General features: G+C 44.7%; 2 protein-coding genes and 1 long non-coding RNA gene across 3 annotated transcripts; all 3 read left to right on the top strand.

Moving 5' to 3' along the window:
- The first annotated feature begins 9,341 nt into the window (after positions 1-9,341).
- On the top strand, positions 9,342-11,006 carry LOC127330343 (uncharacterized). Its single transcript, XR_007869241.2, has 2 exons — positions 9,342-10,398; positions 10,563-11,006. It is a non-coding gene; the product is annotated as an uncharacterized lncRNA (long non-coding RNA).
- Positions 11,007-36,334: 25,328 nt separating this feature from the next.
- On the top strand, positions 36,335-37,010 carry LOC127334287 (uncharacterized). Its single transcript, XM_051360705.2, has one exon. It carries the CDS (start codon positions 36,443-36,445, stop codon positions 36,773-36,775), a length of 333 nt encoding a protein of 110 aa, XP_051216665.1. The 5' UTR covers positions 36,335-36,442; the 3' UTR covers positions 36,776-37,010.
- Positions 37,011-51,451: 14,441 nt separating this feature from the next.
- On the top strand, positions 51,452-56,259 carry LOC127329014 (probable terpene synthase 2). Its single transcript, XM_051355561.2, has 6 exons — positions 51,452-51,706; positions 52,650-53,025; positions 53,208-53,426; positions 53,836-53,974; positions 55,168-55,416; positions 55,767-56,259. The coding sequence occupies exons 1-6, from the start codon at positions 51,463-51,465 to the stop codon at positions 56,055-56,057; spliced, it is 1,518 nt and encodes a 505-aa protein (XP_051211521.2). The 5' UTR covers positions 51,452-51,462; the 3' UTR covers positions 56,058-56,259.
- The last annotated feature ends 15,830 nt before the right edge of the window (positions 56,260-72,089 follow it).

Consider the following 72,089-nt stretch of genomic DNA (forward strand, 5'->3'; position numbering starts at 1 on the left):
ACGGGGAATTTCCCCCGGAGCCATCTCCATCGACTCCACCGCCATCTTCATCGTTGTTGTTGACTCACCTGATGAGGAGGGAGTAGTTCTCCCCTGAGGCCGAGGGCTTTACCGGTAGCTATGTGGTCTATCTCTCTCTTCCATGGTGCGATATTTATGTGATCATGAGCTTTGTAATCTAGTTGAATAAGTAGATGTTACTCTTCATGCATTATGCTACTCAAGTGGTTTTATTATTGTGATATCCGGAGACACCTTTTCCCACGGTGTGAAGGTGACAGTGTGCGCACCGTGTGTGTCCCTTAGGCAAAAGATTACAGAAATACTTATCATGAGTTATAATTTGAGTTGGATGTCTCTATGAAATTGTGGTGTTTGTTAGTACTATCTTTGGATGCTCAAAGTGACAGAGTGGGGTGTCGCTAGGTTTGGAACTTGAAATTTAAGGAGTGCTTTTGCAGTCCTATGCGGTGAATTGGTGTTCGTTATCCAACTGGAGAGTGGTTCAGATTAGCATAGTGAAGAGATGATATTTATGTATTCAATTATGATATCATTAATGGGAGTGTCCACTAGTGAAAACAAGATCCATAGGCCTTGTTTCTAAGCATTGAAACACCGTTTACAACCAGTTCTGCTACATGTTTGCTTGCTGCCATTTTTATTTCAGATTGCAACAACCACTTATAATCATCCATATTACTTGTATTTCACTATATCTTCGTTGAACTAGTTCACCTATAAACCTGACAAGTGTATTGGGTGTGTTGGGGACACAAGAGACTTCTTGTATCTTAATTGCAGGGTTGCTTGAGAGGGATATCTTTGACCTCTACCTCCTTGAGTTCGATAAACCTTGGGTGATTCACTTAAAGGAAACTTGTTGCTGTTCTACAAACATTTGCACTTGGAGGCCCAACACTGTCTACAAGAACAGAAGCGTGCGTAGACATCACTGAGGCACGTGGAAGACACTGATTTATCCCAAAGTTCACATTCTTGCGAGTGCTAATCTCCGTTGGAGAGGTGCGGTGGCTTAGTGCTCCCGAACGCTACAAGAGGCCTCACCTTGAGGTGTGGTTACTCAATGCACACCAACGCCACAAAGGTCTCACCTCAAGATGCGGTAGTCACACCACACACACCGAGCGCCACGAAGGCCGCACCTTATTCTCCGGTGACCCTTGCCACAAAGGCCTAGGTCATGGTTCCACTTAGGGATTTCCTTCGAGGCGGAAAATCGGGTCTTACACAAAGGTTGGGGCACACATCCACAATTTAATTGGGGGCTCCCAACAAATCGCCACAAAGGCCTCCAATCTGTCCAGGGTTCCAAGAACCCAAGAGTAACAACTTTCTAGCTTTCACTTCCACGAATCACCGTGGAGAGCTCAAACTGATGCACCAAATGCAATGGAAATAACACCACAAAGAAGATCAAGTCACTCTCTCAAATTCCAATAAAGCTACAAAAGCTACTGGGGGAATAAGAGAGTAAGAACAAATAAAAAATCCACAAAGAACTCCAAGATCTAGATCTAGAGTGTCACTACTAGGAAAAGGATTACCGCCGGCACACCAAAAAGGGCTATCCTCGGCGGTTTGCAAACCGCCGGCGGTAGTATCGCCGGTGGTAAATAGCTACCGCCGGTGGTTTGCAAACCGCCGGGGGTAACCGAGTTTAGCGCCAGCGGTTTTGATCAAAACGCCGGGGATAAGTTCTTTCGCAAATAAAAAAAGACATGGACGGTGGCGGCGGTCGGCCACCGCGTCCCATCGGCGCCCCATGGCCGTCTTGGTGCGCGCCAGCTGCTGGAGCACGGCTGCGCCGATGGTGGCCGCCTCGGCGCCCATGCCCAGGAATCGACGATCTCCGCTGCAGCATCGAGGGAGTCGAGGCTGTCATTGAGGAGGCCGAAGCGGCAGGCCGCGGCACCGGCGAGGCGGAGGGCGCGCGCGACGGGGAGCGACCAGCCGCCGTGGGACTCCTGCAGGGGGCGAGCGCCTTGAGGGCGATGTCGAGGGCCTCCTGGTGGTCGCTCGAGGCCTCTTTGCGCTCGGCGGCCTCGAGGGAGGCGAGGGCGGTGGGCTGCGCTGTCGGCGCCGCGTCGTGAGTAGGTGGCGGCGAGGAAAAACTCGCGCGAGAGATCGCTGCCTTCACGCGTGTGCAGAGATAGCTGCCTTCACATGTGAGCAGAGCACCTTCACGTGTGTGTGCAGAGATCGTGTGCTAGTAGGTCTTGGGCATAGCTAGGTTCTAGGTTGTGTTTCTTTTGGTCAGAGCTGGGTCGTTGGATGGTTAGATATAGATGGTTGAGATGAAGTACGATGGGGTGATTCGTGTGCGGCTAGTGTATGTCATGTCAGCTATCCACGCGCATCAAATACCCCCGGCGGTTTGGGTTTGAACCGCCCGCGGTAACTGCTGTTATCCCCGACAGTTTGTGTTTGAAACGCCGATGGTAATTTTAGCCCAACCAGAGGGTCCGCGTCCCATTTTACCCCCGACGGCCAAATTTCTGCGCCGCCGGCGCTAATGGGATTACCCCTGGAAATTCTGGGCCAAACCGCCGGCGGTAAATGTTGCTCTGCCCATCTGGGATTACCCCCGGCGAAAAAAATTATAAACTGCAGGCGGTAAGCCGTGCGGCTATAAGCCTTTTCCTAGTAGTGTGTTCCTCTCACTTAGAGAGGATATTGATTGGTGAAAATGTAGATATAGATATCCTCCCTCTTTTCCCACAAGAATATGCAAGAATCATGGGAAGAATCAAAAACTATGGCAAGCTTTGAAGGTCAACAATGGATGGGAGAGATGTGGAAGAGCTAGCTGCCCAAGGAGGAAGAAGGGTGTCTTAAATACCGCCTCCCATGAAAATATGATCATTTGGGTCCTCTCAGGCCGGAATATCCGGGGCTGGATTATTGCAAAAAGCCGGCCCCCCAAAACGGCTAAGGATCAGAAAAAAGATGCCCCTGGATGGGGGCGGAAATTTGGCCTGATTATTCGTTCGGCCGGCCCCCAACTTGGGCCAGAATAACAGCCCCACAAAAAACTGGCAGAATCATTAAACCGAGCATAACTTTAGCATCTGGACTCCGATTTTGATGATCTTGGACTTGTTTTGAAGCTAGGAACAAGATCTACAAGATCATGCAAGAAAACATCATAGTACAACACGGGAGGATAGAAAAAAATGGGGCAAGGTTTAACCTATCTATAAGAGATAAACCGGTAACACCTCCAATATCGAAAACACAACAAGTATTTCATGCGAAGTCCGTTTTTGATGAACTAGAGCTTGTCATGAGAATAAACACAAGATCTAAAACACCACATGGATAATATACAAATAACAACCAAGAAAGATGATACAAGGATGCGTTTGAGCTCTCTCCGAACAATACGATCTAGTTAATCACTCGAGAGCCCTCTTAAAAGTACGGCCACTATCCTATAAAACGGTCTCCAACTAAATCATGAGACCGGTAATAAAGAATCCCTTTCAAGAGAAAACCTTAACCTTGCGCATTCCACTTGAGCTCGATGATGACGGTCTTGACCGCAACAAAGATGGAACGTCTTTCTTGATTGTGTTTTCTTGATGAAGTCTTGCGAATTGCTCCCCCATACTCCACTATGGGAGAGCTTCTTTTTCGGCGCATCTTCACATATCCATGATCACCATATGGATGGCAAGCTTCAAGCATATGATCACTTCAAGTTGGCTCATCTTGAACTTGCACTTTATTTCTTCATTTTTCATCATATTGATGTCTTGAAGTTAACTTTGAGGGTTCACTTCATCTTCATCTTCAAGACATATTTGACACTTGATAATCTTCATCAATTTCTTCTTATTGCAACCTTGAAGTCAACATATGATTCAAGCATTGCCTATGGACAACTCCTATAAATATAACTTAATGCAAACATTAGTTTGAGATTGTCATCAATTACCAAAACCATACATGGGCGCTCCATGCACTTTCAAATATACCAAAAGGTACTAACTAGTGGATGTCATCTTTCCAAGATGGTCGTCATTTGTGAAAACAATTGTGAGCCTCTAGATCAGAAGAAGTGCCACTTTTCTTCACGGCTGGGGTGTTAAAAGAAGGATGTGGAGCGGATATTTAGTGTGCTACAGGCTTGATTTTCTATTGTCGGGTATCCTGCTCTTACTTGGTCAAGAATAGATGTGAGAGGTGATGGATGCTTGCAAGATCTTGCACAACATGATAATCGAGAGTGAGCGCAAGAATCCAACTATTGATGACCACCGTATGATAACCAAAGTTCTCTTGTTGAGCTTGATCATCAGGTGCGTGCCGATTTTCCTGATTTTCTCACCATGCATGCGCAAATCCGTGACACATGCACCCATGTGCAACTACAAAATGATCTTTCAAATGATTTTTAAAAAAATGTATGAATTATTTATTTCTTTCAATTTTGCTTATTGTAAAACTATTTTTTGTGTGTTAAACTATTTATTCAAGTGTTTTAAACTTTAGTAGCTTACTTAGAAACATGGTTAAAAAATAAAAATTACTTCTATAAATGTTCAAAGACTACCCTCTCAACCAGGCCATCTGAAAGGGGCAAATCAATCCTGGTCGCACGTTTGTGAAACCCACCTCCCACTTTCTTCCTCAACCGTCCGATGTGGTGAATTTTTTCTCACCAGTTGCTTCTCTGGATGAGTCTATGACGCCTGGGGCCAGCTACGTGCGGGGGCCAACGGTTAGAGACAGCCACGTACACTCGTTCGGGTCACCTTCCGTCTCCATCCGCGGGACAGGGAAAACCTAGATCGAGGCATCCAAAGCCGCGACCCAATCCCCGCCCCTCCTCTCGTCTCACCTCCTCCCCAATCAGCGGAGGCCAGCGGCGCGCCGCCTCTCCCCCGAATCCGCGGCGCCGGAGAAGGAGCAGCCAGCCCGAGCAGCTTGGGCGGCCCATTCAGGTGGCGACATCGGTGGCGGCGGGCGGAGACAGGCTGGCGCGGGGCGGATCCTCGGCAGCGGCGAACGGAGGCGTCGGGCGCGGCCGGAGACGGTCCGGCGCGTGACGGAACCGCGGCGGCTTCGACTGGAGGCGCCGGGCCTCGGCCGCGGCGCGGAGGCCGGGACTGAGATCCAGGCTCGCGCGCGTCCTGCTCGTCGACAAGGTGGACTACCTCCAGTGGATCGGCACCGCCGCGGCCTTCTTCTTCGTCACCATCCTCGTTGCAGTGACGCAGGTGACCTCCACCCTTTCTTTAGACGGATCCGTAGTGACCCCTCCCTGATCTGTCCATTCCCGTCAAGATAACTAAGATCACATCTACTTTGTGGGCTAGAGACGTTCTTTGGATGGCTGCAGCCTGCAGACGCGCGCTGGATCTGGAACAACCGAGTATGTAACTCGCCATGACTGGTTTGTTTGTTCTGTTCGATTTGTTCCCTCACTGGTAGCTTGGGTAAGTATGCCTCGTATTTCTTATCTATGAATTGAATAAATCTTCTTTTGGTATTTGTTTATGTCATGGTGTCAAATCTGGGGAATACATTATATATGTGTGTGCTTGGTAAAAAATTCCTCGCTGAGATCCGGAGTTTTGGTTTTGGAGCATTGCGTATCTTTTGCCCAGATTTGATTGCAATTACCAGACATTTTTTCCGGATATTTTCAAGGTTTACTGAGTGGCAAGGCTAGCGAGTGCGCAGCCAGCCCACCTGGGTTTGAACCCCGACCTAGCGGTATTTTACCTGGGAGGGGCGGACTTTAAACAGGATTATCATCCTAGCGTCCATTCGCGAGGAGAGTTTCATCCTATCTAACTAACAACATATAGCCAAGGGAGGGAGGTATCATTCCCCTGTTGGTCAACGTTTTTTAGGTTTACCACGAGCATGCACATGAGGTAAAGCACTCCTTATGTCAATTCAACCTTGAGCAGGTACATGCCTAAATTTTCCTATTTGGATGGGTGCCATGGCAGCGGCCAATAGCAATGTTGTACTGGAGGTTAACTCGAGTTACAGTACCATTCCCGATGCAGTACATTGTTTGAGATAATTCTCTATTTTTTATAAGCTTTATGCTCTGATCATAATCAGCTTGCTACTATGTTTAGTATTTGGATATTCATGACATTTTAAGGATGCACAAAATGCTAGATTGTTAACCTTTGCCTTCATTCTTTTCAAAAATGTTTATTAGTAGTTGCATATTCTTGAAATTTTGACATGCCTGAGTTTTATTGTTGTTGTTTTAGGTCGAGGAGACAAACCAACATCATATCTGACAGGAAAATCAGAGGCAAGAACATGAAGGTAACCCTACGAAGCATGCATGGCATTAACATTTTGACGCGCCAGTTTCAAACATGGCTCGCTTGAATTGCATTGTCAAGTGTCAACTGAATAATGGACTTATTTCAGCTAAATTTCATTCACTGACCTGACCAAGAGCAAAGGCCAGCTGTAGGTCATCGACCCCTTTTACAACTGGGCCGGAGGCTACATGTCCTTTCCGGCGACCTCGCCATCTCCATCCCATCCATAGGCTTACAACAGCTCCAACATGTCATTTTTCTATGCAACCGACTCTTTGGTTTATGCTAGGTGGTGTGCAATGTGGTTGATTACTTCCTAATCCAAGCATTAGTCTTTACTTGCTAATCCAAACTATGCATGAAAATATTATGTTGTAACATGTAACCTTATTGTGTCACTCTTGCAGCTGGTCATGGATGTGTGATGCTATTCCGCTGGTGAGCATGAAAGTAAATCATGAAGATATGATTCACACTTGGAACACAGGTGCTCCCATTGGTGAACACTCGTCCGATCCCATTAACAAAAGTCTCATGTTTTATCTAGATAGGTCTAACATTTGTGCTGCTGGCTCATTACTTCATGAGTAAACACTCCTGATGTTTATTGGAAAATACTTCTTGGGGAAGAAAAGGCTCAACCGTTGATAATTTCTCTTGCCTATAGTAGGTCAAATTACAAGGTCAAGAAGTTCAAGATGAATGTCACTAGGAGGAAGCTCTCATAAAACAATGCAGGTATGTACCGAACCATGTTACCATTTCATATACTCCATATGTGCATGCATTCAAGTGTTCCGAACTTTCCATGTAAAGTCGCTACGCTTCTTCCGTCACTTATAATTTTGCTTTATCTGTTCACTTTCGTTTTACCTGAATTACCAGCACTCCAACACTAACGAGTTACTTGGAATTAACAGTTCCAACTTTTGGTGAGCTTCAACATTTAGTGTTTCTGCTACTTCCGGTGGTTCTGAGTTATTTCATTCGGTTAGTTGGATTTTCTCGTAGATTATTTGCTGACTAGGATTTTCTGTGAGATCATTCTGAATCATTTGATTGTCCTTGCAGATTGGTACATTAGAACTTTTTTTAGGATTTGGCAACTTTTTTGGGATTTTGATATCCAGATCATTCATTTGATCTCGTGATCTTGGGCTCACTCATATCTGTGTAGGACTGAACAACTATATTTGCTAGATTCTATTATAGGGTCAAACGATTAGTTTTCAGCGCTACTCAAATCCATAATAGCATGCATTGTGCAAGTTCAAGTCTGAGTATATCTTTAATCGCTTATTACTGTAGGGATATATCCACACCACTAGATGTGAACATCCTCTCCACATTACCACCAATAAAATAGATTCATTAAAGAGGGTAAGAACTAGATTTAGCATTATTGATAGGTCAGCAATTGTCATGTTGCAAGTAGTCGGTAGTTGACATTACACAATGGTATGGATACACAATTGTGGCTTCCAACATGGAAGTGCTAGAACTGTCGTCCTTAAGAAGGGATTTCAACAACTATTGCAACACCATCTAAGAAATTTATAAAATTAGTTTAGAAAGTTCAGACTTTTTTTGATCATGCTGTAATTTTCACTGAAATAATTTATGTAAATAGTCAAAGTGGGAGGAATAGAGACGTGTTTATTTTCTTCATAAACTGCAAGCCTTTTTGTGTATTCGTAAAATTTGGCTAAGAGGCCAGCCACTCTATTTCTTGCCATATGTAAATTTCGCTAAAATGTTGTCAAGAAATGAGATGGCTCAATAGAAAACTGACATTACATGACTTCTCAAATGCATCGTCTCTGCCTATGATAATGACGGTGTAGATATTCAGATTTGCTTGAATGCAGCTCCTTTCATTTGTGGTTTTTGTTCACGATTTGTTTTAAGCCATGAAGTGGAACGAATTGTTCTTTTGAATACAGCTACCAAATTGGCTGTTTCATGGCAACAAATTCCTTTTCAAATTTACGGTTTGGATAAATTTCAAGGCATATTTATTCTCGAGACATTAAATTTGGAGCACTAGGCATTTGATTTGAAAGTTATGAAATCGTTGATACTCATGTAATAACGCTTCTTTCGATCCACTATGGAATCACTTGGTTCATGTATATATGTAAGTACTTTTTAGTTCAATTCTGCATCTTCACATTTCAGTTTGTTTTCCACTTTTAATCGCCATCATGAATTTATTTTATGCTTTCTAACCGTATTTGTCCGAATTGTGTTACGGTAAAGTTCTTAGATTTTTGACTTGTGTAATTAATCACATATAATCTGATGGACCCATCATTTATTTTCTGTCTGCATTTGCAAATTGCAGAGATAGGGGAGGAGGATGAGGGCCTGAAGGGTTACTAGAAAGGGCACTATTTCACAGGTTCTTGATATTGTAGTGCAGTGGAAAATTTTCCGTATGGAATTTACAAGGTCCTAACTACTGGCTACCATAATTCACATATTTTACATGGGATTGTGAGACAAGTCTCATGAGCTTTTTTATTTTGCAATGCACCAGCTTTGAATTAAAAATGTACATGGACAAAGGATATTGCACATTTAATTATCTGCTACATTTTCAAGCTATATTCGATAAAAGGTGCTTTATTATTCAAAAGTTAGTATTGCAATGATATAATTTCTAACTATGTTTTGAAGATATGTGCTTGGTGCTTGTGGATGCATGACATTGAAGTTCTCTAACTGATCTGTTCGTTTTGTTTTGCAATTGGGATAATTTGCTTTCTATTATTATATAATCACTTTCATCATTTAATGTTGGTGCTACTGACCAACACTTACGTACAAGTTTTTTAAGAAGAGAGCTTTTTCATAAGTTGTGTAAAAATATTATGGGAATGAATTTGCCAACTGGATAATCCAATGGTGTCTACAAGTGCTATATTTTCCGAATTGATTTATTTGTTCACTTCTAGAGAATGGTACAAGCCATAGAGCCAAAATAATTTGTCAAAGGACATTTCACTTCAAATTAATAGAACTATTACAATTACGAGCACTCATTTCAAATTTTTGGTCAGTATAGACAATACGGCCCGCATGATATCTTTGGGTTGTGGTAGGTTTTCTTGGCGAATTCTTTAGCTTAACTGTTGTGTGATCGTTATAATTTTCAAGAGCAACTGTATCACGTATTCCATATGCCGTTCTGAGCCCTCTTTTCTGTTTGACTATTTACTTCTAACTAATTGATATATTTGATTTGTATCTTCTACTAGGAAATGCAGTTCTGTAGTTTTTGCATTTAAGACCCAGCATATCACTTACATGTGCAGTTATGTCATCCCGATTCTCCATTTTCTTTGCTTAATATATATGTTCAGATCATGCTCCAGTCTGTGTTACAAAAATATGTATGACTGTTACATGCTAGATCAATATGGTCTGGCCGTAGCGAGGTATCATAGTTGTTTTATCTCCTTTCTCGATCCTCCATTTCTGGATGCACCATTTTGAAGTGCCCCTGAGATATTGTGATGCCTTCACAATCTAAGAATGATATTTTTTTTTGTAGTTAAAGCGGAAACACAGCAGAGTAGATAATGAGGTAGCTGAATGAAAAATAACAGGCTTGGTGTTAACTATAGTATTTGTGAATTTAGATTGGCATATATAGCTAAATCTACTTTTTGCCCGTCATTCTATTTTAATAGCATTTGTCCATGCTTTTACATTTTGCTTTGTATCACTATGATCTTTTTTGAGACTGACATATGTTTCTTTGAATAGAGTCAAGGTTGTGTCTGCTTTCTTATGTTACTATTGTGAAAATGTAGGCATGAGTTTGCCATACTTGATAAGGAAGAGAATATATGAAGCTAGGCCAAAGTTAGGGTGAACACTTCTATTTCTCTTATTGAACTTTCTTGGCTTATTTGGTTCTTCCCGATGTGTCGCCTAGGTTGAAAAAATTCCTTATCGTGCACTCATTCTTATGTCTTAGGACCGACACTACTGCTAGCTCATGTGGAACGGGCAACAAACCAAACCAGAAGTTGGTCTGATGTATCTGCAAATGGTGTATGTGTATAAGGTAGAACCTACTTACTTTGTGTATACACTTTTATGATCTTTGATACTGCTATCTTGAAATAGTTCTGTTTCTATGTCGTTCCTTTTTTCACGGGACTCTTTTGCTTCCGAGTACCAAGACACTATAATGGTTCTTTGTTCTTTGTTCTTTTCTCTGTTTACCAGGTCATGTTCTGTACAGCCATATCTTCATGACGGGCTCGGCTGCAGGGCTAGGTGAGAGCTCATCAAGATATGTTAGTAATGCTCACTACCTCGGCGTCCACTGGTACTTGGTGCGACTTCCATACATCATCAAGCTAGCGAGATGGGCTCACCGCCTTGACAGCATCAAGCTAATGTGATGCCCTTATTATTTGCCTATATGCTTCCGCTGGATGTGTCTTCTATGCTGCGGCATTGACCTGCTGTGGTAGCTACGTAGATAGGGCTATGTAAAAGTTATTTTGTGTAAGTGCAGTACATCCTCTGGCTGATTGGGAGGCTTGTAAGACAATCCTTCATCCAGACCCTATGTTGAGAATACGGGCTTAGCTTTATATGCTCTTTAACTACTCCTATGCATGACACGAACTGTTGCCCAGGAAGAATTTTTGTTGATACACTTTCCGTCTGCTTTCTCCTTCGCAGTCGTGATATTGCTTATTTTGTCTTCTGTGGTAATTGTGATAAATCATGCTGTCTTGGCCTTACATTTTGGACAGCAGTGGCTGCTGCTCCAATTTGTTGTTAGAACTTAATTAGCACCTCTAGGGTGCACAATTAAGGGGAATATATAGTAGTTTTCAGTGTCCTGAAGAGGTATGAGATACACTTCCGTGGTTTTTTCGCCATCGAAACTATAACCCGTAAGGTAATGTGATTATCATATGCATGTCATCCCAGTAACCACTCAAGCTCATTAATCCACACCATGCATATAATATTGTAAGAGATCTTTCATGGCCTTCACAACATTTTGGTGCCCTGTGAGTGTGAGTCTCACAGTACGTTACATTCCAATTATGTGTTGGTTGGTCAGTTGAACCGATCCGGTGTAACTACTACCAGTTCAAAATTGCTGTGGCAGGGGCAGGGCATGCGGCGGCGGGCCGAGCGCGAGGTGCGACAGGAGTTCCTGTTGTGGTTGCCTGCCGCGGGCAGACAAACTGCCGGAATTCCTGCCGTGGCAGCCTGCCGCGGCAGAGAAAACGCCGAATTCTCTGCCGCGGTAGAGGACCCGGCTGGGCGAGGCGGTGTCGAGGCGGGGGCGCTCGAGGCCGGGGCGGGCGCACTTGGGCTGGCGCTAGGGTGCGCGGGGCCGGTGCAAGAGCTCGCGTTGGCGGCACGGGCGGCGTGCCGAAGAGGTCGTCGAGTCCGCGCGGCGCAGGAGGCGCAAGCGCGGATGACGAAGCTGCATGCTGAACAGGAAAAACCTTCTCATCGAAGACAGCATGTCGCGAGACGAGTATTCTTCCAATGACAGGGTTAAAGCAGCGGTAACTCCGATGGTTAGAGGGATACCCAAGAAAGACACATGCCATGGAACGAGCACTAAGCTTATGTGGAGCGGTGGACGCGATTTTAGGATAACAAAGACAACCGAAGACACGAAGATCAATGTATGAGGGAGGACGACCGTGGAGGCATGTGTACGGAACCTGGGACTTTATGGTTGTACTAGGACAACGATTAAGCAGGTATGTGGCAGTAGCGAGCGTCAGCCCGCAGAGGAGCTGGAATGTGAGCCTGGAACATAATGGTGTGCATAGTATCATTAATGGTACGAATGGCACGCCGGCTTTACCGTTCTGCTGGGAAGTGCATGGGCATAATAGTCGCAGGCGGTGCCGTGGGTGGTGAGGAGATTATCAACAGTCTAGATAAGGAACTCGGAACCGTTATCTGTCTAGAGGGAGTGAATAGTGACACCAAACTGCGTGCGCGAAATCTAATTTTTTTTCCGAGAGTACGTGGGCAACTTATTAGTTGGGCAACTTGTTAAAGCGGCGTCTTTCTAGAAATTATTTCAAACTTATTAAAACGCCGTGCATAGGTACACTTAAACATTGCGATGAGAGACAAATGTGCAAGTAACGAAATAAGAAATCGCAGCCACTTTCCGGTGATGGCAACTGCATTGCCCAAAGGAAAGTGGAAGAGACACCGAGAGCATTACCCAAATGAGAGTACAAGGGCCGTCGAGGGCGTTTCCTCCAACGAAACACGCTGAATACTACTATAGCTCACCATGGGACGGCCATCGAAAGAGCTACACGCTCCCGAGCCTCCAGTATTGAAATAAACCAACGGTTACGATGAGCAACGCGGTAACACGCCCCGTCGGATACTATTGTACTCGATGCAAGAGCTCTGCTCCAACCCTCGGTACAAAAAATAAGCCAAACCCTATGGTTAGCCTCCGCCATTTGCGCGATAGCGCAACGGGTATTATTTGAAAGTTATTAAAACGCCGTGCATAGGTACACTTAAACATTGCGATGAAAGACAAATGTGCAAGTGATGAAATAAGAAATCGCAGCCACTTAACCATAATATTCCCGTGATAGCAACTGGATTACGCAAAGGAAAGTGGAAGAGATATCGAGAGCATTACCCACATGAAAGTATAAGGGTCGTCGAGCAATGCGATAACACGCACGTCGGATACTATTGTACTCGATGGAAGATCTCTGCTCCAACCTTCGGTACTAAAATAAGCGAAACCCTATGGTTAGCCTCCGTCATTGCGCGATAGCGCAACGGGTCATCTAGTAAATTGAAAAACGTGTAGAGTTGGCCGGTTCAGGCGCTGGACAGAGACGCCCTCCAAAAACGGCAACCTACGCCGATGGCCCTAATCAATCTGTCCAACGTGTATACCGAACGTCCTCTAAGGAATGCCCCCAATGCGAAGTAGGTTAAGCTTTGTCTATTTTACTATGCTATTATTAAGGGAAATGTTTTTGTACTTACACGCATGAGCATAGGTGCTTCGGTCGCTGTCTAATTTTGCTTTGAGATTCGGATAAAACTAGAAGAGAGGAATGAATCTTTCCATCTACCAAGACGGATGGAAATCTCGAAAAATAAATCGACGATCCATAACACACTTACACTAAGCGCGTGTACAAAATTCACTCTCATTATTAAGCTTGGTACGGTACGTTTGAACCTTAGTTTTCTTTGTGCGGATTAAAAAAATGAGCTTTAAATCACGTGTGTATGAGATTCTTAAAACATTCAGACAACCAACAATAAAGTACTCCCTCCTATCTAAAGTAGGTTGTATATAAAGTTTGATCAAAGTTTTTTCTAAAATTTAATCATATATATAGACAAAATTATGAATATATACAATGAAAAATTACTATTTTTAAATTGTCATAACATTTATTTCATATGCATTTCGTGTAGTAGATCTTCATATTACTATCTATCACCGGTGGAAAAAGGGCCTTTGGTCGCGGTTCGCAACTGCCATTAGTCGCGGTTGCGCAACCGCGACCAAATAAGCGCGACTAAAGGCCCCCCCCTTTAGTCGCGGTTGCTTACGAACTGCGTGACGTGGGCACTACCCTTCGGGTAACCGGCATTGCTCTATCCTATATTGACTAATTGAAGGCCCATGAAGACACCCGAAGGCGAGATGGGCCATCTGGATGGCGCACCAGAGGAATCCTTGGCGAACAAGACAAGGAGGCAGCCGAACAAGGAAAGATTGGATCTAAAACTACTGTAAACCTAGTCGTACTCGGTGAGACCTCTTGAGACCTGGCCTCCTATATAAAAGCCAGGAGAGGGGCTGCCGAGGGACACGATCGATCTTAGCAATCTTAGCCAGCAAAAGCTTAAAGATAGGTCACCTTAGCAGTAGTAATCTCGACGAGATCTCAGCCGAACTATTCGGCACCCCATTGTAACCCATTGTCATCATAATCAAGAACAGACAGGCAGGACGTAAGGGTTTTACCTCATCGAGGGCCCCAAACCTGGGTAAATCGCTCTTCCCGCTTGTCTGTGAACCGATGTCTCGTGTCAGCTTGCAGGATTCCATCAACCCTAAGCCCCTATCGGAGGGCATTGGCGAGGAGTACCCTCGACAATTGGCGCCGTCTGTGGGAAGCCTGTCGGCACAAGGCAAGTCATCGGCAGTACCAGTCACGTCTGCAGCGTTCTTACTCGAATCACCGACGCCGACAGAGTCAAGAGATCCGATCCGCTGCGGGTCCTTCGAGTTCATACCGCGCCACGAAGCACTTCACTCAAACTCTATGGCATCGTCTCACGACGCAGAAGCTATTTTCGGTGGCGTCCACTTCGTCATCGATTCCGGAGGTTTCCTTCGCCTTCCCAGGGCCGGTGCGTCCGACTCAAAGGCCGTACCTCCGGAGGGTGTCCCTTCAGCGACAACCCTAAAAATTTCGCCCAGAAGCATACAAGAGAGCGTCCGAGGGGATCTCGACACCACGGCTGGGCAAAGAAAGAAACGAAGAAGCTCACACCGTGAGGAGGAAGGCAGAACAGCAGTTCACCCTCGATAGTTCAAGCAAGGATGCCATGACACATCGTCAATCAGGGGCCGCACCCGTTCTCCGTACCTTTCGGCTACAGAGCAACTCGAGGCGCCATGTTACCTCCACTCCTACTTTGATCCAAAAGATGGTCGGGAGAAGTCCAGTCATTTGTTGAGGAACTGCCGACACTTCCTGGAAATTCGACAGTTCTGTGATGATCTTAGAGCCGAAGCTATATCAAGGGTCCACATGATGGAGGAGAAGGCAAGGTCCTACGACCACCCGTCAGAACCGTATGTACCAGAACCATACGAGCCAATGGAAAAAGATGAATATGTACCAGCCGAAGTATACCCAGCGCTACGAGGACAGATCAACATGATCCATAAAACCAACTTTTCGAAGAGAGAAATCAAGAAGTTCTCCCGAGAAGTAAAATATGCGGAAGTCGCCATGGTTGACACGCCGGATTTCATCGATTGGTCAGAACAAAGCATCACCTTCAGCAGGGCGGATCACCCGAAAGCTGTCCCAAGGCCCGGTCACGCGGCCCTTGTCCTTGAAGCGCAGATTGGAGGGTACAATATGGGCAAAGTATTCATGGATGGAGGAAGTGGCTTGAACCTGTTATTCGCCAGCACAATGAGAGCAATGGGTTTAACAGTCGATATGCTAAGAGAATCTGACACCGGGTTCCACGGCATTATACCAACTCGACCCGCTTACTCGCTCGGCAAAACATCGCTGGATGTAGTCTTCGGCACGCCCAGTAATTTCAGGAAAGAAAAGATTGAGTTCGAGGTAGTCGATTGGGAATCTCAGTACCACGCCATCCTCGGCAGGCCTGCGTTTGCTAAATTCATGGCCGTGCCCCATTATGCATACCTGAAACTTAAGATGCATGGCAACAACGGGACCCCAATAACCGTTCACGGCAGCTTTGCTCGATCAGACAACTGCGATAGGGAATTCCAGAAGATCGCTTCGAAGTTTGGAGCAAAGGAAGAACTCAACGCGATCGATACCGTCACAGACCACACACAACCACCAGCCGACAATCGAAACGTGAGATCCGATGAGTTCGACGCTGCAAAGGAAACTAAGAAGCTGCAGGTGCACCCTACTGATTCGAAGAAGACAGTCAATACTTTGGCTGACCTCACTGACGCATAGGAAAGCGCGCTCATCGAGTTCCTCCGTGAGCGCTGGGAGATATTTGCATGGGAACCATCCGACATGCCAGGTATCCCCAGGGAACTCGCTTAGCACGCCCTAAATGTTGACCCGACAGCCAAACCAGTACAGCAATCAATGCGACGATTTTCTGAACCAAAGAGAAGAGCAATTGGCGAAGAAGTTAATCAGCTCCGCAAGGCAGGATTCATTCGGGAGCTTAAGGAATCTGAGTGGGTGGCCAATACCGTCATGGTGCCAAAGAAGGACACAACCGCCCTCCGCATGTGCATCGATTACACCAGCCTTAACAAGCACTGCCCGAAAGATCATTTCCCACTGCCTCGAATAGACCAAATAGTTGACTCCACGACCGGGTGCGACCGTCTCTCTTTTCTCGATGCATACTCCGGGTATAATCAGATTAAGCTGAAGAAGGAAGACCAGGAGCTAACCGCGTTCATCACTCCGCACGGCGTTTTTTGCTACAACGTCATGACCTTCGGGTTGAAAAATGCAGGAGCCACTTACCAACGCTGCATGCAAGCTTGCCTTGCGGAGCAGATTGGAAGAAATATTGAAGTTTACATCGACGACATCGTGGTGAAAACGAAGCACGCAGCCACACTTATCGATGACTTACGGGAAACCTTCGACAATCTGGACAGATACAAAATTAAGTTGAATCCCAAAAAGTGCTTCTTCGGAGTGCTAGGAGGACAAGTACTCGGGTACTTCATATCAGCCAGGGGAATCGAAGCCAATCCCTTAAAGATCAAAGCTATTCTTGATATCGAGCCGCCAAAGAATCTGCACCAAGTGCAGCAGTTGGCAGGCCGGCTAGCAGCGCTCAGCAGGTTCATCACGAAGCTAGGGGAGAAAGCTTTGCCCTTCTACAACTTGATGAAAAAGTCGGAAAAGTTCGAGTGGACAAAGGAGGCACAGGAATCCTTCGACAACTTGAAGAAAATCTTATCGACCTCTCCAGTGCTTGTGACTCCACACGAGAAGGAGACGTTGCTCATGTACATAGCCGCAACAACACAAGTCTTCAGCAGCGTTTTAGTCGTCGAACGAGAGGAAGCAGGGAGAGTTCATGGTGTGCAGAGGCCCGTTTATTACCTCAGCGAAGTGCTCAGTCCTGCAAGGCAGAGGTATCCCCATCACCAGAAGCTGGCGTATGCAGTATGGAGGTTGGCTCGCAAGTTGCGGCACTACTTCACGGAGCACCCGATTAAAGTTGTAAGTGAAGCACCCCTGAAGAGCATAATGACCAATCCGGAAGCCACGGGTCGAGTGTCCCAATGGGCTATCGAACTAGCGCCACATGACATAACTTACGTTAATCGGACGGCGATAAAATCCCAAATCCTCCCGGATTTCGTGGCAGATTGGATCCAATCACAGACACCAGCAGCACCCGATATGTCGGGGTCATGGATAATGTATTTCGATGGGTCAAAATGGAGTACAGGTGCAGGAGCAGGAGTGGTGTTGATATCACCACAGGGAGATAAGATGAAGTATATACTACGTATGAACTTCTCTCTGCCGATGAACAACGAAGCTGAATACGAAGCACTGTTGCACGGAATGAAAATGGCAAAGGCGTGTGGTGCTACTCGCCTAGAAATCTATGGAGACTCAAACTTGGTGGTACAGCAGTCGATGAACCTGTGTGACGCAGTCAGCGACAACATGATCGCCTACCGGCAGCTGTATCAGAATATGGAAGCTAAATTCGAAGGATGCGAGCTCAAACATATCGACAGAGCCAGTAATGAGGAAGCCGACACTTTGGCAAACATCGGGTCTACATGCTCCCCCATCCCAGACGGAGTGTTTTACGAAGTGATCGCTCAACGATCAATAAAAGAAAAGACGTCGGCACCTCCAAAACCATCGACTAGTGAATCAGAGGCAAGCTCACAACAAACTCCTTCAGCCGAAGAATCTCTAACTCCTCCTGCCGAACAAGTCCTCCTCCTCGAGCCACTATGGACCAAGCCATTCCTAGCATATTTGACAAAGCAAGAGCTGCCAGAGGACTCTGTGGAAGCTAGGCGAATCGTCAGACGTTCAAAAGCCTTCGCCGTGATAAATGGTGAGCTTTACAAGCGTAGCATCTCAGGGATCTTTCAAAGGTGCATCGCCATTGACGATGGAAAAGCACTGTTGCGCGAGATACACGAAGGAACCTGCGGGCATCACGCAGGGAGCAGGGCCCTTGTGGCAAAAGCCTTTAGGGCAGGATTTTACTGGCCAACGGCAGCGTCGGATGCTAGGGATCTAGTCATGAAGTGCGATCCCTGCCAACGTTTTTCACCAAAACCACACGCTCCTGCAACAGACCTAATGACAATACCCTTGGCATGGCCTTTCGCTCAATGGGGACTCGATCAACTTGGACCGCTTCCAAGATCGTCACCCGGAGGACACACGTACTTATTGGTTGCAGTCGACAAATTCACTAAGTGGATCGAGGCAGTACCTGTGCGAAACCAAAAAGCTGAAACAACGGTTCAATTCTTCAAGGGAATAACTTGTCGATTTGGCATGCCCCACAGCATCGTCACAGACAACGGCTCCAACTTTGATTCCGAGGAGTTCAGAAAATTTTGTGATGATGGAGGAATCAAATTGAAATTCGCATCAGTCTCTCACCCCCCAGACCAATGGCCAGGTGGAAAGGATCAATGGTCTAATAGGAGATGGCCTCAAGAAACGCCTTAAAGGCGCAGCCGGAGCCTGGGTCGAAGAGTTGCCATCTGTACTCTGGAGTTTGCGTACTACACCCAACAGGTCGACTCAATATACTCCATTCTTCTTGGTGCACGGAGCCGAAGCAGTCCTACCAGCTGACGTCCGATTTGAAGCTCCTCGAGTGACGGCATACACAGAGTCCTCCTCCAACATCGCGCTACAAGATGCAGTCGATCTCCTTGACGAAGCACGAGATATCGCCTTGGCAAGAACAACGGTGTACCAGCAAGTGCTGAGAAACTACCACAGCCGACGAATACGCAGTCGAAGTTTCAATGTTGGGGATATGGTACTGCGGTTGAAGCAAAAAAGACCCCTGAAGCTAGAATCTCCATGGGAAGGACCATACATCATCACCGAAGTGATACTAGGAGGAGCCTATCGGCTCAAAAATCCAGCCTCAGGGAAAGACGTCGAGAATCCATGGAACATCGCGCAATTGCGACGGTTCTATACATAGGACACGATTGTTTTGTCAACGGCCTATAAGGTTGCTTTTACATTATGAATAAAGATCTAATCAGATTTTCTACCTTTTTTCTTGCTTCAGGCTTTGGCATCCGAACATAACGTTTGGAGCCCCTACCGTCGGCTCTAACTCCCATCGGGAGCGTTGGCCCAAAAGAAATATGCTTACACAGTGTCATTAGTTAAATACTCTCAGCGAGAGCTAAGATTAATGACACACAAAAACAACCAATCCAAGCCTCGAAAAATACGCGAGTGCTGCAGTCGATGGTTACATTATCACAAGATAAGGCTCAAACCGGTGCACCGCGTGACGAAGCCAAGCTCTCGAATAAATTACATATCGACTTCGCAATAATATTGCATAAAATTCAACGAAGTCGTCGAGAAAGCAGGTTGAACTGATCACTCAGCCGCACTCGACAATAAAATATCAATCAAACTAACATAGCGTGCAGCGTACGCAGTAAACAATCTTATGCAGATACAAGGTTATTACATTTATAATCGGGTTCCCCGGTCCCAGTGGGCCTTCAGTTCCTTTTCAAGGCACGATTCCATCCGAGAAACGACGGTGTAAGCAGGACCTCTAGCAACATCATAGTACTGGCCTAAATCCCTTTCAGTGTTTGCTACGGCTATCAAGTCTAAAGATGGATGGCACGCCAATATTGAAGCAAAGGCAAGCTCAGCACCAGCCAGAAGCTCTTTCCGCACCAGCTGTCGAATCCTCTCAGGAGACTTGAATCGGGTGAACAAGCCAGACAAGGTTTCGGGTGCTTGGTCCAGAGGAAACAAGGTGTTCCAAACCATCGTGAGATGGGCATAGTACTTATCAAAGTAATAATGCGCCTTCATCACCCGGTACTTAAACTTCGCCATGACGACAGCCTTCGGACAATGCAGCCATAGACCATGCGTTGGATGCGCGACATCGGTCATCGCCTCGACTTCTTCATGAATTTTTTTGTCCTCTTCAGCCGCATCCGAAGCTACAACTGGAAAAGGAATGAATGTCAGATAAAAGAACATTCAAGCTATGCCAGAAATCAGAAGACAGGCCAATACTTACAGCCCAAACTTTCGGTAGCAACATGAAGACCATCGAGAGCGTATTGTTCGACAGCAGTCGCTATCTCTCCCTTTTTCTTCACCAAGGCAGCCATCGCACGAAGAGAGGTGATGTCTTTATTTAGACAAGACACGTGATCACGTAAACGACGAACAAGGTCTGATTCGTCATTACTCGAAGGGTTCGGAAAGAGCTCGGCACGGGAAGAAGATGAAGGAATCTGCAGTACAGTCCTCAGTTCAGACCAAGCATTAATATAAAAACTCCCATCGGGAGCATTGAGCACACATCATACATACAAAAGGATGTTTAAATTGGCAACAGAGCCGAATTTTTCGAGTTACGGATGATCTTATGTACAACAAGTCAAATAACAGTTCAAGGAATTGCCGACGATGAACCAGGGGCAGTTTCAGGAACAGGCTCGGCTTGTGCTTCATCCACCAGCTTCAGAAGTCGGTTGGCACAAGTTATTGCCGATCTCTCGAAAGGCTCAAGATCAAACAGATGGTTTTCATCATCAATAGGCAGTGCCTTAGAAAACTCCTCCAATTCCGACCCCATCCCATGGCCCATAAGCAACTGAAAAGTAAGAACCGCTCCAATCAAGCGGCTGCGGCGTTTCAGTACCTCCACAGGCTCGGAAGGATCGACAAGGAAAGCTTCCACCATCTCGTCGAGAGTCTTGTCCAACTTCATCTTTGGGAAGATCATCGAGTATAGCTTCGACAGTGCTCCCTTGGACTTTTGCAGTAGTTTAAGGACCTGGATATTAGACTCGGCGGCAAGTGACAAAGCGTCGGCTGTGGAATCCTCCCGGAGCTGATGGCGTCGGCTGACAGTTATGTTGGCGGCCTCTGAAAGAAAGACATATCAGCAATCAATGAAGAAACATCAAGAAAGAAGCGGAATACCATGAGGATTTTTACCCAATAAATTCTTGATGGATTCACGGAGGACACCTTCCTTCTCATCGACTGCAGCCGCCGCCGCACGCCTGGCATCTTGATCATCCTTCATCTGACGCTTTAGCCTCTTCACTTCTTCCTTCAACAAGGCGTTCTCATTCTTGGCATCGGTAGCAAGCCTGTTGGCTTCAACCACCTGATCAGCCGAAGATTTGACGGCCTTCCGAAGTTGGGAGTTTTCGGCCTCAAGGCGATTGAATTGCTCAGCAAAGTCCGCCACGGCGTCGACTGTAGCGTAAATCGGCTGCAGCCAGAAAAAATCAGGAGGAGTCAGACGATAAAAATTCGACAAAGCTAGATAGATTAAGTACTTACATGATCACGGCCAGCTGACGGAGTGGGAGCATCATCAGGAGGAATGACTCTCGATACTGGGACCTTCTCCACACCCGTTCGAGAGGGAGGTGTTGACTTGGCAGGAGAAGGATTTGACTCCTTAGCTGATGCTACTCTCTCAGAGGCTAGCTTGGCCCTCTTCGCGAGAGGAACATCGTCATCAAAGCTACTTAAGTACAGTGCACAGTTAGCGTGCAGGATGACAAGAAATAAATTAAAAAGAAAAAGAGAGAGTATAGATGCTCACAGGTCCAGATCATCTTCGTCCACGAAGAAGCTTGTTGAACTCTTCTTAGCAGGAGGAGGCGAAGCAGCTTCGTCGGCATCATTATCTCCTCCTCTAGGACTTCATTCAGCCGATGTGATAAGGTCATCGTGTACCTGCTTACGACACCTGCTCCTGAGGAAGGCGTCATCTTCGGCAGCTTCCTCCTCTTGGACATCGCTGTCCTCAAGAACGTGCTGAACGTCCTCGGTTCCCTCAGAGTCATCATCATCATCCTCCAGTACTACGCCGCTCTCGGGTGAGGGAGGATAACATTGGGCGACAGCTGGAGCCTGTAGAAGGAGAGAAACTTGTAAGGCACAAACAGAAAAAGAAGTAATAACAGAAAACGAGGAACGGTAAGGTTACCTCGGACGGGAGGTGTTTGAGATCATAAGGAGGACGCGCCGATGTCAAGACAATGGTGTCCTTCGTACTAAGGCATGTTAGGCGACGAACTTCGTCTCGAAGCTCATCTGCCGATAAATCGGCAGAGCTGATCCTTGACTTGTCGCTTTTGCCAGTATAAAGCCACAACTGGTGAGGGCGGGACATCAGCGGCTGCACTCGACGTTGTAGGAACACCGAAACTACTTCAGTGCCGCACATCGTCAGGCCTCCCGTATTCTTCAAAGTGACTATCTGCTCAAATAATTCATCGGCTGTCGCCTTTTCTTCGGGAAAAAGGGCGTTCTGCCAAGACTTGTTCTTATGAGCTACCAAGACGTCATCAAAAAGAGGGAGATTCGAACGCCGCCCAGGAATGACGGGATCGCGCAGGTAGAACCACTTGTTGCGCCAGCCCTGGACGGATTCCTTCATCGGATAGTCGAAATAGTCAACCTCCTTTCTGACGACGAAGCCGACGCCACCGACGACGGGGGGGCCATTACTGTCGTTGTGACGTTTCACATAGAAGATTTTCCTCCAAAGGCCCCAGTGAGGCTCAATGCCGAGGAAGGCCTCGCAGACGGTAATAAAAATGGAAAGATGAAGGATGGAATTTGGGGTCAGCTGCCAGAGCTAAATCCCATAGAAGAAAAGGAGGGAGCGAAGAAACTCGTGGGCCGGAAGAGAGAGGCCACGAAACAGGAAAGCGGCGAACATGGCAGTGAAGCCCTTCGGGGGCTTTGGGCGAGAAACCGAACCTGGGAGACGAATGTCATCCTCAGATGCGGAGATGAAGCCGAGAGCGCGAAGTCTGCTGACGTCGCGGTTGGAAATGGCGGAGGCGCTCCAATCGCGGCTAACTTTGCCCGCCTCCGAGGTACTGCCGCTCTTCTTCTTGCCCATGGTGAACGGAGCTTCTGGTGAAGAGGCAGAGGAACAGGGAGGTTTGAGGGAGAAGATGAGCAGTAAACGGGGTAAAAGATAAAAAGAGAAGAGGCCCCCTATTTATCTTGTAAGAATTCGTGTTCAATCGTGGCCATAACTCCACAAAGCATCGTGGGGAGTGGAGCGGATCTAACTGTACACGTGGCGCTTGAAGAAGGAGTGGAACCGGCGGCCCATTATTCCCACATCGTGCGAAAATCGAGGAGACGCCTCGATCACCACGCGTGCATTGGTCAAGCCCTAAAAACTGCCCGCGCAGAGCTAGGGTGGGCCCGTCAGGTCAAGTCCCGTCAATCAGCCCACAGCAGTTACACGTCAACAGTGACGTCATAAAAAAAACACCTTGAAGCATTCGAAAGAAAAATGAAAAGTTATCGGATGAAGGACTTGAGTCTACGCACGAATTGCAAGCATCCGTACCTAGACTCGGGGGCTACTCCCATCGGGAGCGCTGACGCGCACCCGATAAAATGAAGACTCGACAGAATGAGCAGTCGAAGGAAGAAGGTTTGAGTCTGCACTCGGTTACAAGCGCTTGCACCCAGACACTCGGGGGCTATACTCCCATCGGGAGCGCGTGATGCACACCCGATAGAAGTTTTTTGCACTCCAGGATCATGCCCGGGGACTTGATTCTGTGTAGGGTAACATTGTTTTGCCATCGGCAGTTAACCAACAAAAGTTGGGCACGTTACTCATTATCCTTTGCATAAAGAAAATATATCGGATGACCTATGAAGACCTGTGGAAAACATCGACAGAAGAGAATATTCGAGTGGTACAACTTGAGTCTATGCACGGATTGCAAGCATCCGTACCTAGACTCGGGGGCTACTCCCATCGGGAGCGCTGACGCGCACCCGATAAAATGAAGACGGAGCAAATTCAAGATGAACAAGGACAATGAAGGAGAAGACATGTTTTAGTCTCTACCCAAACAATCTTCGGCTAGACACTCGGGGGCTACTGACGTGGGCACTACCCTTCGGGTAACCGGCATTGCTCTATCCTATATTGACTAATTGAAGGCCCATGAAGACACCCGAAGGCGAGATGGGCCATCTGGATGGCGCACCAGAGGAATCCTTGGCGAACAAGACAAGGAGGCAGCCGAACAAGGAAAGATTGGATCTAAAACTACTGTAAACCTAGTCGTACTCAGTGAGACCTCTTGAGACCTGGCCTCCTATATAAAGGCCAGGAGAGGGGCTGCCGAGGGACACGATCGATCTTAGCAATCTTAGCCATTAAAAGCTTAAAGCTAGGTCACCTTAGCAGTAGCAATCTCGACGAGATCTCAGCCGAACTATTCGGCACCCCATTGTAACCCATTGTCATCATAATCAAGAACAGACAGGCAGGACGTAAGGGTTTTACCTCATCGAGGGCCCCGAACCTGGGTAAATCGCTCTCCCCGCTTGTATGTGAACCGATGTCTCGTGTCAGCTTGCAGGATTCCATCAACCCTAAGCCCCTATCGGAGGGCATTGGCGAGGAGTACCCTCGACACCGCGACTAAAGGCCCGTCCACGTGGGCGCCAGGCGACCGTCGGGGCGGAGGACCTTTAGTCGCGGTTCTTCTGGCCAACCGCGACTAAAGGCCGCCGCAGGTTTAGGGTTTTAGCCCCCCCTAAACCTGTTTTCTTTTTAATTTATATTGTTTTATTTCTTTTGTGTTTTATTTTAATTTTGAAGGAGTTTCACATATTCTACGGTACTACATACATGCATATGAATGTACAATTTCAAACAAATTTGAAATTAGAACCAAAAAGAATTCAAGAGGAATATACCATATATATATATATATATATTCAATATCATCGGATGACCATATACAATTTTGAATAAGTTTCCATACATAATTTAATGCATATGAAGTTCTACGTCCTCGTAATAGTGTTCTCCTTTAGGATGGAGGACTTCCCTCGTGAACCATCCAGCTAGTTCCTCTTGAAGTGGTCGGAAGCGAGCTTCTGGACTAAGCATCTTCCGGAGGTTATTCCTCTTCTCATTGTTATCACTCGGAACCCGCTCAGAGGTGTATCTCCGGATCATCTCACAGACATAGTATCCACATAGATTGGTCCCCGCTGGCTGAATATCGCCACCATTCTTAGCCATTGACCGCATGAAATGTAGCTCTTTTTTGAGATCACCGACCCTTTCATCTGAGAACCGTCTCCAAACCCTACGAGGCAAAGAAAATTAAATGAACAAGAGAGTTATTAGTTACTTGATATTAGGAAATGAACGAAATAGGCCGATCGATATAGAGCGCAAATGAATGAAAATAATTACTTCTGCAACATTCTTCTCATGTCGCCCCAAAGCTTTGCTTCCAGATTCAGAGAGTCGTGGACGAGACATGTGGAGGTGTCAAATTTAATTACTAGCAGAATCCAGTGGAACCTGCGGATACGATACATGCACAGTCATGCATAACTCATCGATTAGTCGGCCACATACCATGCATGGAGTAAACAAAAGAGAATGTGCTCAAGACAGAAACACTCACCCAAAATGGTAAGGAAATAGAATATCACTTTTGAGTTCCTGCTTTGTAAAAAACTGCCACAGGTCTTCCTCCACGTCGGCGGGGTGATGCTCTAACACATATCCATTAACGATGTGTGGGTCAATGAACCCAACATCAAGGATGTTCCTTACTCTGCATTCCTTAATCTTCATTCTGCATATATAATAGCGTACACAACAATATAGTTAGGACATATATATAGTGCAGGCAATATGAACGAGATGGGGTAGAAATAAATCACTTACAGAACGTAGCAACTGATGATAGATTTGTCGAGCTCGCGCAGATTGAAAAGCTGGAACAATTCACTCAGATGAATTTGTACATAGTAATGTTTGAAGTGATGCTCATATCTAACTTCCGCATAAATATATTCTTTGGCGTTTTTATTTTTTATGTAACCCCTGTACCATTTCAGCAGACTTGTCATTTGTGGAGGTAGATCCTCTTCCTGCGCAGGCTCGACGAGAGGCCCATTCGGCACATATGTAATTACTACCTCCTTCACTGGCGCCTCATCAAGGCCTAACAGTTCACGAAGAGTCATACCTAAGTTGGCCGCTTGTTCTCTGGCACTCGTTACCGTCAATCCCTGTGCTGCCGCAGCTTCTATGATATCGGGGGCATCCAGACCGGCGGCTTTCACTATGAGCGGGGCAATCGATTGTTTACTTTGTTCCCCGAGCTGGGCAACTCGTTTCCCGTTTTTTTACTTTCTAATTCTTTCTCGGCCTCCTCCAAGGCTTTCTTCTCCTGCTTCTCCGCCCGCTCTTTCTTCTCCTTCAACATGAGTGCCTGCCTACGAAGTTCACGTGCATAGTCGTCAGGAAGATTCTTCGCGGCTTGGGACGGTGTGCTCAAAAATGACTTAGCCCACTTCTTTTGCTCATCAGAAAATACTGGCTTGGGCTCGGGCTCTCTTTTCTTCTTGCAGTCCGCCTTCCATTTCTCATAATCAGCAGTCGCGGCCGCGTCGACTTCCTCGGCACTACGTTCCCAAGGCCTCGTGGAGAGAGGCTTCAGTGATGGCTCCGGTACCTTTGTGGTCTTAGGTACATAAGGGTCCAGGTTAATACTCCAGGACTGCTTCTGCTTCTTCGCCGGAGGTGGATTGGGGGGCCGCGTCTGCTTACCCGCCCGGGGCGGACTGGGGGGCGGCGACTGCTTACCCACCGGAGGTGAATTGGGGGGCGGCGTCGGCTGACGTGAAGGAGGTGTAGGTGAAGCACCACCACCACCACCACCACCACCGCCACCGCCACCACCACCGTAGGGGGTGGACTTGTTGGCCTTGGCGCCTCGCCTGGAAACTTGATAAACTTCTTTTGCCATAGAATGAAATGGCGCTTGACATCTCCAAGTCTTCTCTCCCCTTCAGGTGTAGCAATGTCAATCTCCAGGTCCTCAAACCCTTGTACCATGTCCTCCACCGTGACACGAGCATAGCCATCTTGAATGGGCTTGTTGTGGTGGAGTGCTCCAGGTTCACATGGTAAAGCACTGCCGATGGCTACCTTCATGGACATGTTCCCGATTGGATAATACAGATGACATTCTTTCATCTCCTTTACATCGTCCACGGGGTAGCGAGGAGGCTCCGGTGCAGTAATTTCGATCACCGGAGGCTCCGGTGCAGTAATTTCGATCGTCGGTGCATGTGCACCAGCCGGTGGGGCCTCCGTGGAAGCCACGCTGCTTCTCCGCTGCTGGCTTCCGAGATCCGCTGGATGATCTTCATGCTGCGTCCGAGCTGCATCTCTTTCTTGTACTAGTACATTCACGGTTTTCTTCATCTCATCCATTTCCGATGCCAACCGCGCCACAACATCTGCATCCCGATCCATCTTTCTCTTACGGCTTCTGTAACCGTACGGGTCATCGTTCTGGGAGAACCCTATTTTCCACGGAATGTTCCCCATGCCTCGTACACGTCCTCCGTGTTCAGGATTCCCGAGGGCTTTTGTCAGCGCGTCGTTCTCTTTGTTGAACTTGATCTTCCCCTCTTGAGCATCCCTCATTGCGTTAATAAGGGCTTGGGTGGGTTTAAACATTTTGCCCCGGTAAACACACTCCCCTGTCTCCGGGTGTAGCGTTCCCCCATGCCCGTACCACCAGCTTTTGGCCCTTGGGTCCCATCCCTCCGTACCTGGACGGATTCCTCGCGCCCTCAGCTCGTTCTCCATCTTCTCCCACCTAGGCTCCCAAAGGCGATACCCTCCTGGCCCCATAATATGATTGTACTCCTTCTTTGCCGCATTTTCCTTATTTTTTTCGATATTTGAATGAACTGCTCCGATTTCTTTTGCTTCACAAATTCTGGCCAATCTTGTTTCAGTTTCTCATATTGTCCTTTGAAATCCGGAGTCTTGTTCTCGTTGACATAGTCACGGGCTAGATTTTGCTTGAATTTCCGGAATGCGTCGGCCATCTTATGAAGAGCGAACTGTTTGACTAGCCTCCTCCTCTCCTTGTTTTCCTCAATCTTGTTACCCTCCTCATCGAATTTGTTGTATTCCGGAGGTAGAACGAAATGTTGCATAAGCTTTTTCAAAAAATCTTTTTTTTGTTCTCTTATCGACAAAAGTGAAACCAAGACGTGCCTTCTTTGGCTCATTCCACTCCTGGACGGTGATCGAGACGTTGTCTCTAACAACGGCTCTGCATTGGTTGATAAACTTGGTGGCGTTCTTGTGGGGCTCCAGCGGCTTGCCGGTTGCACTGTCGACAACCTCGATGGTACATGTTTCTCCTTGTTTCATCGTCTTGGTTGCGCCACGCTTTGACGACGTACTCGATTGTTTCGACGATCCGGCCGAGGGCTAAAATAAGAAAGAGAGTCGCGCGCGTTAGTACACACATATTTATTTAAATCAGTTAGTTTGTATCACCAGAGGCTCAATGTATATATATACCTCGGCGCCGGAGGTGGTTGCTACTTCCAATTGAAGATCGTCGTTTATCGACGTTTGTTCGGCATCATCTTGCTGACGGCCTTCATCTTCACCGTCAAGGTTCAGATAAGAAGAGATCTCTTCTTCATCTTGATTGGTCGGCACATAAAGAATATCGCCATTTATGAGGCCAAATATATGTTCTTCAGCTTCCGGATCATAGTTGGCCATAATCGGGTCAGCTCTATCGTCCGCCATATGTCAGTCCTGAAAACATGTTGTAAAAACAAATTAATTGTGTATATGCATTATCACATCTCTTCTACATATAAAGAGAGAGGGCGACGAGGGAGGCGAGAGGGGGGACGCAGTGACCGCGTGACCGAGAGACCGGTGGCGGTGGCGAAAGGGCGGTGGCGGTGCCGAGGACACATAACCCTCGCCGCCCTCTCTCGATCCCAAAAAAAAACACCGCGCGTATACGGAGGGGGCGACTAGCGCTGCCCCCTCCGTATACGCGCGGTGGTTAAGTAAAATTTTAGTTAAGTCAAAAAATTTAAGACAAAATTTATAAGTCAAATTTTGAGTTCTTTTAAAAGTGACAAACTTTTGTTAAGTTATTTTGACAAACTTTTGTTAAGTTATTTTTGTTATTTCGAAAATTTATTTCATTTTTTTGACAAAATTTTGTTAAGCTATTTTTGTTAAATTTTGTTAAGTTATTTCTTGTTAATTTAAAATTTTGTTATATATGTTAAAGTTTTTGTGAAGTTCAAATTTTGTTAAGTTACTGTTTCTGTGAAGTTCAATTTTTTTGTTAAGTTAATTAAAGTTTTTATGAAGTTAATTTTTTTGTTAATTAAAAAAAAATGGGAGATGGAGGGGCCGGGGCCGGGCGCCGCCCTACTGTGCGTGTGTGTTGGCGCGCGCCCCCGGCCGGCCGCCGGCCTCCCTCTCCCTGTGTGTGTGGCGCGCTGCAGCGCCGGCGCCGGCGGGGAAGACGACCGCCGGGAAAAGATCGAGCACGCCGGCGGGGGAGCGTCGGCATATGGTGCGCAGCACGTACGGTGGCGCGCGTGCGTGTGTGGCGACGGCGTCGAGGAAGCGCGCGCGGCGGGGCAAATGGCGAGGGCGGTGGTCGGCGAGGGGCCCTGGTGGCGGTCGGCGAGGGCGGCGGTCGGCGAGCAGCCTGACGGCGTCCTGCAGAGAGAAGTCGCGCGCGGAACGATCGAGGAAGAAGAGATGGGGCAGCGGCTGTTCGGGCGCGGCATTTATACTGGGCGACCTTTGGTCGCGGTTGGGGACCCCAACCGCGACTAAAGGGGTACCTTTAGTCACGGTTGGCGACCCCAACCGCGACTAAAGGGTATTATTCGCCGGGTTTTCGTTTCCCGCGGAAAATACCCTTTAGTCGCGGTTGGCGGGTTGGCGAGGCCAACCGCGACTAAAGGTATTTTTCAAATTTCTTTTCTTTTTCAAAATGTTAAAATTACATATAATATATCAATAAATTCAGAAAAATAAAACTAATTCATTTCTAAATGTTAAAAATACAAATAATATATCAAAAAATTCAGAAAAATTAAACTAATTCATTTAAAAATCTGAAAAATACAAATAATATATCAAAAAATTCAGAAAAATAAAACTAATTCATTTCAAAATCTTTCCGCCTCCCTCTCCCACCAGTTCTTCCCACCAGTTCTTCCCGGCCGCCTCTGTCTTTCCTCCGGCCCCCTCTTCCCGCCTCTGTCTTTCCGTCAGCCCCCTCTTCCCGCCTCTATCTTTCCGGCCCCCTCTTCCCGCCAGTTCTTCCCTGTCTTCCCGCCTCTTTCTTCCCGCCATTTCTTCCCTGTCTTCCCGCCAATTTCTTCCCGCCTCTTTCTTCCCGCCACTTTCTTCCCGCCTCATGTCTTTCCGCTCCCATTTTTCCCGCCATTTCTCACTACATATATGTAGCCCGGCTTGGCCAGCATTATCACATCTCTACAATCTCTCATCACTCTCTCATGGCTTCCACCGCACCCACTCTAACCTACCAGCAGGTGGAGGAGCTTTGCGCCTCGAACTACCCTTGCCCACCAGGCTACCGCGTCCCCGCCGGCTGGAGCCTAAGCGCCGGCGGCGTGCCGGTCCCTCCCGTCCCTCAGGGTACTGCATGCCGGGCGGCCATCACGAACCACTACTACCTCGACCTCACGCCGGAGCAGCGGATGAATCCCCGCTGGCATCCCGATAACCAGCATACTTGGGACGTCTTCGTCATCAATCGGCGTGAGAGGGCGCTCGCCAGGTATGAGGAGGACGGTCTGCCTCCTGGGAACTTCCACGAGGCCGGACGTCGGCTATGGTGGTACGGCCGGACTCTGCAGAGCGTCATGGACTACATCACGGCCGGCGATATCCCCCGCCTGCGCTACCCTCAGTTCGAGCCACGAGCGCCGCCTGACGATAGCGACGATAAGAGCGACGGCATTTACGGCGGCAACTTAGAAGGCGACGACTACCAGTACAACGGCGGCGGCTATGAAGACTACGAGTATGCATATTATACGCCTAGGCAGGAGTATGACTAAATCACTCCAAATTTCATGTATCATCAGTGGTATCTCGAATCATTCGAAAATGGACACCAAACACATCACGGGTAATATAATTCACATGATCCATTCAACAAAGTTTGGTACAATAAATTATTACACATCATTTCTTTCCTTGTGTCCCTGCTTGCTTACGATTGTGCCGTATCCATGGAGCATCCTCATCATTTAACTTAATGCTTGGATCGGTGTTCACTTTGAATGGCGGAATTTCAGTAAACATATTATAATCTTCTGACATATCTGTCTTGTCCTCCACTCCCACGATGTTTCTTTTCCCTGAAAGAACAATGTGGCGCTTTGGATCATCGCATGATGTACTGATCGTTTTCTTATCTTTCCGTTTCCTCGGTTTGCTACTCATGTCCTTCACATAGAAAACCTGAGCGACATCTTTCGCTAGGACGAATGGTTCATCAAGGTAACCAAGATTGTTGAAATCCACCATTGTCATTCCGTATTGCTGGTCCACCTTTACCCCACCTCCATGAAAGTATCACCGAAATGATCAAGATAGTTTTCATCGATGAAATCATCCCCTTCTTCATCTTCTTCCATTATAACCCCTCTTTCTCCATGCTTGGTCCAACAATTATAGCTTGGCATGAAACCGTGCCGAAGCAGGTGCAGGTGAACTTCTCTTGAGGAAGAGTAACCCTTCTGATTCTTACAGTCAACACATGGACAGATAACAAAACCCTTCTGCTTGTTCGCATTAGCCACTACGAGGAAATCTTTCAAACCCGTAGTGAACTCGCCGGAGAGTCGGTTACCGTACATCCATTGCCGATTCATATGCATTACTATAATATAAAATATATAATTAATCATCATGCATTTGTTAAACTAACTAGCTATAAACAATAGAAATTAAACAATGAACTACACACATGCATATTTTATCAATGACACATATGAAAGGTTCAAGTTGCAAACTGCGATCGCGGAGGAAAAAATAAATGAGGAAGCTCAAGTGTGGCTCCGACACTTCATATCATGTTTGTTTCATGCTCTTGGGGCATTTCCTCAAACACCTTGTGTGCATAAGAGGAACCAAAAGTAAACCTACACCCCCTTGTGAAGCTTGTGAAGAGAAGTGGCACCAAATGGCTAAGTGCTGTGAGCCGAGGTCCTTTAGTCCCGGTTGGCTCAGGCCAACCGGGACTAAAGGCCTTCGGGCCAGGCCTGGCCAACCGCGACTAAAGCCCCTCCCGTCCACCAGCTAGCCACCGAGAGCGCTGGGCCCAGGTCTTAGTCGCGGTTCGCCACCCGAACCCGACTAAAGACCCCATTAGTCGCGGTTCCTATATTTTGGCGACTAATGGGACTGGACGGAAGGCCATTTTTCTACCAGTGTATATACTTGATCAAAGTTTAACTTTTATGAAAAATTACGTGTAACATAATATAGACATGAGGGAGTAAGAAGTTAACAAAAGCGCTCGAATATGCGTATCATCTTATTGTGATTAGTAGGGAGCAAGCCAGTTAGTACAACACTCGTACTAACACGATGCCTTTTGGTGATAACCGGTGCAGCCGCTAACCAACATATTGGGTAACGCACGTGACAATCTTTACACTGGTGGAAAAAACAGTTCATTTGGCTGCCTAAAACCAGTTGGGAAAAAAGCAGTCAACAGCGTGTGTCTGCCCCATCATTTGCAGCCAAAGTTCGTTAGTGAATGTTGCATCAGTTTAAACCAAAAGTTGCACCAATAAAGTAGGCCTGCACTGCCCAACCAGAAACTGAACTTTGCCTCCGTTTATAAGTTGGTGGTCCTAGCCAAACCACCAGTAGCGAAGGATAAAAATAAGGACACTGCTGAGAATCCTCCGGAGGATAAACTCCTTCCATCCCTGATCGACACGTGTCCACTTTCATCCAAAATCCTGATGATGCTTCGTCGCAGCAAAAAATATCTCGCTTTTGCTTTATTGAAGCACAAAAACGAATCGCCTAAAAAATTCCAGCCTCCTGCTTCCCTGATCGACACGTGTCCACTTTCAGCCAAAACCCTGACGATGCTTCGTCGCAGCAAAAAAATTCCGCTTTTGCTTCATTGAAGCACAAAACGATTCGCCTAAAAAAAGAAAAAGACACGAGGAGCTCGCTGGAGACTTCGCCGAAGACCTCGCTGGAGACATTGAAGCACAAATAATGTAGTAAAGAAGCAGAGCCACGAAACATTTACAGCACTGCCATTGAACATTTGCAGCACCTCCCCAACCTCACCGGAGACTCGCCGGAGCCCTCACCGGAGACTCGCCGGAGACATTGAAGCACAGATAATGTAGTAAAATAGCAGAGCCACAAAACATTTACAACACCACCGTTGAACATTTGCAGCACCTCCCCGACCTCGCCGGAGCCCTCGCCGGAGACATTGAAGCACAAAATAATGTAGTAAAGAAGAAGAGCCACGGAATATTTACAGCACCGCCGTTGAACATTTGCAGCACCTCCCCCGACCTCGCCAAGAAACACAATTGTCTTGCTGCAATGCAGCCCAAATTTCATAGTAATGAAGCTAAAAAAGTGTAGTAATGCAGCCCAAAATAAAACTTAGGAAGCACGGTCACAAAAAAAGATGCATCTATCCAACAAATAAAGTAATGCAGCCCAAATTTAACAATAATGAAGCTAAAAATATGTAGTAATGCAGCCAAAAAAATAAACTAAGGAAGCACAGTCATGGCTCCGGCGAGACGCTCATAACAAAATTGGGATTGCAGCACCATCGATGCCCTTTGCAGCTCCGCCGCTGCGGTTGCAGCAGCGCCGCCGCCGGTTGCAGCTCCGGCCACAGGCGCCTGCAACAGGGGCAGCGTCGCATGGGATGGAGGCGGCGGAAGGAGTCGGCGCCGCGCGAGATGGTGGCCTGCTGGCTGCTGCTGCTGTTGTGGGGGAAGGAGGCAGCGGCGCGCTCCCTCGAGGCCGGCAGCCTGGAGCAAACCACGGAAGGCCAAGCCGTTCGTGGATGGGCGAGACCTGGGCGGCGGCCGACGAGGTCGTACTTCTCGAGGAGGTGGAAGACGAGGTGGTCGGGCGGCGGCCGGCGAGGTCGGTGGAGCACTGGTCGATGAGGTGCAGGTCAGCGGCGGCGCCCGTTTATAGGATGGCGCAGTGGAGGTCGGCGGCGAGGCGCTCGTGGAGGTGGAAGCAGCGTAGCCCTTTATTTGTAGCACCGCCGCCCACAACAAGCAGCACCGCCGCCCCGAGTTTGCAACACCCCCGCGAGTAGCACCTCCGGCCATGGCTGCAGACGGCGTTCGGTGGAGGTCAGCGGCGGCGGGTCAGCTTGCGGAGGTAGAGAGCCACGGCGGGGCAGCTTGAGGAGGTGGAGGCCATGGAGGATCCCCGTGGGGCAGCTCGCTCGCGGAGGTGGAAACCGGCGGCGAGGCACTCGTGGAGGTGGAAGCCGGCGGAGAGGCGCTCGCGGAGGTGGATGCCGGCGGCGGGTGCGGCCTCAGGCCGTGCGAGGCGAGGACGCGGAGGTGATAAGAACGAAGGTACGGGAGAGGAAGAAGACGATTTACGACTCGCCGGTGGGTCCTAGTGGACGCGTGTCGTGCTAAGAACCCGGAGGTTGCCAACCCGCGTGCCTCTGCCTGATAATAAGCATTTTCCTAAAAATAATCTAAGGTAAGATGAGCTTTTATAAAATAAATAATGCGAAGATTAAAATAATCCTCCGATATATTTGATTCTAACATAATCATTTAGAACAACAAACATAGAAACATATTTAATTATAAGTAGAACCTATAAAGTATTACATTCTTTTGAAAGTCTTCCGTAATTCTATGGATCAAAGACTTCTGAATATCTCTCGCTCGATGTGTAATTCCGTCTTGATGATCTTTATCGTCGAAATATTCATTTTTTTCAATTGTTGTCGTTGGCACTGATAAAAGAAACGCCAACTCAATGAAGTGATAACATCATCGAAAGAAACATGCATGATGTGCCTTTCAAATATTTCGACGATATTTTTAAAGTCTCAAATTCTCCGCCTGTGACTAATGAATAGCTCAAGGTTATCTTGTATATAGTAAGATCAATGATAAATTTATGTAAGACTAGCAATTTCATTCACACTGAACCTGAGTCTATACTTTCGGTTCCTAGTTCATGTTTTCAGTTTGAAGTTGGTTTTGAGCACTGTTCACTAAAACAAGCTCAACAAGCAATTGCACAGTGCAAGACTTACAAATTTAATTTTGAAGTATAACATTCTAAAAAGCATATTGGAATTTCATGAACATGTGAAAGTCATTGTCAAAACTAAATATTAGCAGTGATGTGTTAGAACAAATTAAACTTTCCATTTTAGACAAAAGTAAACATAATCGTAGAAGATCAAGTCACACCAATAAACACTAGGCCATGTGAACCCACGGCTTTTACGAATAGTCATCATACTGATGCACTTCTTAATGCACCGATTCCTGATGTTGGAGATGTTGACGCTGAAAACTCTGCAGGACCAACACACAGGTTCAGTATCATAAATCTAGTTGGGACCACCTGCCAGATATTGGATTTTTTTTGTAAGGCATATACTGGATATTTGTCACTCATTTTTTTAACACAGGATTTTTGTTTGTTACTCAATGTCTCCTCTTATCGTGGCGAGGAAGATCGCTTAGCGTCGCCAGTGTACAGAGAAATACAGGTCGATCCTACCACGACCTCGAGCATTATGTGAAGACCACACCGGCTCCTTGGCCGTGGCAAGAAACTGCTGAAGCGTCACCATTGTTATGGTTTTCAGTCTGCATTCATGACCAAGTTATCATGAAATATAAATAGTGATCGTTCAAGTGTCAGGGTTCGTTTGGAATGATTGAGTTTCTTTCAAGTTCCAGTTACAGCCATCTCTTTGTCCCAACTGTCCCGCAACAACCAATGCCAGTCTGCTTTCCTTTCTAATTGTTGTCTCACCACAAATTTAGAGCAACACTTGGAGGGGCCATCAAGCAAAGACAGGTATAACCAACCAAATGGGGTACTGAGAACTGGCCAGTACCAAAGTAGCCACATCACCGTTTATAAAATGCTGCTCCGAGCTCCCGAAGCTCTACTCCAGTCGTAAGACATTGCCAAACACAAATACCGATCCAGAGTGACACAGAATGGGCAGGAAGGCGTGCATCTCTCTTCTGATGCTCCTCGGCGTCGCGCTTGCGCTCGCCGGCCCTGCCACCGCCGACATGAAGGCGCCATATAGTATTGACGCGGCGGTGCGGGAGCTGATGTCGCCCCCACCGTCGTCATCGTCGTCGAAGCTGGAGGACGGCGTTGCCCCGGAGTTCACCGCTGATATGGAGGTGCACCGCCGCGTCCTCGCCGGCATCAGCCCGGGGTCCCTCAACCGCAACAGGCAGGCCTGCCTCGGGTCGTGCCCGGCGCGCGGAGGGTCGTACACCAACCGGGGATGCCAGAGCAGGTTCCGGTGCCGTGGCTGAATGGAACCGCAGAACGCTCTGGCCGGCGACCAACCTCTTGTACGCGCGTTCCATAGTCGTTTATTTTCATTTGGCAGTGCAGTAACGTCCTTGCTAGTCTTGCTGGAACTCTCGTCTTCGGATCGGCCTCACCACAGTAAATGGTGTTTTCCTTTGTGTGAAACCACATGGTCTTGTCTTTGTTTTTTCTTAACGTTGGGATGTGCGCATGTTATGCAGAGGCCACGTATTCGAAGTTGAGGGTCACTAAAATTACTACTTTAATAAAAAGTAAGAAAAATCAGCCCGTCAAAGTATATTCAATAATCAGCTGAAGGCGACAGCGAAGGCTTACAAAACTAGAGTGCTACAATTTTGGTACTGTCTAACCATCATATAGCTGATTTTCCAGTTAGCCACAAGTCAGCTTTTGGGTTCAGTATATTCATTATTTGAGTCTGGTATATTTCCTGGTTTTTCAACCGGACTTGAACCAAAGGCTTCCGAATATTTCAGCTTTTTTAAAGCATCTCTAGCTGCATATTAATTCGCAAAGCGAAATCTATAGTTTAGATCAAAAATCTGCTCCGAATAGATCTGCATAGTGGTTTGACCCGTAAATATTTTTTTAACAACCCCCCAAATAATCCTCTTGTACTCTACACATGCGGCATTCTGACCAAAATGTAAGGTAAACCACAAGGATTTGGGGTATCAAAACTTTTATCAGTCGACTGCTAATAGTGGAAGTAACATAACTAGTAACATCACACATCTCAAGGCATTTTGGTGACATGGCATGCTAATAAATGAAGAAAGAGAGTGAGGTGGTAACTAGCTATGTTACATAACATCACACACCTCAAGACAAGATGACTCTACAACATAATAAATGATACAATGCATAACACCACATATAAATTACTATCCACTATGAAGGTAGTAACCTAAACTAGTAACATGACATATGTTACTAGTCTAAGTTACTCCCCACTATGACCAGCCTCAACGATCGTCGAAGCTATACTACTCCACCCAAATTCCACCGCACGTCCTCTGGTCTGGCCAAATCGATGCAGTACTACGACAAAAGCAACTTATTCTGGCCGATATTCCGGTGAAAAACATGGCTAATTCTGACCTATTCTGACCGATTCTAGCGATGTCTACGTGAGACGGAGCTAGGCGACCAGGGCTCGGGAAAAAGCCATGGAGACCAGAGCTCTGGGAGAAGTCGGGCAGCGGGCTAGCACACACGCGCAACGCTGCTAGCACGCTGACTAGCACGTAGCAAGCAGCTAGCAAGCTAGCTTGCCCGTGCGACTAGTACAACGCTAGCACCCAACACATCAGTAGTAGGCCAGGTACCCACACGCATGGGCCAGTGGGTCCTAAAGTTAAGGCGTGAGCTCGGTCGAAGTGTCTCCTGGTCTGTGTTTGTCGAAGGAAGAAGACGATGGAATATTCTCGAAATATTCTTTTTTAGGGTTTGAGGATGCAGGATATGTTCAGCCACGACATTTTTCGCACAGGAAAAACTTGATCCGGTTAACCACATATGCATCTTGCGGTTTGTCTATTTGGCCTATCCGCTAGAGATGCTCTTAAATAATGAATCGGAAACTGTGCCTTCTGCATATGGCCACATCTGGCAACTTTCAGGCCTTACAAAAAGAATATGAAAGTTGGGCCTTAGATTCATGACGATGAGGAGATCATCCTGAATGATCACCTAACCGGCGAGGGGGAAGCTAGCTGCTGGCCAGAGATCCACCTGTTTGGATGCCGGTCTGATGCCTCGTCCTCGTCTTCCGCCATGGCCATGGCCACGACCTCCACCATGGCCACGATGGCGCGAGAATGCGTCATCGCCGTCCTGAAGGTTTGTTTCTTTTCTTTTCCATGTTTATCTTATATTTACATCGCAATCTACTATAAGCACATGTGTTTTTGTTGTCAAGATTGGATTATATTGTGATTTAGATCTATGTTTTAATCATTAGTTAGATTCATTAGTTTCCTTAGTGTAGATTTACTAATGTATTAGTTAGATCCATTAGTTTGCGTAGTTTAGATGTAGTAATGTCTTAGCGTAGATCCAATATATATTTATTGGGTCTTGATTATGTTATAATGTCGATGATTAAAATGTTAGCGATCTCGCTGACTGTATGAGCCACATACATTGTTTGCTCATTCTTTTAATATTCTAATGTTTAGCCATAGCTAACTCCATATCTCTTCTATACACTTGGTTATAGGGATCTTATTTTGGTAATTCTGCATAAGATAAAGGAAAGAAAATGTGTACCACGTCCTGTTCGTGTTCGTGATCCGTTTGCCTCCGCGTTCCGACATATGGTGACTAATCATTTGGACTTTAAATCATTGATAATGATTTTGTTGTTAGAATTTTTTGACATTTTTTTTAATTTTTTGCAGGACATACAATTGCACGGTCGCATCAGCATTGAAGGAACTTAGTTGCAAAACAACTTCACCATGCATATCTTCGCAAGGATAAATGGAGGATTCTCCTATTCTTTCTGGAAACATTTCGCGAGGATAAGTGGAGAACTCTAGTATCCTCATGAAGATGTAGAATGGAAAGGAATTTCCACCTTCCTTTCCTCACGGAGACAAAGACATGTAACCAAGAAATGCTGTATCTATTGCTAATGTATGCATACAAATGATGTATCAGATGTGCAATATAATTGAAACTTGGTACTGTATTTGCACGAGCATTCAACTGGGCATGCAAATGCTAGTATCATGGTTCTACAGCTACAACGATCTCGTTCCAAAATCGTTTGTGATGTTTTTATAAAGCTCACGATTCACGTAAACATATTATTTCCGATTGCCAGAAACAAGTGCTCAATGTGTTACAGCCGGTATGCCAAGGGTGGCCCTCAACAAACAACGATCGATAATGTCGAACGTGGCACTCGACATACAACATGTGCCAACAACTCCCAGGTGTTGCCACGTTGCCTCCGTTTCTGACAGCATGGCCATCGGCATACAAATCAATGCTGCGAAACATACAACGATGGTACTTCTTTTGCCGAGCACTAACTTTTGCCCAGGAATGCTATATGCCTTCGTAAAACATGTGTATGCCGAGGGCTTTTGATTTTGCTGTGTGCTAGCATGTATATGTCGTTCGAGAGGGGGATATGCGCTGAGGACATCCGTCGGCATAATTTTTTGCCATGGGTTTACAGCTCTTTGCCAAGGGTTTGGGGCCCTCAGCATACTACCTGAAATCTTTAGTGGCTCCGTGGCTTGTGGCACCATCCCATGGTTTCCAGCGACACTATTCCGTGACTGCTGACGGTGCAAGAGCTTGGCATCGGCGTGGCTGAGGAGAGGGGACCTAGGATGCCACGGTATGGTTCATCAGGGAGATCGGCCTTCCTCCACCCCGAAAGGATCTGTCTGGCTCGTCGTCGAGCACTCCGGTTGGCACATGCACTGATCTACACCTGGCTCGTTGCTGCTGGTTTATTTTAGATGGATATTGATTGAATCCGAGATGCGAGTGCAAGTGAAACTTAAATCATGACTAGTTCATGATGTTTCCTTTTTTAGTTTTTTTTTCATGGATCTTCAGCCTTTTGATATTGAAACATGCATGGTAAAAAATCGGTATCTAGTTCATGTGTTTCTTTTTTGAAACATGAACGCCGTTGTATGGATCTTTATTTAAACTTCTATGGATTATGTTGTGAGATGCGCTATATAAATCTCCTATGAAACTTACATATTTCGTAGATACCTTGAGAAGTCTCCTATCAAATCATGTCTTTCCAATGTACTAATCATCTATGAAACTGCGTTGTTTCCTGACACATCTACGTATACGTGTGATTGTTTTTCGTGCAGTTTCTGCACTGGCTTTCAGATCAAAATACGGTGGGAACATTTAAGAAAGCTGACTTCATTTGACTATTCTGTGAAAATTCTATAAACCAATTTTTTGTATAAATATTATGCTAAATTGTATGAAATAAACATGCATAAATACTGAACAAAACTTGAATGATTTTTTTGAGAGCAACAACGTACTTCATTAATAAAAGAAATCAAGTTACATGAGTAAACAAACGTGGAAACTACCAGACAGACTAGGAGAAAACAGTTGTCCTGAAAACTTTGCAGAAAAAAATCTAAAGGACAAAAATATACGAAACTATCCCTAAGATTTCCTACATTCGCCGAAGCCAGTGGCCGCCACCAAACTCCAACGTCGCCTAGACGCGCGTTGGAAGAGACGCCGATCCTCCACCATTGCCAGATCTAAAAGAGCATCATCGCTAATGAGACTTTGTGAGTCGATGAATAGGCCCGCTGCAAGCAGCGAGGCACATGTCGTTGTGGCACGCCGACCGGGGGATGTCTCCGTGCTATCTTGGGCCAAGATCCGTCGCATCTCATCGACGAAGTCGAGGAATAACAACAAATCCACCATCCTCAGACCAACATCCTTAATTCAGAGCATCCACCTCACCCCGGCCCCCAACACCGTCGTGGACAACAACATACGCAACGACACGTCGAGAAACAGATCTCGCCAGGTCTGAAGAACGGCGAGAAGACCAAGCTGCCGACCTGAAAGATCGACAAGCACACATTGCCAACAACTCCGAGACGCCACCAAGGTCGCCGCCGGTGTGGGGTTGGAGTTGAGGCAGATTTATTTTTCCGGTCGCCACTCCCACCACCCCAACGACGCACCACGGAAGACAAGCCCTAACTACAAAGTGGGGAACGAGGCCCTCTCCCCCTCCTACCGCCGGAGTGGCAAGCGGAGGGAGAGGGGCCCAAGGCTGCTGCCCGTGAAGATGGGATCTGGCTGCCTGCCGCCCACCGCCTAAGAAAACCTTGAATGATTTTGAAAGTTACATAATGCTTAAGAAAACTTTGCTTTTGACAGAAAGAAAACGTGAATCCGTCCATGAATTACGTAAAAGTAATTGCTTCGGAAGAGAACACGGTTAAAATATTTCCTGAAGAAGCTAAATGTTAGTATCATGAGGGATCAATAATTTTAGTATTTTTGGGCTAGTGTAGTATTAGTGTTGTCAGTTCAAACTAGCCAAACAAGTGATGGAAACATTGGATACCATATGCCATGTTTCGTTCACATGCGCACGCGACTATTGGCAGGGACTCAGACATTCGATTCCACGTATGATGGAAATGAATACAGTATAAAATAACACCATTAATTATGGGAAGATAATATGGGTGTCTCGTGCGTGCACGTGGATTTGTACTCCTGATCGTTGCCTTCCGCAGAAAAGAAAAGCCTCCATTCCATCTATAAATAGGGACTGCCTTTGGGCAAAGCTGATCACTACTCAACAATCAGTTCTCGCAGCTTTATACAAGTGTATCTTCGTGTGTGTGTTTTTGAGAGAGTGCCAACGCGATCAATGGCTGCGGCGGACGGAGAGGGACACACGAGCGGCAGGATGATTGCTCAGGGCTACAGGGTGCTTGATGAGCGACGGCACGCGGTGGACTACCGCCGAAGCGTGTGGGGGGACTACTTCATCCAAAACCCTACGCTGCCCCATACCCACGAGGTACATGTTCGCGTGCTAAAAGTATATCGCTCATTCATTGTCAGATGTTTTTTTTTTGAAAAGGGAAAAACCCGGCTTCTGCATCGTGATGATGCACACAACCTTTTATTAAGAAACCAGTAATCGTTGTTCAGTACTTATTACATCTCAAGAATCGCCTAAAGTCGATACAAAAATCAACCAACGAAAAAAGGAAAATAGCAGGAGCCGACTATGCATCCTCTAGTCGACTAATATGCTGCCAGCCAGCCCGGCACAAGATATCCTGAGCGACCGTCTGGAGCCGTGTGCATCCAGAAGCCATGACATCCCGTTGCTCTGGTGGTGAGAGGAGAGCCCAGAGTTGGATCCAATGCACCATGCAGAAGATAACCTGTAAAAAATTGAAATTTTTCTTGTTGTTAAAGATTATATCATTGCGGCATCTCCATATTGACCAACATAAGGCTGATACACCAATGCGTATTAAAACCTTGGATTGTTTGTCAACTCCTTTTAACCAATTTCCAAACATATTTGTAATATTGGTTGGTGGAGGGAGATTATGAGTAAAATTAACAGTTCGCCATATTAGTTTAGCAAATGGGCATGTTAGGAATAAGTGTTCTACCGTCTCTTGTTCTCTGCAAAAAACACATTTAGTACACCCAGTCCATTGTCTCTTTGCTAAATTGTCTTTTGTCAATAGTACCTTATTACTCAGGAACCACATAAAAATTTTAATTTTTAGGGGGATTTTCATTTTCCAAAGATATTTCCACAAGTATGTTGTATGATCATTCATAAGATCCTCATACATAGATTTAACTGTAAACAACCCATTAGTTGTTAGTTTCCACATAAAACAGTCCAGTTCATTATTTAAATTGACCATCATTAATCTTTGGCATAAGTGTAGCCACGCCGTCCATTTATTACCAGATAGCACACGTCTGAAACCAATGTTTAGTGGTGCTTGTGCCAATACATGAGCCACTAACACATTCTTATGGTTCACAATATTATATAAAGATGGGTATTGAGTAGCTAATGAGGATTCTCCTAACCAAATATCTTCCCAAAATCTTGTCGTAGCACCATTTCCAATTTTAAAATATCCTTTACGAAAAAAATCGTCTTTTACCCGCATGAGTCCCTTCCAAAAAGGGGAATCAGTCGGTTTTGCCTGCACCTCAGCAAGGGTTTTTTGGCTGAGGTATTTATTATGTAGCAACTCTTGCCACACCCCTTCCTCATTTAGTAGTTTAAAGAGCCATTTACTCAATAAACATCTATTTTTGAGTTCAAGAACCTCAATACCTAAACCTCCTTGATCTTTTGGTCGGCAGATTATGTTCCATATTGTGAGTCTATATTTTCTCTTAGCTTCATCTGACTGCCAGAAGAATCTAGACCTATAAAAATCAAGACGCTTCCTCACCCCAACGGGTATTTCCAGCATCCCAATTTACCTTCAAATCTGGTCTCCACTGGATACCAATCTGAATTTTTAAGCTTCCTAAAATGAATTGGAATTCCTAAGTATCTAAAAGGTAACTCCCCAATATCACATCCAAAAATTTGTTTGTAATGTTGCTCTTCCTCCTTGGATTTTCCGAAACAGAAAATCTCACTTTTATGAAAATTAATCTTGAGGCCCGATAATTCTTCAAACAAACATAGAATTAGCTTCATATTTACCGCTTTCTGCAAGTCATGTTCTAAAAACAAAATTGTATCATCAGCATATTGTAGGATAGACAGTCCTCCCTCGACAAGATGAGGAATAAGACCTCCCACTTGGCCATCCTCCTTTGCTCTTTCGATTAAAATAGCAAGCATATCTGCTATTATGTTAAAAAGCATTGGAGATAATGGGTCACCCTGTCTGACTCCTTTTTTTGTTTGAAAATAGCGACCAATGTCGTCATTTACTTTAACACCAACACTTCCTCCTTGCATAAAAGATTCAATTAACTTACACCATCCATTATCAAAACCTTTCATTCTCATGGACTGTTGCAAAAAGGACCACTTGACCTTGTCATATGCCTTCTCAAAATCAATTTTTAAAAGAACACCATCCATTTTCTTACTATGTAATTCATGAATTGTTTCATGCAAAATTACCACCCCCTCTAGAATGTTACGACCCGGCATAAATGCCGACTGAGTAGGTTTTATCACTTTTGGGGCAATCCCCGTAATGCGATTTGTCGCTACCTTAGTGAATATTTTGAAACAAACATTTAGAAGGCAAATAGGCCTATATTGCTGAATCTGAAATGCGTCCTGTATCTTTGGAAGTAAAGTAATAACACCAAAATTCAGTTTGTACAGGGGCAAATCCCCTGAAACAAGTTGATCAAATAGTGCCATAATGTCAATTTTAATTACTTCCCAGAACATTTGATAAAACTCCGCCGGAAAACCATCCGGGCCAGGAGCTTTATTGTGTTCCATCTGTGAAATTGCATCGTACACCTCCTTCTCAGTAAAAGGAGTTGTTAGGATCACATTTTCCTCAGAAGATAATTGTGGAATATCATGTACATAATCCTCCATCAAAGATACATTAGTCGACTCCGGAGGTCCGAATAATTTTTTGTAGAACTCAGTAATATAAATTTTTAGATTCTCCTGGCCAACAATGGTTCCCTCTTGTTGTTCTAATTGAAATTTTTTCTTTTTCCTATGCTTTCCATTAGCAATTAAGTGAAAATACCTAGTATTATTCCCCCCTTCTTGAATATGCTTTACTTTAGCTCTCTGAGCCCATTTTGTTTCCTCATCTCTTCGTAATTTCCTAATGCTGTCATTTGCCTTGTTAAGTGCCTCTCGTTCAACAACATTTAGCGGTTGTTTTTCAGCTTTTAAATCTAAACTATCAATTATAGAGAGCAACCTCTCTTTTTCCTTTTTATATTTTCCGCTCAAGTTCTTTGCCCACCCTTTCAGGAATCGCCTAATATGACGCAATTTATTTAGCCATCTATCCATTGGAGAGATTCCAGTCATTACCGAGTTCCATTCTTTCTCGATCATCTCATAGAAACCTTCTTGTCGTAACCAATACAATTCAAAGAAAAAATCAGCCTTATTTCCCAAGTGTGCCTTTACACCTGAATCAATAAGAATTGGAGTATGATCTGATTCAGCTCTAGATAGGGCTCTAACCGTAACCAAGGGAAACTTCTGTTCCCAAGAAGTACTCGCAAGAACTCTATCTAGTTTCTCATATGTAGGCGTGTCCCTACGATTAGCCCAAGTGAATTGTCTCCCCGAGAGATCAATTTCTCTCAGATTGAGATGTTCAATGATAGCATTAAAAACAAAGGGCCAGCGGGCATTGAAATTATCATTATTTTTTTCCTCTCTTTTCCTAATAATATTGAAATCACCTCCTACCAACATAGGGAGTGGTTCATGTTCACATGTCCGAACCAATTCGGCCAGAAAATCTGACTTGTGCATCTCTTGGGCAGCCCTATATACAGGCACAAAAATCCATTCAAAACCATCATTCTTACATTTAATATGCAACTTGACACAATAGTCACCATTGCTCACTTTTAGCACCTGCAAAGTATCTGAGTTTACACCCACTAGTATACCTCCAGATCGACCATGAGGTGGTAAACAGAACCAACTGAAATTAAAGCCAGCGGCTAACTGATTTAAAAAGGGTATGGAAAAATTGGATCTCCCTGTCTCCAACAAGGCAATGAAATCCAATTTATGTTCTCGAATAGCCTCTTTAACAAATAAGTGTTTAGCCGTATCTTTGAAACCCTCACTATTCCAATTTAAACCTTTGATATTTTGCATTAAGAATATTGTTTTTTGATAATTTTTCTTGTACTCTTACGGACATTGGAGAGATCATAAACCTTCTTTCTCCTCTTTTTTTTTTCTTTATTAATCGGTGTTGGCTGTTTAACATGATCTACCAGATTTGCATGTATTTCTTCATCATCTATAAGATCTTCACATAAATTGGATGCTTTTGAAACAATAAGTGAGGCGGGGCCTTCATTTGAAATTTCATCAGCGTTTTTTTTCAGAATTAATAAAGTTCGTTCACCCTCGCGGTTCTTTATCCCATTTATACTACTCGCAACTTCATCAAACGATTTTCCTAAAGAGATTCCCATGCGGTCCGCTCTTTCCTTAATTTCTATATCAGGGATAGATAAAATAGAGAATTTAGGTACATGATTACCTGAGTTGACAGAATTACGCATTTGAGTATTCTTCATTGCACGCTCCATCCTTGTCAAGTCCGCATCCGATTGGGCACCAATACGCTTGCTAATCCGCACCTCATTTGCATGAGGACACGGTATTCCTCCAAAAGCTATCACTTCCTCGACGGATGGCTTTGATGAAACTGACACAAGCATATTATTTGTTACTTCAACAGTAACATTAGAATTCTTTGGCGCCAAATCAGAAATTGCATGAGACATACCAGAGTGGATGTGTTTGTTGATATCAGCATCATTCTCCTGACTTTTGAATAGGGTCGTTACTTGAGTTGCTGTCACTTGAGTTGCTGCCACATTTGAAATATGCCCTGTATGAGTAGTAAGCTGCCCAGCTTGTTTTATTTCTTCATCTAGCGATATATGTCCAGCCCCATTTATCTGCACCATATTTTGAAGCAAAGAAGCGGGGCTCAGTATATCAAATGATGATTGCCTCATAGTATGCATGAGAGTGGATTTGGTACACACATGGGTAGCTACGCACGTGTACATTACCGTTTGATCTGCGCTGAGATTCGTACTCATTTAGCTACCTTTGACCGTATCCCAGGCAGTGTACAGTAACCTAAGTAGCTAATCCCCATCACAAATCCTGGAAAAAAATCCCCACAGACGCATTCCGCTCACGACCGCTCCTAGCCAACCCGTCCTACGCCGCCGCTGCCGGGACAAATGTGCTCCGTCCTGCTCCGGCCCCCTCCGCTTGACTGCTCCTCGCCGCCGCCAAGCCGTCCTCGTCCGGGCGCGGCTCCTAGCTCCTCGACAGGGGCCACCAATGCCGTCCAAGTCGAGGACCCTGCGCGTGAAGTCGCCCTCGTCTGCTGCCCGCTCCAACCCGGCCTCCTCTGCTGCCGCCGGACCACGCCGGAGCGGCACAAATCGGGGCGTAACTCGCCGCCGCGCTACCATGGAGCAACGGGGGAGGACGCCGCTGGGGAGCACGGGCCGCCGGGGAGGCCGCCGCTCTCACCGCCGAGTGCTGGCAGCCGGGGACGCCGCCACGGGGAGCACGGGCCGCCGGGGAGGCCGCCGCTCTCACCACCGAGTGCTGGCAGCCGGGGAGGCCGACGGCGGCGCTGGTGTTCGAGCGCGGCGGGCCGTCGTCGGGGAGGAAGCGGATGAATATTTTCTCTCTGGGGCAGCACGGTTCACCGAGTCCGATTCGCCCCAAATCTCGTCCGGAATCGAAGCTGAGGGTGGCTGCGGCGGCGCCATCGAATCCTGGTCACTAAACGTTGAATCCTGGTCGTGAGCTGGCCAGGGCTCCTGCGACGAGCGGTTGGGAGAGATTGGGAGAGATGACAGATGAGAGAGAGAGAGGTGTTCCCACCTTAATCACTAATTAACCGCTAAACCTGATACAGTAATAGGTGGGATGGGGTAATGAGGTTTGATCAAAGTGGACAGGTGTCAAATGTCGAAGGGGTGCGCAGCTACCCATCTGGTTACCAAGTTTCATCCGTAGTATGCATATCATATTCATTTCTTACCTTATCCCTAGTCATATGCAATGATGACGTAGAGTCAGGCACTATATGTAGTGGCTCATCTTCCACACCCATGCACTTGACAGTTTCAGTGGCTGTCATTGGCGTTGAATGAGTTGAAACAGCCATTGGCGTCAGCGGAGACTTCGCAGCGAAAGATTCAGTTTCGGCCATGTCATTTCCTGTGTGCCCCATCTCAATCGATAGGGACTGTAGACACTCCTCCTGAGCAACATCAGGGTTCTCCGAAACCCTCTTCGCATCACTACCAAAAATTTTGGGCAGTACCAAAACAGTATCCAAATCTGCAATGCAAAGCATCATAGATTCAGCATCAAGTAATTGCTTTTGTACATGCAATATATGTATTTCATCAGTATTGTTATGTGAAACAACAGAGGCGGGAACTTTAGTACATGAGAGTTTTACTTGAGACACAAAAGTCCCAAATTTAAACTCCATATCAGACCGTTCCAGGGCAACTTGTTTCCCCTTATGCCCTTCATTTTCATTGATTTCCATAGTACTAGAGTCCTCCTTGTCTGTGTGCCCATTTGCTCCATCCATGTCCATCTCATTGCCCTTCCCATCATTGTCCTCTTCTTTGTCTTTCTTCGCCCCATCTGAACCATCATCATCTTTCCGACCCCCATTGGATTCGATCATATCAGCGTCTTGCTCTCCAGTTCCCATCTCTACCTCAAAATGCAATTTAAAGAAACCTCTCTTAATAAAGAGATCAGAGTCTTGAGGAATAAGAGATGGATTAATACAACCAATCTTGATTCTCAACACCTTGTTCTTCCGAGTAAAAGCCATGTCCACTTCTACTGTCTTTCCAAACATAGAACCCACACCCCATAGCGTCAGAAAATCAGTCCTAATATCTGATGGGATTCCAGAAACCCTCATCCAAACCTCTGGCAACATATAGTGGCTCTTCTAAAGCTGACCAGTAATCAAAAATCATCTCAGATGGCCTACCAGGACATATATAAATACCGAAATTTTTCAATCTCTGGACTTCATTTCTGTTTGGGCATTTAACCCTGTAAATATTGTTCTGAAAATGATACACTTCCCAGTTGAAATTATCATATGGCACTATTCGCTTCAGATTTTCTATTATGTCCGGTATTGTCATCGTTTCACCCTCAACCGTAACCTTTGCAAGCCTTGGGTTCTCCACCTTTGGCTTGTATGTCCCTGCGCATGCAAGTTCAAAGAACATCAATTCTTCACAATCATAGCCATGTAGAGTTACAGACGGTTTCGGAGCCTTCAGCAACTGACATTCCGCTGACTCGTGATTAATGGATTCACAATACAGACAGTAAGGTATAGCGCAATCATCAATCAAGTGCCCCGGCTTTTTGCATCTAAAACATCCGTTTTTGTCGATCTTCTTCTTTTTTGCTGGACCAGCCCCCTCCACATCCTTTTGGTTGGGTACATCAGCCTGTAGTATTTTCTCCTGAGCTTGAGCTTGAGGCTCCACAGGTTGCATCACAGGCTCAGCATTCAAATCACCACCTTGAGGCACCACTCCAGATGGTGCACTTTCAGGATTTGCATTTGATACATCTCCCCGGACCACCGACGCAGGCTGAGGAAAAAAAACCCGGTGGCTTTTGAGCAGCAGTAACCGCTGCCACAACAGCTGCTACTGTCTTATGTAAAAAAGCATCATCCACCCCACTGCTTCCTCGGACATTAGCCCCTGTGTTACCACTGGCTCTATTATAATTTGCACTCCCATTGTTCCCATTAAAAGCACTTCTTCCATCCGCAAAACGACCATTGTATCCATTAGAACGCAGATTGTTGTTGCCATTATAAAGCCTCCCGCTTTGATTCCCAGCATAACCAGTGGTATTTCTGAAATTATTATTTGAATTGGAACCACGACGAAAATTGGGCAGATTACCTCCACGACTTTCTTGGAAATCGCCTCCCCCAAAATCATCTCGATTCCCAACCGTGCCACTTGATTCTCCCTGGAAGAAACCTGACCTGTTGTTGTTGCCGGTGAAGCGACCTCCACTTGGACCAGAGCCTCCACCACCGCCTCCAGGTGGAAAACGTCCACGGCCAGCACCTCGACCAGCATACGCTGGATTGAAGTTCCTGCCCTGGTAGCCACGACCTTGGTTAAAACCACCACGCCCGCCATCGCCATTCATGCCGGAGCTCCGCTGGTCTGTGACGAAACTCTGCCCAGATCGAATCCTCGACCAAGCAAACCCTAGCAGGTGCCGAAAGGCTTGTCCAGCGACAATGTTCGGCAGGGGTTTAGGGGTAAACGTACGATCGGAATCGCTGGAGGTTCTTGAGTCCAGGTTTGTCATGCGTGTAGACCCAATGGCCTGCAGCCCATGACGGCCCAACTCTCCTCGATTGTTTGAAATCTGCGTGATTTTCGGATCCAGCGATCGCCACGCGATACCTTTCCTTTTGTTGATCATCGACGACCAGCGCCGCCGACGAACAACCGTCCAAGGACCACTCAAATCATCTGGGAAAATTGTAGGCTCCAGAACAGGAAGAAACTGTTGGTCTTTCGATTTTGCAATCTCTGGTTTCTCTTTTTGTATCTCACGACAAGCATAAGACTTACCTTCTGGTGATACGGACGTCGAAGAAGAAAACGCTAGCGCCGCCTGCCGTTGCAGCCGTTGCCTCTCGATCCTCCGCTGTGCACGACGAGCGAGCTCGAGCGGCTCCTCCGAAATATCTCTCGTGCTTACCGGAGACGGCGAGCGACAGAGGTATCTCAGGGATCTGTCGCTGCAGCAACTCGTGGGCGGTAGTTCCTCACCATCGACACCATCTTCATCTTCGTCTGACTCCAGAACCCAGAAACGACTCAAAGGAACCTTCTGTGGATTTCCTTTGTTGACGGCGGCCGGCGAGATCACCTCCGACGTTGGAGAGCCCAGATCGGTCTCACCATCGCCAGTCGCCTTCCCTGTCGCCTCTCCAACGGCCATCTCTCTTATAACCCTCACCATCGCCAGTCGATTTTAGGTTTTCTTGAGAAAGGATGTTTTGGTTTTAAAACTGTTGACACATGATTTTACTAGGACGCATGAAAATTTATTAACCTTCCGTTTGCATACATGGTAGACGAATGGTAGATTAGTCATAGTAGTAATAATATGCAAATATATACTACCTTTGTTTATAACAATAAGTGACTCAGTTTTGTTTAAATATGAATGTATATAGAGGTATTTAGAAAAAAATTAAGTCACTTGTTCTAAAAAGAAGGAAATATATATGGGGATGTAAACATCCATCTTTGACTAGAGCAGAAACCGATGGCCAGAAGAATTGATGTTCCAATTTGATGGCTTTGACAGAACTCCATTGATTGGATGACTGAAAGACGCGACAAACTGATACTGGAGACAAGGGAGATGTTCCTCGGCTTGCAGGATCCAGCAGCTGAAATGAAGATGATCGATGCACTTCAGCGTCTTGGAGTTCGGTACCATTTCAAAGAAGAAATCGACTTGAAACTGCAAAAGCTTTCCTCCCAAAAGTTTGGTAACGAAAATCTCCACGATATTTCCCTTCAGTTTAGGCTGCTGAGGCAAGACCGGTTCTACATGTCTTGCGGTATAAATTCTGCATCTCTCTCTCTCTCTATCCCCCCCTCCCCCCCCCCCCCCCCCCCCTCTCCTTGAACTGATCAACAAATTTTGATTTTTCCTTTTTTGTATCTTTCAATTTATATAATATTTTGATTTGATTTTTTTGCAAGTCACTCAAAAATAACAAATAGAATGGAGGAAACGAGTAAGGATTTTTTTTGCAATTTTAAATTTTAAAATATTTCACAATTCGAAATAAATTCTTGAAAAATATATTTACATAATGACATAAAAAAAATAGAAATATTTTTCCTGCATTCTAGTTGTTATGTTAAGTGATCTCCAAAATGTCAAGTTCAAAGATAGTGTGGTGTGAGAAGATACAAAAATAAGAAGTTGTTTTAGAGCGGAAAAAAACTAGCATGGATCTTGACGCGGTATCAACAATGTAGATAGGATGTGCGCTGAGCACTTGCTCTGAAAATCCCCTCACATTTTAAATTTTGATAAAAATATGCAGACACAAGTACTCAGTTACTATCACAGCGTGCGCAGACGCAAACATATTTTAACCTTAACTGGACGGATCACAGAATTCCTATGGGAAATTAATGTTCATACAAAAAAAGAAAATTCAAGCTGTGTTAAATTATTTAAAGAAATATTTCTCACTCTTGAACTAAGGAAACTTGTCTTGCACACGCATTAACTGAAGTTTCTGCCAGTCATTTTGACGACATGGTTAAACTAACCTATTACTCGCATAGAAGTTCTTGGATACTTAACTGACTACGTTCGTTGTCCAATTCTTAATGCATAACCGTGTTGTATTTTGGATATTTCAATCTACTGAATTAAATCTCACAGCTGTCACAGTTATTTGCTTCTGAAATTAATTACAAATAACATGTCGAACTTGGAATATCTATATAGTTAGCACTATCAACTGATTGCTTGCATGTTACCAGATGTATTCCAGAGCTTCATAGACAACCAAGAATACCTCAATGCTAAGTTGCAAAATGACGTACGTGCATTGCTTGCACTCTACGAGGCCGCTCACCTTGGCACACCAAATGAACAATTTCTAAAAGATTCCCGAAGGCAAACTACGAGTCTCCTAAAAACATTGGTCAGACATCTTGAAAAGCCACTGTCAGGTAAAGTAAAGCATGCTCTCGAGACGCCATCTTTCCGTAGGATGAAGAGACTGGAGGCTAGGCTCTATATCCCTCTGTACGAGGAGGATAAGGAGGAGTGCAACCAGATCATACTTGAACTCGCGAAGCTAGATTTTTATTTGCTCCAACGCACTCACCGTCAAGAAGTCACGGAAGTGTGCAAGTAAGTAGATAATATTAAACTACATTCTTTTTAATGCAACCACGTTCAAAGAAATAAAATGTATTGTATCCTTGTTCAGAGAGTTCTGGTTTATTTTTCTAAATATCTAGACATATATGGTTAGCTTAATTAGTATTTTTCTGAAAGAGGGTTGAAATTAGCAAACTTTGTTTCTCATGAAGGTGGTATTATGGACTGGAATCCCCACGCAAATTATTCTATGCAAGGCATAGACCAGTAGAGGCATACTTTTGGGCACTGGGAGTATATTACGAACCCCAATATGCCAAGTCCAGAAAGTTGCTAGCAAAATTTATATCAACAATTACACCATATGATGACACCGTTGACAACCATGGCATATGGGAAGAGCTGCAACCCTTTGCCGATGTGATGCAAAGGTACTATATTATTTTCCACTCTATATCCGATAGATGATGTTTTACACAATGACGCATATGTATATATTTCACCAATAACATTTATTTTTTATTTTAATTTTGACCGGAGACAATAATTTTCTTACCTAAGTGCTGGTGGAAATTATGAAATGTTATATTATGAAAACATTTTTATTGACAAATCTAATGATACAAGTTTCATATTTTCAAATTACTCAATATGTTTTTATACATGTGGTCAAAATTAGAGTAGTTTGTATGCACACTTTCCAGGGAATCATGTATTTACAAACGAATTGAGCATTTATAAGGATAAAAATACAAATTAATAATATATGACTGTATTTTTTTAACTATTGTGATAAATGTGTTTTATATGTTATTGAATAAATTGGAATTATTCTTTTAGGTGGGATATGAAGGAAGTTGAACAACTTGGAGAATACTACAAAGACTATGCAAAATTTATGTTTGGCACCATGATTGAAATAGAGAACGCACTTCCGAAAGAAATATCAAAAATCAATGTCAACTTTATCAAAGATATCGTAGGAGTTCCAACTCTATCTTTGTTCCATTTAATTTTCATTACGCAGAATTTATTCAATATGAATGTTTTTTGGTGTTAAATAGAGTGTGCTAAATAGTATTTAATTCCACATTTCTACAACCATAGCATTTTTAATTCGTAATGGTAAGATGAACATTTCCAAATGTTATTAGTATTAAACCTCTCGAGAGTTCACGAAGAGATGGAATTTTATACATACATTCAATGAAACTATTTTTTAGGTAAATCACTTTATATTATATACTTAAATATCATACATATTTGTCTCCAAAAAATACTTCCATATTGTTATCGTTTGCTTGGTAACAAAGTTGTAGCCAAAGTTACATCTTGAAATCCACGTCAACGTAAAAATGATGTATTTTTTGTGTGTTGTAGGGACTAAGAAGTTAACATTATAATCTAATAAGGGCATCATTTATATGTGTTATATACTATATGGGATCTATAGTTATATCTATTCTAATGATTAGATATATTGTAATACACAAGCTGAACGATTTTAATGCCAACTATAATGCATGCATATTTCATTCCTTGTCCAAATATATGTAGTACGATTACTCACCCAAAACTTATATAGTGTGTATTTCCATATCACTATTGATATGATATATAGTCATTATATATGTGGTATTCTTCATATTCTACAAAATTGTCCTTTCTTGTAGTGAAGAAATTCCTTCATAAATGATACAGTATATATTATGGCATCATTTTTGTAGTTCAACAAGAGAATCCTAAATTCTCCATATTCATATTCCTACTCCTGGGTGTAGTTATATTAATTTTAGTATTACCACAGTTAAAGTTGTCATGAAATGGTTCAAATATATACACAATTTTTTTAATATATCATAAATTCTCCATTAAATATAGAATTTATATTACCAAAACATATATATGTTCTATTTCTTTGGAACTTAAGAGAAAAATTTGAGAAACAATTAACAATCTAGGTGTAAGTACGAAGGTGTTTCCCAACAATCTAATATATGCAATAAATATATTTTTGTAGCCCTAGGCATCGACTTCAACCGATGACTAGCTCACAACTAAGCTACTTTTACTACCATCTAGAGCACCAAGTTTGAGTTAAAGGATATTTTATTCTTTCGTTGCGACTTGCAATTCTTGTTTATAATTGACCCATAATTTGTTTTACTGTAGACAAATGAAGTATGCAAAGGTTACATGACTGAAATTATCTGGAGAGATAGCAAATATGTTCCTCCCATGGAGGAGCATTTGAATGTCACACTAATTATATGCTTCTACTGGGCTATTTGTTGCACTGCTTTTGTTGTCTTCGAAGAAGACGTTACATATGGGGTTCTTAAATGGATGTCAAAGTTTCCTCAGGTTGTGAAGGATTCTTGTATTATATGTCGACTAATGGATGACATTGTTGCACATGCGGTAATTCTCTACTTCATAATTTTGTATGAAACAATGTGTATGCATTTAATTTTATCTTCCCATTTTTAGCTCATATAATCCTAAATAAGTAGTATAACCACATTAATTTCAACATAGACTAAACGGTTATCAGCCGATTTCCAAACACCATTACTTCAAATAAAATTTATCTCATGCATAAATGTATGTCATATATGCACTATGAATTCCAAGTAAATTAGTATCCATTTTTACTTAATATTTATGTTGAGTCAAACATTTTGAAAGAAAAATTGAATGAACTACACGCATAAGTATATACACAACAATTTGATGTTTTTTTGGTGATTTTTACAATGTGCATATTATAGTTTGAAACAGAAAGAAAAAATGTTGCCACTGCTGTAACATGCTACATGAAAGAGTATGGAACAACAGAAGAGGTGGCAACTGAAGCGCTCTGGAACATGGTAGAGAATGCATGGACTGATATGAACAAGGAGTATCTCACTATGACGTCAATACCATCTACCTTGATTCTTCATGTCATAAATCTTTCACGAATGATGGAGACAATGTTTAGGGAAATTGATGGGTATACAGACTCAGCAATACTGGAAAAACATATATCTTTGTTGGTTGAGAAGCCAATCACTTTCTAAGGTACCATTGCAAATCAAATAATGTTATTTTCCTCAAGCCAGATGATTAGGTGGCAAGACCTACTATGTATGTTTTCCAATAAAGTTCAAGATTGTTGTTAAGGCTTGCTAAATGTCATGGATAGTGCCCTAGAGGTGACACTATTTCCGCCTTGTACTCATAAGTTAAGTCTATGCATGAACTATTGCACTTGTGGCTGAATACATCATTATGTGTTGGAACCTTGTGCTTAATTAGTTAATGCAATTTATTTCTTAGTCGCTTGAGATTGTGCTTGTCACACATTACCGAGACTAAATGTAAGGAGGTAGGTTTCACCTGTTCGTGGGCATGGAGATGCTACCAGACTAACACTAACTATGTCAAAGAGTTGGTTTGGCCAGACTGCCCAAAGATCAAGTCGCCACATGTGAGGTGTCGTGTAGTTTTCTTGAGCAATGGAATCCTTAGCCCTGAGATGGTCACATAATCGAGTTTGTGGATTGGTCGGCTTTAAGTTCTCCAAATGATGTTTGTAACTTGAAGTTATAAAGGTGGCACTTAGGCCGACTAAGAAGCATGCCACGTGATTTGGATACACTAAGACGGAATTTTCCCTCCAATTCGGAAATATATTCTCTAGACCTTCTTATATGATCTACTTCAAATAAATGATCATACATAATTTAATTAAATTTTAATAAATAATTCCTTACTAAGTAGTAGTCGAACAAAATCAACCGCGAATACCATAGTAGGTTCTAGTGTCGTGGATGAATGGAACCATATAGAGATCTGTACGGCAACCAACCTCTTTTACTTCCGTTTCTCTGGCGTTAATTTTCATTTCGCATTTGAGCAACGTCATTGCAGCTCTAATGATAGATGGTTAATCACATGTGCATCTGGGTTCGCTGTTAGAGGCAGTACTGCGTAGAGTTCTATTTAATATTCTATTTCAATTTTCCACTGTATATTTCTCGACCGATTTCTCAATTTTCTTTTATGCTATATTTGTTTCCAAGTTGTACAAAGCTAATTTCCTGTATATGTTGTGCATTCTTGGGGAAACTCTCTCATTGTTGGTAATTGCAAATCATAAGGTAATTTATCATAATTTAGGTAGTGCACATACAAATATAGATATTCCGGGAATCAAGTATGGATAATAACTTAATTACTTCATCTGCATTTAAAGAGTTTTGGGAGAGTTTATATAAAGAAATACAAATTTATATTGTACATTACTCATATTCTTAGATAGTTAACAATTTTAATACTAGACTCTTTTTATGTAATAAGTCCTTTACATTGACATTTTTTTTAATAAATGGTTGTGTGCATCGATTGATGCAGAGGCCGGAACTATGCTCCCATATCTAAAAAAAACAATTTTAGTTATTGGACAGCGCTATTTTTGCATACTATTTTCTATTTCAGATGCTGGTCTCTTTCTTTATAGTTGTATGGTTCACTAATACTCCAAAACATATGCACTGCTATTAGTATAAACTAAAAATTTTAATTCTACAATTTACAGGATAAGATTAAATATGTAAACCCCACTGTAAACAATAGCCAATTTGTACCGATTGTTTGCATAGTGTCAAGCCTACACATTTAATTTCCAAATATAGCATAGTACTGAAATTAGCATTTTGATCTGTATGAACGTGTGAAATTCATAGATGAAAGTATAAATAAATTTTGAATGGGTTAAACTAAATTCAACTTTCGTGTTTTGAAAAAAACCATTCCCACTAAAAAAAATAAAAAGAACCGTAGAAGACAAAGTCACACCAATAAGCACTAGCCCGTGAGGGCTTGACGACTAGTTATTGCAACGAGGGAGTTCTTGATGCACTGATTCCTGATATTGATGTTAAAGGCGCGGAAATCTTTGCACGGCCAATCGAAGGGTCATATGGCCTACCTTTTTGTTACAAGAAAAGAATTGGCTAGTTTCCGACTAAATGGAACCACAATATTTTTTAGTTTTGTCAGTCAATGCATTTTCCCATCCTATCGATGAAGATTGCCACGTCGTTAGCATAAAGAGAAATGCTGGTGAATCCATGTTGTACGGTGATTTGAGAGATGCAAGTAGGATCCCGCCAATGTTTCACTTATAGTTTATTTGTAATTTTTAGTTGAAGTTTTAGTCCAAAATTTGAACTTGAAAATTTCAAATGAACTATAAGTGAGATATTAATTAGCGAGATCCCATATGACACCTTACATGACTTCACATTTTTTAAGGGCTACACCGCTCCGTGGCGATGTCCAGAGAGTTGCTTTAAGTGTCAGCGTTGTTATGATTGTAGTCTGCAGTCCCGAATCCTGAATTCCTGATATAATAAATATCTTTATTTTTAGATCATATATATAATGAAATATCAATAGTGATAGTTCAAGTGTGGGTTCGTTCGAATGATCTGGGAATTTCTTCGGGGCAGAACCACAACCATCTCAACATTTGCCACAATGTTCCTGGACAACGGACACTAGGCTACTTTTTATTGTTGTTGTTGTGCTGAACTGTATTCCTTGTTACGCGAGATCTCATTAGAAATTCAGAGCACCATTTTCGAGATGCCAAGTTTGAGTGCCGTTTTAGACTAGTCACAATGGGGAGTATCATATAGTAGTATCATGCATATATATCATGTAGGAGTAGTATCATATGTTACACGTATTTAATGATTTGTAGAATCTCAATACAAAAGTGTGTACAAGATTTGTTTAGCATTAATTTTTTTAGTTCTACGTGCTATGATACGGTATCTATCTATGATACCACTATCATCTCTTTCATCATTAATTGATATGACACATCAGCTTTTTGCATGCATGTAGTGTATGATACTAGCTATGATACTCTCATTATGAGTAGTCTTATAGTCTTTCAGTACACACTGGTCACATTAACCTGTGTGAATCTATCTGAACTTTTTTATGGAAGCTCTTTGCGCCGTAGTGTTGGTCGAGATAATGGTCAGAAGTGTGCTTGCAAGTCCCATGCATGATCAGTAGTTAGTTCTGTGCGCACCACATCGATCGACTCCATATTTCTATACGGTCAAAGCGTGAAGCTGGTACAGGGGAATAAAGCTTTGGAAATCAAGCAAAGACAGACATAACTATAGCCCAAATGGGGCCATGAGAACTGCCCAATACCAAAGTAACCTGACCACCGGTTATAAGTTGATGCCCCTAACTCGCCAAGCTCTCCTCCATGCTCCATTCCGCTGGGGACTCGTAAAAAATGGTGTATATTTGGTAGATTTCATGTACAAAGCTTTAATCAAATCCATATCCATTCAATGGGTAGTTAATAATAAATCTATTTAAAAGATGAAGATACCTTTCAAAACAATGTTTTAGCGTGGTATCTTTGTCGAGAAGTTATTCGTACTAAAATAATCTTGTAAAACGTAACTGACATAGATGTACCAAATGTGTTTTTTCTCCCGTTGTGGAGACAATCAAACACCTTTTCTTCTAGTATCAGTTTGCTAGATCTATATGGTCAATCATTCAAATAAATTTTACCTTATACCCGACACGGAGCATTGCAAATATTTTTGGTAATTGGCTAAACGGGATGGATCATAGGTACAAAGTTACTTATCAGGGTGGAAGTGGGAGCAGTTGCCGTTATATGGTCACTTTTTGGCTACGTAGGAATGACAAGGTTTCTAATATAAAAAATGTTTTTTTGTTGCTTCATCGCACGGAGGATCGCGACCTTTTTACGGATGTGTCTGCATAGTTCGAGTTTATAGCCAAGGAATTTAGTATCCAACATAGGTGGCTGCATAATCGTAGGATTGTGGCTCCTTTGATCTAGTTGACGTGGGCACTACCCTTCGAGTAACCGACGTTGCCCTATCCTGTATTGACTAATTGGAGGCCCATGAAGACACCCGAAGGCTAGATGGGCCACCTGGACAGCGCACCGGAAGAAACCTTGGCGGGCAAGACAAGGAAGCGGTCAACAAGGAAAGATTAGATCTAAAAGTACTGTAAACCTAGTCGTACTCGGTTAGGACCCTTGAGACCTGGCCTCCTATATAAAGGCCAGGAGAGGGGCTGCCGTGGGACACAATCAATTTTAGCAATCTTAGCCAGGAAAAGCTTAGACCTAGGTAACCCTAGCAATAGCAATCTCGACTAGATCTCAGCCGAACTATTCGGCACCCCACTGTAACCCATTGTCTTCATAATCAAAGAACAGACAGGCAGGACGTAAGGGTTTTACCTTATCGAGGGCCCCGAACCTGGGTAAATCGCTCTCCCCGCTTGTCTGTGAACCGATGTCTCGTGTCAGCCTACAGGATTTCATCAACCCTAAGCCCCTATCGGAGGGCATTGGCGAGGAGTACCCTCGACAATTGGCGCCGTCTGTGAGGAATCTATCGGCACAAGGCAGGTCATCGGCAGCACCAGTTACGTCCGCGGCGTTCTTACTCGAGTCACCGACACCAGCAAAGTCAAGAGATCCGATCCGCTGCGGATCCTACGAGTTTGTGCCGCGCCGCGAAGAACTTCACCCGAATTCTATGGCATCGTCTCACAACACGGAAGCTGTTTTCAGTGGCGTCCACTTCGTCATCGACTCTGGAGGTTTTCTTCGCCTCCCCGGGGCCGGCGTGTCCGACTCAAAGGTCGTGCCACAGGAGGGTTTCCCTTCGGCAACAGCCCTAAAAATTTCTCCCAGAAGCATACGAGAGAGCAACCGAGAAAATCTCGACGCCGCAGCTGGACAAAGGAAGAGACGAAGGAGCTCACACCGTGAAGAGGAAGGTAGAACAGCAGTCCACTCTCGATGCTATGACATGTCGTCAATCAGAGGCCGCACCCGTTCGCCACACCTCTCAGCTACCGAGCAGCTTGAGGCGCCATGTTATCTCCACTCTTACTTTGATCCTAAAGATGGCCGGGAAAAGTCCAGCCATCTGTTAAGGAACTGCCGACACTTCCTAGAGATTCGATAGTTCTGCGACGACCTTAGAGCTGAAGCCACATCAAGAGTTCGCATGATGGAAGAGAAAGAGAGGTCCTATGACCATCGGCCAGAACCATATGTACCAGAACCGTACGAGCCAATGGAAAAAGATGAATATGTACCAGTCGAGGTATTCCCAGCGCTGCGTGGACAAATCAACATGATCCACAAAACCAGCTTTTCGAAAAGAGAAATCAAAAAGTTCTCCCGAGAAGTAAAGTACGCGGAAGTTGCCATGGTTGATACGCCGGATTTTATCGATTGGTCAGATCAGAGCATCACCTTCAGCAGGGCGGACCACCCGAAGGCCGTCCCAAGGCCCGGTCACGCGGCCCTTGTCCTGGAAGCACAGATTGGAGGATACAATATGGGCAAAGTATTTATGGACGGCGGAAGCGGCTTGAACCTATTATTCGCCAGCACAATGAGGGCAATGGGTTTAACAGTCGACATGCTAAAAGAATCCGACACAGGGTTCCACGGCATTATACCGACTCGACCCGCCTACTCGCTGGGCAAGACATCATTGGACGTAGTCTTCGGCACGCCCAGTAATTTCAGGAAAGAAAGGGTCGAGTTCGAGGTAGTCGACTGGGAATCTCAGTACCACGCCATCCTCGGCAGACCTGCGTTTGCCAAATTCATGGCCGTGCCTCATTATGCATACCTGAAACTAAAGATGCCAGGCAACAACGGGACCCCAATAACCGTTCACGGCAGCTTCGCTCGATCAGACAAGTGCGACAGGGAATTTCAGAAGATCGCCTTGAAGTTTGGAGCTAAAGAAGAACTCAACGCGATCGACGCCATCACAGATCACACACAGCCACCAGCCGACAATCGAAACGCAAGATCCGATGAGTTCGATACTGCAAAGGAAACCAAGAAGCTGTAGGTACACCCTACTGATCCGAAGAAAATGGTCAACACCTCGGCTGACCTAGCTGTCGCGTAGGAAAGCGCGCTCATCGAGTTCCTCCGTGAGCGCTGGAAGATATTTGCATGGGAACCATCCGACATGCCAGGTATCCCCAGGGAACTCGCTGAGCACGCCCTAAATGTTGACCCGACGGCCAAACCAGTACAGCAGTCGATGCGGCGATTCTACGAACCTAAAAGAAGAGCAATCGGTGAAGAAGTTAATCGACTCCGCAAGGCGGGATTTATCCGAGAGCTTAAGGAATCTGAATGGGTGGCTAATCCAGTCATGGTGCCGAAGAAGGACACAACCGCCCTCCGCATGTGCATCGATTACACTAGCCTTAACAAGCACTGCCCGAAAGATCATTTCCCACTGCCTCGAATAGATCAGATAGTCGATTCTACAGCCGGGTGCGATCGTCTCTCTTTCCTCGATGCGTACTCCGGGTACAACCAGATCAAACTGAAGAAGGAAGACCAGGAGCTAACCGCGTTCATCACTCCACACGACGTTTTCTGTTACAACGTCATGACCTTCGGGTTGAAAAATGCAGGAGCTACCTACCAACGCTGCATGCAAGCCTGCCTTGCGGAGCAGATTGGAAGGAACATTGAAGTCTACATCGACGATATCGTGGTGAAAACAAAGCACGCAGCCACACTCATCGATGACTTGCGGGAAACCTTCGACAATCTGGACAGATACAAAATCAAGCTAAATCCGAAGAAATGCTTTTTTGGAGTGCCAGGAGGACAAGTACTCGGGTACTTCATATCAGCCAGAGGAATCGAGGCTAACCCCTTGAAGATCAAAGCTATTCTCGACATGGAGCCGCCAAAGAATCTGCACCAAGTGCAGCAGTTGGCAGGCCGATTAGCAGCGCTTAGCAGGTTCATCGCAAAGCTGGGGGAGAAAGCTTTGCCCTTCTACAACCTGATGAAAAAGTCAGAAAAGTTCGAGTGGACAAAGGAAGCACAAGACTCTTTCGACAACTTGAAGAAAATCTTATCGACCTCCCCGGTGCTTGTGACTCCGCGTGAAAAGGAGACACTGCTAATGTACATAGCCGCTACAGCTCAAGTCTTCAGCAGCGTTTTGGTTGTCGAACGAGAAGAAGCAGGGAGAGTTCATGGTGTGCAGAGACCCGTTTACTAACTCAGTGAAGTACTTACCCCCGCAAGGCAGAGGTATCCTCATCACCAGAAGTTGGCATATGCAGTGTGGAGGTCGGCTCGCAAGCTGAGGCACTACTTGAAGGAGATATGCCCTAGAGGCAATAATAAAGTGGTTATTATTTATATCTTTATGTTTATGATAAATGTTTATATATCATGCTAGAATTGTATTAACCGAAACATTAGTACATGTGTGATATGTAGACAAACAAGAAGTCCCTAGTATGCCTCTTAAACTAGCTTGTTGATTAATGGATGATTAGTTTCATAATCATGAACATTGGATGTTATTAATAACAAGGTTATGTCATTGTGTGAATGATGTAATGGACACACCCAATTAAGCGTAGCATAAGATCTCGTCATTAAGTTATTTGCTATAAGCTTTCGATACATAGTTACCTAGTCCTTATGACCATGAGATCATGTAAATCACTTATACCGGAAAGGTACTTTGATTACACCAAACACCACTGCGTAAATGGGTGGCTATAAAGGTGGGATTAAGTATCCGGAAAGTATGAGTTGAGGCATATGGATCAACAGTGGGATTTGTCCATCCCGATGACGGATAGATATACTCTGGGCCCTCTCGGTGGAATGTCGTCTAAATGTCTTGCAAGCATATGAATGAGTTCATAAGAGACCACATACCACGGCATTTAGTAAAGAGTACTTGTCAGGAGACGAGGTTGAACAAGGTATAGAGTGATACCGAAGATCAAACCTCGGACAAGTAAAATATCGTGAGACAAAGGGAATTGGTAATATATGTGTATGGTTCATTCGATCACTAAAGTCATCGTTGAATATGTGGGAGCCATTATGGATCTCCAGATCCCGCTATTGGTTATTGGTCGGAGTGAGTACTCAACCATGTCCGCATAGTTCTCGAACCGTAGGGTGACACACTTAAAGTTGGATGTTGAAATGGTAGTTCTTGAATTATGGAATGAAGTTCGAATATTTGTTCGGAGTCCCGGATGAGATCCCGGACATCACGAGGAGTTCCGGAATGGTCCGGAGAATAAGATTCATATATAGGATGTCATTTTATGTGAAATAAAATGTCGCGGAAGGTTCTATGGAAGGTTCTAGAAGGTTCTAGAAAAGTCCGGAAGAAACCACCAAGGAAGGTGGAGTCCACAAGGGACTCCACCTCCATGGCCGGCCAGCCCTAGTGGGGGTGGAGTCCCAAGTGGACTCCACCATAGGGGGCCGGCCACCCCCACATGGGAGGTGGGAATCCCACCTTTGGGTGGGAGTCCTAGTTGGGCTAGGTTTGCCCCCTCCTATGGAAGGTTTTGGTTTCGGGTCTTATTCGAAGACTTGGACACCAACACTTGGGATCCACCTATATAATGAGGGGCCAAGGGAGGGGGCCGGCCACCCCAAGACCATAGCTTGGCCGCCCCCCCTTGAGTGGCCGGCCACCCCCTCCCAAACCCTAGCTTTGCTCCTCCACTTCATATTGTCCGGTTTGCTTAGCGAAGCTCCGCCGGACTTCTACACCGCCACCGACACCACGCCGTCGTGCTGTCGGATTCAAGAGGAGCTACTACTTCCGCTGCCCGCTGGAACGGGAGGTGGACGTCGTCTTCATCAACAACCGAACGTGTGACCGAGTACGGAGGTGCTGCCCGTTCGTGGCGCCGGAACCGATCGTGATCAAGATCTTCTACGCGCTTTTGCAAGCGGCAAGTGATCGTCTACCGCAGCAACAAGAGCCTCATCTTGTAGGCTTTGGAATCTCTTCAAGGGTGAGACTCGATACCCCCTCGTTGCTACCGTCTTCTAGATTGCATCTTGGCTTGGATTGCGTGTTCGCGGTAGGAAAATTTTTGTTTTCTATGCAACGTTATCCTACAGTGGTATCAGAGCCGTGTCTATGCATAGATGGTTGCACGAGTAGAACACAATGGTTTGTGGGCGTTGATGCTCTTGTTATCTTTAGTTTGAGTACTTTGCATCTTTATGGCATAGTGGGATGAAGCGGCTCGGACTAACTTTACATGACCGCGTTCATGAGACTTGTTCCTCGTTCGACATGCAACTTGTATTGCATAAGAGGCTTTGCGGGTGTCTGTCTCTCCTACTATAGTAAAGATTCAATTTACTCTTCTATTGAAAACATTAGTATCAACGTTGTGGTTCATGTTCGTAGGTAGATTAGATCTCTCTCGAAAACCCTAAACCACGTAAAATATGCAAACCAAATTAGAGACGTCTAACTTGTTTTTGCAGGGTTTGGTGATGTGATATGGCCATGATATGATGATGAATATGTATGAGATGATCATTATTGTATTGTGGCAACTGGCAGGAGCCTTATGGTTGTCTTTAAATTTCATGTTGAGTAGTATTTCAAAGTAGTTGTAATAGTTGCTACATGGAGGACAAACATGAAGACGGTGCCATTGACCTTGGTGCTACGCCGACGATGATGGAGATCATGCCCGAAGATGATGGAGATCATATCCGTGCTTTGGAGATGAAGATCAAAGGCACAAGAACAAAAGGGCCATATCATATCACATATGAACTGCATGTGATGTTAATCCTTTTTATGCATCTTATTTTGCTTAGATCGCGACGGTAGCATTATAAGATGATCCCTCACTAAAATCTCAAGATAATAAAGTGTTCATCCTTAGTAGCACCGTTATTAAGTCTTATCGTTTCAAGCATCTCGTGATGATCGGGTGTGATAGATTCGATAAGTACATACAACGGGTGCAAGACAGTTTTGCACATGCGGATACTAAGGTGGCCTTGACGAGCCTAGCATGTACGTACATGGTCTCGGAACACGTGATACCGAAAGGTAGAGCATGAATCATATGGTTGATATGATGAACACTATGAGTGTTCGCCATTGAAATCACACCTTTTCTCGTGATGATCGGGTTTAGGTGCGGTGGATTTGGTTCGTGTGATCACTAAGACAATGCGAGGGATATTGTTTTGAGTGGGAGTTCACCTAGGGTTTTAATTATGTTGAATTAAAATTTGAACTCAATTTGTCATAAACTTAGTCTAAACTATTGCAAATATATGTTGTAGAGATGGCGTCCTCAATCAATTTTAATCAGTTCCTAGAGAAAGAGAAACTTAAGAGCAACGGTAGCAACTTCACCGATCGGTTCCGTCATGTGAGGATCTTCCTCTCGGCGGAAATCTGCAATTTGTGCTTGATGCACCGCTAGGTGACCCTCCTGCAGAAGATGAATCCGATGAAGTAAAAGCTGTTTACGCAACTCGGAAAACTCGGTACTCTCAAGTTCAGTGTGCCATCCTGTGCAGTCTGGAATCCGATCTTCAAAAACGTTTTGAGCACCATGATCCTCATGAGTTGATGAATGAGCTGAAAGCTATATTCGAGACTCATGCGGCAGTGGAATGCTATGAAGCATCGAAACATTTCTTCAGCTGTATGATGGAAGAAGGCAGCTCCGTTAGTGAGCACATGCTCGCCATGACCGGGCATGCGAAGAAACTCGGTGACTTGGGAATAGTGATTCCTAACAGATCGGGATTAATCGTGTCCTTCAATCACCGCCACCAAGTTACAAGAACTTTGTGATGAACTACAATATGCGTAACATGAACAAGGAGTTACCTGAACTCTTTGGCATGCTAAAAGCTGCTGAGATTGAGATCAAGAAAGAGCACCAAGTGTTGATGGTCAACAAGACCACCAGCTTTCAAGAAACAGGGCAAGTCTAAGGGAAAATTCAAGAAGGGTGGCAAGAAAGCTGCCACGCCTCCTATGAAACCTAAGAACGGCCCTAAGCCTGATGCTGAGTGCTATTACTGCAAGGAGAAGGGACACTGGAAGCGTAATTGCTCCAAGTATCTGGCTGATCTAAAGAGCGGCCTTGTCAAGAAGAAGAAAGAAGGTATATCTGATATACATGTTATAGATGTTTATCTCACTAGTTCTCGTTCTAGTACCTGGGTATTTGATACTGGTTCGGTTGCTCATATTTGTAACTCGAAACAGAACTAAAGAATAAACGACAACTGCTGAAAGATGAAGTGACGATGCGCGTTGGAAACGGATCCAAGGTCAATGTGATCGCAATGACACTTCCTCTACATCTACCTTCGGGATTAGTTTTAAGCCTAAATAATTGTTATTATGTACCTGCGTTGAGCATGAACATTATATCTGGATCTTGTTTAATGCAAGACGGTTATTCATTCAAGTCTGAGAATAATGGTTGTTCTATTTTTATGAATAATATCTTTTATGGTCGAGCACCACAAAAGAATGGCTTATTTCGTTAGATCTCGATAGTAGTGATACACATATACATAACATTGATGCTAAGCGAATTAAACTAAATGATAATTCTACTTATATGTGGCACTCGCTGCCTTGGTCATATTGGAGTGAAACGCATGAAGAAACTCCATACTGATGGATTACTTGAATCACTTGACTTTGAGTCACTTGATAGATGCGAAGCATGTCTAATGGGAAAAATGACAAAGACTCCATTCTCTGGTATGATGGAGCGAGCTACTGACTTATTGGAAATCATACATACCGATGTATGTGGACCAATGAGCGTAGCATCGCGCGGTGGTTATCGTTATGTTCTAACCTTCACAGATGATCTGAGTAGATATGGGTATATCTATTTCATGAAACATAAATCCGAAACTTTCGAGAAGTTTAAGGAATTTCAAAGTGAAGTAGAAAATCAACGTAACAAGAAGATCAAATTTCTACGATCTGATCGTGGAGGTGAATATCTGAGTTATGAGTTTGGCATGCATTTAAAGAAATGCGGAATACTTTCACAATTGACACCGCCGGGAACACCTCAACGAAACGGTGTGTCCGAACGTCGTAATCGAACTCTCTTAGATATGGTTCGTAGTATGATGTCTCTTACTGATTTGCCGTTATCATTTTGGAGTTATGCATTAGAGACAGCCGCATTCACTTTAAATAGAGCACCATCAAAATCCGTAGAAACGACACCGTATGAATTATGGTTTAATAAGAAACCTAAGCTGTCGTTCCTGAAAGTTTGGGGTTGCGAAGCCTATGTAAAGAAGTTACAACCGGACAAGCTAGAACCCAAAGCGGAGAAATGCGTCTTCATAGGTTATCCTAAGGAAACTATAGGATACACTTTCTATCACAGATCCGAAGGCAAAATCTTTGTTGCTAAGAACGGAACCTTTCTTGAGAAAGAATTTCTCACTAAAGAAGTGACTGGAAGAAAAGTAGAACTCGATGAGATTGATGAATCTATACTCGTTGATCGAGTAGCGCAGACGGAAGTTGTACTGCATCGCCTACACCGGCAATGAGGAAGCTAATGATAATGATCATGAAACTTCGAACGAGGAAACTACTGAACCTCGCAGATCGACAAGGGAACGTGCCACTCCTGATTGGTATGATCCTTGTCTAAATGTCATGGTTGTGGATAACAATGATGAGGACCCTGCGACGTATGAAGAAGCGATGATGAGCCCAGATTCCAACAAATGGCAAGAAGCCATGAAATCCGAAATGGGATCCATGTATGATAACAAAGTATGGACTTTGGTAGACTTACCTGATAGCCGAAAGGCTATCGAAAATAAATGGATCTTCAAGAGAAAAACAGATGCTGATGGTAATATTACTGTCTATAAAGCTCGACTTGTCGCAAAGGGTTTCCGACAAATTCAAGGAGTTGACTACGATGAGACTTTCTCACCTGTAGCGAAGCTGAAATCTGTGAGGATTTTGTTAGCAATAGCTGCATTTTTCGATTATGAGATTTGGCGTATGGATGTCAAAACGGCGTTCCTTAATGGAGACATTGAGGAAGAGTTGTATATGGTACAACCCAAAGGTTTTGTCGATCCTAAAAATGTTGACAAAGTATGCAAACTTCAGCGTTCAATCTATGGACTGAAGCAAGCATCGAGAAGTTGGAACCGACGCTTTGATAAGGTGATCAAAGACTTCGGGTTTATACAGTGTCATGGAGAGGCCTGTATTTACAAGAAAGTGAGTGGGAGCTCTGTAGCATTCCTGATATTATATGTAGATGACATATTATTGATCGGGAATGATATAGAACTTTTAAGCAGTGTTAAGGGTTATTTGAATAATAGTTTTTCAATGAAAGACCTTGGTGAAGCATCGTATATATTAGGCATCAAGATTTATAGAGATAGATCAAGACGTCTAATAGGGCTATCACAGAGTACATATCTGGACAAGATTCTAAAGAAGTTTAGAATGGACGAAAGTAAGAAAGGGTTCTTACCTATGTTACTGTGCAAGGTATTGAGTAAAACTCAAGGACCGGCTACGCAGAAGAAAGAGAAAGGATGTGTAACATCCCCTATGCCTCGGCAGTAGGATCTATCATGTATGCCATGCTATGTACTAGACCGGATATAGCACATGCTGTTAGTTTGACTAGCAGATATCAAAATGATCCAGGAATGGAACACTGGACAGCGGTCAAGAATATCCTGAAGTACTTGAAAAGAACTAAGGATATGTTTCTTTGTTATGGAGGTGACCAAGAGCTCGTTGTAAACGGTTACACCGATGCAAGTTGGAACACTGATCCCGATGACTCTAAGTCACAATCTGGGTACGTGTTTATATTGAATGGTGCTGCAGATGGTCGGGCAAGCTCGAAGCGAAGGCACGGTGGCGAAGTCTTCAACAGAATCAGAGTACATAGCGGCTTCCGCAGGCTTCATCGAAGCGGTATGGATGAAGAGGTTCATTGTAGAGCTCGGTGTGGTTCCGAGTGCATTGGACCCATTAATCATTTACTGTGATAACATGGGTGCCATCGCCAATGCACAAGAGCCAAGGTCACACAAGAGGCTGAAGCATATCAAGCTGCGTTACCACTCGATTCGCGAGTACATCGAAGATGGAGAAGTAAAGATTTGCAAAGTACACACTGATCTGAATGTAGCAGATCCGTTGACTAAAGCTCTCCCTAGGGCAAAGCATGACCAACACCAGAATGCCATGGGTGTTAGGTATATTACAATGTAATCTAGATTATTGACTCTAGTGCAAGTGGGAGACTGAAGGAGATATGCCCTAGAGGCAATAATAAAGTGGTTATTATTTATATCTTTATGTTTATGATAAATGTTTATATATCATGCTAGAATTGTATTAACCGAAACATTAGTACATGTGTGATATGTAGACAAACAAGAAGTCCCTAGTATGCCTCTTAAACTAGCTTGTTGATTAATGGATGATTAGTTTCATAATCATGAACATTGGATGTTATTAATAACAAGGTTATGTCATTGTGTGAATGATGTAATGGACACACCCAATTAAGCGTAGCATAAGATCTCGTCATTAAGTTATTTGCTATAAGCTTTCGATACATAGTTACCTAGTCCTTATGACCATGAGATCATGTAAATCACTTATACCGAAAGGTACTTTGATTACACCAAACACCACTGCGTAACTGGTTGGCTATAAAGGTGGGATTAAGTATCCGGAAAGTATGAGTTGAGTCATATGGATCAAAAGTGGGATTTGTCCATCCCGATGACGGATAGATATACTCTGGGCCCTCTCGGTGGAATGTCGTCTAAATGTCTTGCAAGCATATGAATGAGTTCATAAGAGACCACATACCACGGTACGAGTAAAGAGTACTTGTCAGGAGACGAGGTTGAACAAGGTATAGAGTGATACCGAAGATCAAACCTCGGACAAGTAAAATATCGTGAGACAAAGGGAATTGGTAATATATGTGTATGGTTCATTCGATCACTAAAGTCATCGTTGAATATGTGGGAGCCATTATGGATCTCCAGATCCCGCTATTGGTTATTGGTCGGAGTGAGTACTCAACCATGTCCGCATAGTTCTCGAACCGTAGGGTGACACACTTAAAGTTGGATGTTGAAATGGTAGTTCTTGAATTATGGAATGAAGTTCGAATATTTGTTCGGAGTCCCGGATGAGATCCCGGACATCACGAGGAGTTCCGGAATGGTCCGGAGAATAAGATTCATATATAGGATGTCATTTTATGTGAAATAAAATGTCGCGGAAGGTTCTATGGAAGGTTCTAGAAGGTTCTAGAAAAGTCCGGAAGAAACCACCAAGGAAGGTGGAGTCCACAAGGGACTCCACCTCCATGGCCGGCCAGCCCTAGTGGGGGTGGAGTCCCAAGTGGACTCCACCATAGGGGGCCGGCCACCCCCCCACATGGGAGGTGGGAATCCCACCTTTGGGTGGGAGTCCTAGTTGGGCTAGGTTTGCCCCCTCCTATGGAAGGTTTTGGTTTCGGGTCTTATTCGAAGACTTGGACACCAACACTTGGGATCCACCTATATAATGAGGGGCCAAGGGAGGGGGCCGGCCACCCCAAGACCATAGCTTGGCCGCCCCCCTTGAGTGGCCGGCCACCCCCTCCCAAACCCTAGCTTTGCTCCTCCACTTCATATTGTCCGGTTTGCTTAGCGAAGCTCCGCCGGACTTCTACACCGCCACCGACACCACGCCGTCGTGCTGTCGGATTCAAGAGGAGCTACTACTTCCGCTGCCCGCTGGAACGGGGAGGTGGACGTCGTCTTCATCAACAACCGAACGTGTGACCGAGTACGGAGGTGCTGCCCGTTCGTGGCGCCGGAACCGATCGTGATCAAGATCTTCTACGCGCTTTTGCAAGCGGCAAGTGATCGTCTACCGCAGCAACAAGAGCCTCATCTTGTAGGCTTTGGAATCTCTTCAAGGGTGAGACTCGATACCCCCTCGTTGCTACCGTCTTCTAGATTGCATCTTGGCTTGGATTGCGTGTTCGCGGTAGGAAAATTTTTGTTTTCTATGCAACGTTATCCTACACTACTTCACGGAGCACCCGATCAAAGTTGTGAGCGAAGCACCCCTAAAGAGCATAATGACTAATCCGGAAGCCACAGGTCGAGTGTC

This window comes from Lolium perenne, chromosome 2 (assembly GCF_019359855.2).
Source record: "Lolium perenne isolate Kyuss_39 chromosome 2, Kyuss_2.0, whole genome shotgun sequence".
NCBI lineage: Eukaryota > Viridiplantae > Streptophyta > Magnoliopsida > Poales > Poaceae > Lolium > Lolium perenne.

Excerpts from the sequence above, each read along its gene's own strand:
- LOC127334287 (XM_051360705.2), top strand. The coding sequence starts at position 36,443 with ATGGGCAGGAAGGCGTGCATCTCTCTTCTGATGCTCCTCGGCGTCGCG.
- LOC127329014 (XM_051355561.2), top strand. The coding sequence starts at position 51,463 with ATGACTGAAAGACGCGACAAACTGATACTGGAGACAAGGGAGATGTTC. Across the intron at positions 53,026-53,207 it reads GAAGTCACGGAAGTGTGCAA|GTGGTATTATGGACTGGAAT; the intron begins GTAAGTAGATAA and ends TTTCTCATGAAG. Across the intron at positions 53,427-53,835 it reads TTTGCCGATGTGATGCAAAG|GTGGGATATGAAGGAAGTTG; the intron begins GTACTATATTAT and ends TTATTCTTTTAG.